The sequence below is a fragment of the Ranitomeya imitator genome, chromosome 7 (assembly GCF_032444005.1).
Source record: "Ranitomeya imitator isolate aRanImi1 chromosome 7, aRanImi1.pri, whole genome shotgun sequence".
Taxonomy (NCBI): domain Eukaryota; kingdom Metazoa; phylum Chordata; class Amphibia; order Anura; family Dendrobatidae; genus Ranitomeya; species Ranitomeya imitator.
This window is the reverse complement of record NC_091288.1, coordinates 73,397,313-73,469,401: the sequence shown is the minus strand read 5'-3', so window position 1 is coordinate 73,469,401 and position 72,089 is coordinate 73,397,313. Positions and strand designations below refer to the sequence as shown.

General features: G+C 42.3%; 1 protein-coding gene across 1 annotated transcript; it reads right to left on the bottom strand.

Moving 5' to 3' along the window:
• Positions 1–22,866: 22,866 nt before the first annotated feature.
• Positions 22,867–67,826, bottom strand: LOC138644743 (uncharacterized). Its single transcript, XM_069733511.1, has 13 exons — positions 67,784–67,826; positions 64,589–64,622; positions 54,684–54,774; positions 52,524–52,614; positions 46,535–46,623; positions 39,539–39,666; positions 36,626–36,677; positions 36,445–36,542; positions 35,763–35,902; positions 34,463–34,528; positions 34,213–34,259; positions 33,967–34,115; positions 22,867–23,824 (listed from the first exon to the last, which is right to left on the bottom strand). Exons 2-13 carry the CDS (start codon positions 64,608–64,610, stop codon positions 23,526–23,528), a joined length of 1,272 nt encoding a protein of 423 aa, XP_069589612.1. The 5' UTR covers positions 64,611–64,622; positions 67,784–67,826; the 3' UTR covers positions 22,867–23,525.
• Between the last annotated feature and the right edge of the window lie 4,263 nt (positions 67,827–72,089).

Sequence of the window (72,089 nt, the reverse complement as noted above, 5' to 3'; positions counted from 1 at the left end):
CACTGTTTGGGCGCATGGCAGAGCTCGGAAGCGAAGGAGTGCCATTTGACTTTTCAATGCAAAATTGACTGGAATTGAGATGGGACGCCATGTTTCGTTTGGAGAGCCCCTGATGTGGCTAAACATTGAAACCCCCCATAAGTGACACCATTTTGGAAAGTAGACCCCCTAAGGAACTTATCTAGAGGTGTGGTGAGCACTTTGACCCAACAAGTGCTTCACAGAAGTTTATAATGTAGAACCGTAAAAATAAAAAATCATATTTTTTCACAAAAATTATCTTTTTGCCCCCAATTTTTTATTTTCCCAAGGGTAAGAGAAGAAATTGGACCCCAAAAGTTGTTGTACAATTTGTCCTGAGTACGCTGATAGCCCATATGTGGGGGTAAACCACTGTTTGGGTGGATGGGAGAGCTCGGAAGGGAAGGAGCGCCGTTTGACTTTTCAAAGCAAAATTGACAGGAATTGAGATGGGACGCCATGTTGCGTTTGAAGAGCCACTAATGTGCCTAAACATTGAAACCCCCCACAAATGACACCATTTTGGAAAGTAGACCCCCTAAGGAACTTATCTAGAGGTGTGGTGAGCACTTTGACCCACCAAGTGCTTCACAGAAGTTTATAATGCAGAGCCGTAAAAATAAAACAAAATTTTTTTCCCACAAAAATTATTTTTTTAGCCCCCAGTTTTGTATTTTCCTGAGGGTAACAGGAGAAATTGGACCCCAAAATTTGTTGCCCAATTTGTCCTGAGTGCGATGATACACCATATGTGGGGGGAACCACTGTTTGGGCACATGGGAGGGCTCAGAAGGGAAGGAGTGCCATTTGAATGCAGACTTAGATGGAATGGTCTGCAGGTGTCACATTGCGTTTGCAGAGCCCCTAATGTACCTAAACAGTAGAAACCCCCCACAAGTGACACCATTTTGGAAAGTAGACCCCCTTAGGAACTTATCTAGATGTGTGCTGAGCGCTTTGACCCACCAAGGGCTTCACAGAAGTTTATAATGGAGAGCCGTAAAAATAAAACAAAAATTTTTTCCCACAAAAATTATTTTTTAGCCCCCAGTTTTGTATTTTCCCGAGGGTAACAGGAGAAATTCGACCCCACAATTTGTTGTCCAATTTGTCCTGAGTGCGCTGATACCCCATATGTGGGGGGGAACCACTGTTTGGGCGCATGGGAGGGCTCGGAAGGGAAGGAGCTCCATTTGGAATGAGGACTTAGATGGAATGGTCTGCAGGTGTCACATTGCATTTGCAGAGCCCCTAATGTACCTAAACAGTAGAAACCTCCCACAAGTGACACCATTTTGGAAACTAGACCCCCTAAGGAACTCATCTAGATGTGTTGTGATAGCTTTGAACCCCCAAGTGTTTCACTACAGTTTGTAACGCAGAGCCGTGAAAATTAAAAAAAAAAATCTTTCCCCCCAAAATTATTTTTTAGCCCCCAGTTTTGTATTTTCCCGAGGGTAAGAGGAGAAATTCGACCCCAAAAGTTGTTGTCCAATTTGTCCTGAGTACGCTGATACCCCGTATGTTGGGGGAAACCAACGTTTGAGCGCATGGCAGAGCTCGGAAGGGAAGGAGCGCCATTTGGAATGCAGACTTAGATGGAATGGTCTGCAGACGTCACATTGCGTTTGCAGAACCCCTAATGTACCTAAACAGTAGAAACCCCCCACAAGTGACCCCATATTGGAAACTAGACCCCCCAGGGAACTAATCTAGATGTGTTGTGAGAACTTTGAACCCCCAAGTGTTTCACTACAGTTTATAACGCAGAGCCGTGAAAATAAAAAATCTTTTTTTTTCCCACAAAAAATATGTTTTAGCCCCGAGTTTTGTATTTTCCCAAGGGTAGCAGGAGAAATTGGACCCCAAAAGTTGTTGTCCTATTTGTCCTGAGTACGCTGATACCCCATATGTTGGGGTAAACCCCTGTTTGGGCACACGGGAGAGCTCGGAAGGGAAGAAGCACTGTTTTACTTTTTCAACGCAGAATTGGCTGGAATTGAGATCGGACGCCATGTCGCGATTGGAGAGCGCCTGATGTGCCTAAACAGTGGAAACCCCCAATTATAACTGAAACCCTAATCCAAACACACCCCTAACCCTAATCCCAACAGTAACCCTAACCACACCTCTAACCCTGACACACCCCTAACCCTAATCCCAACTCTATTCCCAACCGTAAATGTAATCTAAACCCTAACTGTAACTTTAGCCCCAACCCAAACTGTAGCCCTAGCCCTAACCCTAGCCCTAACCCTAATCCTAACCCTAGCCCTAACCCTAGCCCTAACCCTAACCCTAGCCCTAACTCTAACCCTAACCCTAGCCCTAACCCTAACCCTAGCCCTAACCCTAACCCTAGCCCTAACCCTAGCCCTAACCCTAGCCCTAACCCTAACCCTAACCCTAGCCCTAACCCTAGCCCTAACCCTAGCCCTAACTCTAACCCTAGCCCTAATGGGAAAATGGAAATAAATACATTTTTTTAATTTTTCCCTAACTAAGGGGGTGATGAAGGGGGGTTTGATTTACTTTTATAGCGGGTTTTTTAGCGGATTTTTATGATTGGCAGCCGTCACACACTGAAAGACGCTTTTTATTGCAAAAAATATTTTTTGCGTTACCACATTTTGAGAGCTATAATTTTTCTATATTTTGGTCCACAGAGTCATGTGAGGTCTTGTTTTTTGCGGGACGAGTTGATGTTTTTATTGATAACATTTTCGGGCACGTGACATTTTTTGATCGCTTTTTATTCCGATTTTTGTGAGGCAGAATGACCAAAAACCAGCTATTCATGAATTTCTTTTGGGGGAGGCGTTTATACCGTTCCGCGTTTTGTAAAATTGATGAAGCAGTTTTATTCTTCGGGTCAGTACGATTACAGCGACACCTCATTTATATCATTTTTTTATGTTTTGGCGCTTTTATACGATAAAAACTATTTTATAGAAAAAATAATTATTTTTGCATCGCTTTATTCTCAGGACTATAACTTTTTTATTTTTTTGCTGATGATGATGTATGGCGGCTCGTTTTTTGCGGGACAAGATGACGTTTTCAGCGGTACCATGGTTAGTTATATCTGTCTTTTTGATCGCGTGTTATTCCACTTTTTGTTCGGCGGTATGATAATAAAGCGTTGTTTTTTGCCTCGTTTTTTTTTTTTTCTTACGGTGTTTACTGAAGGGGTTAACTAGTGGGCCAGTTTTATAGGTCGGGCCGTTACGGACGCGGCGATACTAAATATGTGTACTTTTATTGTTTTTTTTTTTATTTAGATAAAGAAATGTATTTATGGGAATAATATTTTTTTTTTTTTTTCATTATTTTGGAATATTTTTTTTTATTTTTTTTTTACACATTTGAAAATTTTTTTTTTTACTTTTTTACTTTGTCCCAGGTGGGGACATCACAGATCAGTGATCTGACAGTTTGCACAGCACTCTGTCAGATCACTGATCTGACATGCAGCGCTGCAGGCTTCACAGTGCCTGCTCTGAGCAGGCTCTGTGAAGCCACCTCCCTCCCTGCAGGACCCGGATCCGCGGCCATCTTGGTTCCGGGGCTGGAGGGAGCAGGGAGGGAAATGAGACCCTCGCAGCAACGCGATCACATCGCGTTGCTGCGGGGGGCTCAGGGAAGCCCGCAGGGAGCCCCCTCCCTGCGGGAAGCTTCCCTGTACCGCCGGCACATCGCGATCATCTTTGATCGCGGTGTGCCGGGGGTTAATGTGCCGGGGGCGGTCCGTGACCGCTCCTGGCACATAGTGCCGGATGTCAGCTGCGATAAACAGCTGACACCCGGCCGCGATCGGCGGCGCTCCCCCCGTGAGCGCTGCCGATCGCATATGACGTACTATTGCGTCCTTGGGAAGTAAAGCCCACCCCACATGGACGCAATAGTACGTCTAATGGCAGAAAGGGGTTAAGCATTTTGATTGTCATTTCCATCCACTTGTGATTGCCTGTTGTTAAATAAGGATCACTAAATGAAGATCAGTCTGCAATTATTGGATTTCTTTTCACTAAGCAGCACCAATCAAATAGTGGCATTACTGCTTTATTAGTGATTGTTGCTATTACCTTGGGTGGTGCCAGCGATGTTTTCTATTTCTTAATTTTTTACAAACATAACAATGAACATAAGTTCAAATAAAATATAAAATTTTAATAAAATTTTGGTTGGATTGATATTAACGAATTGTAATAAACTTTACTATAATAAACCACATGGATTATTTAGCTAATTAATAATTTTGCAAAAAAATTATATTTCAAATGTACTTTTTTGTTAATATTAAAGCTCCACACTACCTGTATTAGTTTTTTAAATGAGCTGAAATGCTTTATTTCTCAGGACTATATATATATAGTAGAATGTAAGACCGCAAGGGCAGGGTCCTCGCCCCTCTGTATCAGTCATTGTTAGTTTGTTTACTGTATGTGATATTTGTAACTTGTGTGTAACCCCTTTCTCATGTACAGCACCATGGAATCAATGGTGCTATATTAATAAATAATAATAATATTAATATATATATATATATATATTTTTTTTTTGTTTGTTTGTTTTTTGTTAGTAGTGTCAACAGATTTAAGAGTTCCGTATATACTCAGGTATAATCCGACCCGAGTATAAGCCGAGACCCCGAATTTTGCTACAAAAAAAGGGGAAAACATCATGACTCGAGTATAAGCCTAGGGTGGAAAATGCAGCAGCTACCGGTAAATGTCAAAAGTAAAAATAGATACCAATAAAAGTATAATTAATTGAGACATCAGTAGGTTAAGTGTTTTTGAATATCCATATTGAATCAGGAGCCCCATATAATGCTCCATAAAGTTTATGATGGCCCCATAAGATGATCCATATTAAAATATGCCCCATATAATCCTGCATAAAGGTTAATAATGGCCCCATAAGATGCTCCATAGAGACATTTGCCCAATATAATGCTGCACAAGCGTTATGGCCCCATAATATGCTCCATAGAGATATTTACCCCATATAGTGCTGCACAAATGTTAATTATGGCCCCATAATATGCTCCATAGAGATATTTACCCCATATAGTGCTGCACAAACGTTATGGCCCCATAAGATACTTCATAAATAAAGTTGCCCCATACAGTGCTGTACAAACGTTGATTATGGCCCCATAAGATGCTCCATACAGACACATTTGCCCCATATAGTGCTGCACAAATGATGATTATGGCCCCATAAGATGCTCCATAGAGAAATTTACCCCATATAGTGCTGCACAAACGTTATGGCCTCATAAGATGCTCCATAAAGATCGTTGCCCCATATAGTGGGGCACAAATGCTGATTATGGCCCCATAAGATGCTCCATAAAGATAGTTGCCCCATACAATGCTGCACAAATGCTGATTATGGCCCCATAAGATGCTCCATGTAGATATTTGTCCCATATGCTGACCTTCAGGCAGAGGGCACGCACTAACCACGTCATCACGTCCTCTGACCAGAGCGTCACTGCAGATGACTCTAATGACAGAGCGGCGCCCGGAACCAGGAGAGGTGAATATCGCGCAGCGATCCCCCTCCCCATTATACTCACCTGCTCCTGGCACAGTCCCTGGTTCTCCGGTGCCGCAGCTTCCTGTACTGTGCGGTCACCGTTACCGCTCATTACAGTAATGAATATGCGGCTCCACCCCTATGGGAGTGGAGACAGGTCCATATTCATTACTGTAATGAGCCATACCATGTGACCGCTCAGTACAGGGAGAAGCTGCTGCGCCGGGAGAACCAGGGACCTGCAGGCATGCCGGGAGCAGGTGAGTATTATTAGACTCCCCTCCCCTGCCGACCCCTGGGTATGAATCTAGTATAAGCTGAAAGGGGGACTTTCAGCCAAAAAAAAAAGGGCTGAAAATCTCGGCTTATACTCGAGTATATACGGTACTATAAATTGTAGACATCTTACAATTGTAAAATTATAATCCACAAACCATAAAAAAGGTCTTTTTTTTTAATTCATATAATATATAACTGCCACATTCTGCATAAGGCCTGTGTCCAACTAGCAAATGCGATGCAAGAAACTTGCTTGAGTCTCTTTCTACAATACCCGGCACTGCCGCTGGCACTCTGTACCGTAGTGTGGGCTGTATGTATTTCTTTGCAGCTGAAAGCTCTGTTCCAAACCGCCGGAGGCAATGCCAGGAATTGTGGCGAGAGACTCGCGCAAGTTTCTCACATCACAGTTGCAAGTGTGACCCCGGCATAACTACAAGGATTATAAACTTTAGTACATAAAACATTTGTTTTTACCATATTTTAAAAAAAATAATAAAAGTGCTTACTGATGATAATATGCTGTTATGCTGTTTTGCTGCTTGCAACTAATATAAATCAATTATAAGTAAAGTCTCTCCAAAAACCAACAATTTTTAGTTCAGTTATGATGTGGTATTACATGTAAAAAAAAAAAGGTTAAAATAAGATACTTGGTCCTAATAAAAAATATTAACAATATGTATATAAAATAGTGTTAATCTTATAAATTATTTTGCAGGTGTTTCATTTACAATGAAAGACTGTGAGGTATATTACAATAATTTATCTTGCACAAGTATATTTCATATAATTTTTCAACATTTAATATTGACTGACATGATTACCTTCTTCTTAAGTTAATAAAAAAATTATCCTATTTCCTATATTTCATTTTTTGTCTGTGTGTATTTTAGAAATGATATCCACAGTGCCCCCTTAATTTTTAAATCCACAATGTCCACCTTAATTGTGACATTGATAGCATCCTCTTCACTGTGATATCCACAACACCCCCTTAAGTGACCGCCACATTGTCCTTATAGTTAACTGAAGAAAAAAAGCTGGTTGTTTTTTGCGGGACGAGATGAATCATTGAATGAAATCATTGATTTTAAGGCCGGCGTCACACTAGGCGTATGAAAATATGGTAATTTTTTTACGGACGAAATCCGCCTAAATGTTCACAAAATAATGGTCCGTAGCTCCTCCGTAGGCAGGGTGTGTCAGCATATTTTGCGCATGGCATCCTCCGTATGTAATCCGTATGGCATCCGTACTGCGAGATTTTATTGCAGGCTTGCAAAACCGACATACAATGGATCCATGGGCTGAAATATTCGTTAAAACATATATACTGTCTATATATATATATAAATATATATATATATATATGTCAGTGAGACACATATATAAATATTTATATACTAGATTGTGGCCCAATTCTAACGCATCGGGTATTCTAGAATATGCATGTCCCCGTAGTATATGGACAATGATGATTCCAGAATTCGCAGCAGACTGTGCCCGTCGCTGATTGGTCGAGGCAACCTTTATGACATCATCGTCGCCATGGCAACCATTATGACATCTACGTCGATACTGTGCCCGTCGCTGAATCAGAAACGTGTGATTTCTACGTCCTTTATGACATCATCGTCGCTGTGCCCATTGCTGATTGGTCGAGGCCTGGAGGCCTCGACCAATAAGAGACGCGGAATTTCTACGTCGATACTGTGCCCATCGCTGATTGGTCGAGGCCGCCAGGCAGGATTTCCAGGACAGACAGACAGACAGAAAAACCCTTAGACAATTATATATATATATATACTGTATTTATATTTAATTCAGCGCGAGATATATGAAAAGCCAGTAATTCAATTGCCGGCTTTTGCTATCTCCTTCACAAACCCGATAGGATATGAGACATGGTTACATACAGTTACATACAGTTGGGGGTTTGTTATTCAGATACGCTGGTTTGATCGCCTGTAATTGCATTTTATAGCAATGTAATAGTGAAAGAAAAATAAAATTGGCGATTTGATGTTTTTTTCTGTTACAGAGTTTGCTGATCACATTAATTTATTTTATATTTTGATAGATCGTGCATTTCTGAACTCTGCAATCCCAAATATGTGTATTATTATATTTTCATACTTGTATTTTCATTAGGGCTAAAGGGGGTGCTAATAATTTTTTTTTTCCAGATTTACATTTTTTTTTTTTTTTTACAATTTTTCCTTATTTAACTTGGCCCCTTATGGCGCCTCAACACTGCAGTGTCTGATCACTTCTTCAGCATAGAGAGGTGGCTCGTCATCCCTCTATGCTGCAGAAATGATCTTCTCCTCTAAATGCCAGCTTGCCGGACACCCACAGGAAGTGAGTCATAACAGCGACAGGGGTCCTCACCTGTCCTGGTGCTGTCATGGCAACGCATCAGCGACCTATGATTGCGTCACACGGTTGCAGATGGCAGCGGGGAACTGAGCCGCCGCATATCAGCTATGTGACAAAATGTCGCAAGGTCAGAAAAAAACATCAAAACTCCCATGACTTGCAGCTTTTTTTAACATGTCCACCAATCTATGCATTACTGTAATATTTTTTTTTCCTCAGTTTAATTTTTCAGAATTGGAGAAAGACGCCTCCTCTAAAAATGAAGACCAAACAAGAAAAAAATTAGATACATGTATGTAGACTTTAATTATGTCTCAGTACTGATGGCTGTGTTGTTTATAAACATTTTCAGATTGCTGCAGCCTACAGATGAGAAAATTAATTTTAAATGAATTGTTTGCATTAAAAATTTGACAAAACATCAAATTCCAAATTAAGATGAATTTTTACAGTTGGATGTAGACAAACTGCCCAAAATATTGTCTGCCAATCAACATTTAATATTTACGACACTAGTCAGGGACATAGGGCAGGAAGCATAAGCATAAAACTAAAATATAGTTCACAGGGTGGAACCCAAGCTAGATGGTTTGCATACAATGCTCTGCATCAGGGGGGAGGATATTGCCTGGTATGCCAAGTTCTATGTTACCCATTAGGGGTAATACTCAATTGCGAGAAACTCGGATGAGTCTCACAGGTTAGTACCTGGGACTGCACCCAACACTTAGATCAGAGCGTGCGGCCGCATAGAATTACATGGAGTCGCACACTCCGCTCCTGAGTGCCGGCAGCAGCGCCGGGTATTGACGTGCGAGACTCATCCCAGTTTCTCGCAAGTGAGTATGAGTCCTTAAGGAGAGCCACTATCCTGAGTGCAGCCTCTGATGTTATGGGACACACAAGACAGCAAATTCAGGGTGACACACGGACACTCTTAATGATTTTGAATATAGATTTAGGAGGATTGAAATAGTTAATAGAAAGTCAGTTTGAGAATTAGTAACAGTATAACGTGAGTTAGTGTATTGTGTGTCTGTTCCCAAAAAATAAGTATCCTCTTACACAGTTGCAGGTTCATTGCAATCAATCACTTTGTAAGTTACATTCACTTGTAATAGTTATGACTAGGCTTAGGCTGCTTTCACACTTCCGTCGGTACGGGGCCGTCGCAATGCGTTGGTCCGACGTTCCGACGGACGTGAAATTACTGCAAGACGTGGGCTGCGGATGAAGTTTGTCAATGCATCCGCTGCCCATTCTGCAGTCCAGGGAGGAGGGGGCGGAGTTTCAGCCGCACATGCGCGGTCACAAATGGCGGACACGTCGCACAAAAAAACGTTACATTGAACATTTTTTTGTGTGTCACGTCCGCCAAAACACGACGCTGTGCTGTGTGCCCATCCGTCGCTAATACAAGTGTATGAGCAAAAAACGCATCCTGCAAGCACATTTGCAGGATCCGTTTTTTGCCCATAACGACGGATTGTGATGGAGGACAAAAGACGGAAGTGTGAAAGTAGCCTTAGACACAGGAGTTCGTTCTCTCACTTATGGCAGGACCGCTGTGTGATAATGTTATCACGCAGCAGTGCTGTAAGTAACAGCACGAACTCCGTTGACCTCAGACGACGTCGCAGTGATACACTACGGGAGGATACCGAGTCCTGCAATTGTGTCACCGGAGCCGTGTAGAGCAGTCACATCTCCCGATGTCACTGTTGTACACATGAGATCGTCGTGGGACACTTGTTATTTCGGACTGTGGCGTACAGGGAGTATTTGTGTTGGGTTATTATTTTTATTACAGGAGATCAAGGGTGTTGGGGAATTAGATGTTTGGTGAGTATGAATGTGTTTTTTTTTTTAAACTTGAACACAGGAGCTGGATGATGGGACTACTCTCCCATAATTGGCTCATGTTGTCACTGTTCTATGTGACAACAGACATGGCCAGATGGTAGTAGTAGTCTCATCAGACGATGCCTGGCTACAGACATCCACAGACACGCACACACACAGACACACACAGACATACACACAGATCCGGTCACGCACATATTCTCCGCACACGCACAGTCTCCGCACACACATACTCTCCACCCACACACTCTTCCTTCTCCCTATCTGCAGCATTTTTTGCGGCGGATTTGACTGACTCAATGGAAGTCAATGGGTGCAGAAACACTGCACATCCACAAAAATAATTGAGATGCTGCAGAAAATAAAATGCTGCAAATCCAAGTATAATTTTAAGCATGTGCACAGCAAATCTGGATTCCCATTGATTAACATTGTTGGGCCAATACATTGCTGATGTGGCGCCATTCCAAATGGAAAAAACACTGCAAATCGGCCAAAAAAAAACACAACGTGTGCACATACCTTAATTATTATTAGGAGAGCATATAGGGAATGAGAATAGGTTTTCTACTTGGACAACACATTTAATCATGGTTATATGAAGTGTCAAGGCCCTACCAAATGATCATTCACTTTATATATTTGGCTTAATGTAGATTCATAGTTCAATAGTGTTACAAAAAAAGTCTGAATGCAGGTTTACTAAATATAATCAATATTTTTTTATATTATTTCCAAAAAAAAGTGTATTATCCACGACTACCATATGTCCCAAAGGAACATATAAGGATTGATGACACATGTGTACTCGGAAGAGGAGCATTTGGCACAGTTTATAAAGGAGTGTATCAAGGAACTGTGGCAGCAGTAAAGAAAATTCCATGCGCTGATAATATTAGTCCTGACATTATGCACGAAATTTTGGTGAACATGTGAGTATCAACTTTCGCTAACAATAAAAAATATTTACTTAACACCTGAATTTACTGTTTAAGTACTATCTTCTATAGCATTTAAAACTATTAACTAAAAATAAATAATAGCTAACACCTGCAGATAGAAAAAGCAAAAAGTAATGTCTTTTTTGGGTTGAGACAGGTACAAAATTAGGAATTATGCTCACCTGATGTGGTTGTGAAAGCCACAGCCACTATGTAGGGTTATCAGATCTCCTGCTACAACCCCATGCTGGAAAAAACATCTAGGAGTGAAAAAAAGGGCTTAATCTTGCACTAAAGCTAGGTAATGATAATGATTCTTCTGAAAGAGTCTATAAATTCCAAAACGCAAAATTAATTCACACTACAGGATTATTAATCTTCTCTCTTCATTACCTAGCTGATCATCAAAATTAACCACTTTTTCCCACTCCTGGATTAAACCATTAACAGAGTAACTTTTATATGTGTCATTTGTCAATGATGCCAACATTTCAGACATTGAAAATGAGTATTAAACATGTACAAGGGATTTTCACAGTAGTATTTAACCATGTATTAACTGTTAGTGGTTATTGTACATAGTGTTGGTTGTTTTGTAGAAGCTTTTACAGCATCCCATAGTCACAATGAAACAGGTAAATAAGATTCCAAGAGCTTGTTAGGCATTGTGTTGCAGGATATAGAGGCAGGGTGATTACATCAGGGACACCAATTAAAGTTGTGCTTGTGTGCACTTATGAGGACAGTGAGACAAGACCCACTATTCGCAGTCCAGTCTCACTGTCTTCCCACAACTGTATGTTTCCTTAGGAGTCTATGACAGTTGAAATTTTATGCCAAGGTTTATTATTGGTTTTCTGCTGGCTGAGGCTAAAATCTCCATGGTGTTCCAATCAATTGTAAAAATCTATCCATATATTTTGTAATACATTACATACAGTGTCACATAACATTTATATGTAGGGATGTCTCCTCTTATGTAGACATTATATTTCCCATCTTATGTAATCAGACAAGACCATTACGGTGACTAATTTGATTTTTGCATAGTGTTTTGGAGAGGTTCCCAGGCATCCTTGATAAGTTCCTCAGTTTTCTGTCATTGTCACCCTCTTAATGCTTCAACTGTGTTATATTCCAGCTATCATCAATATGGTGCCCTAACTGGTCCTAATTAGTTTACTTATAAAATAATAGTACCAGTATTATAGCCACTCAATTGTAATACTGCTGCCAAAATTCACATCAATGCCTCTAATTCTTTACCTGAATACATGCATTTATAATATTGTGCCCAATAATAATGGTGAAAACAGTAGTAGTAATGATGCATTTATGATGCCGCCTTGCAGTACCCCCAGTTTTGATAATTCGCTGCTCTAGTGCCAACAGTTTACATAATGGCAAAATGTAGTGATAATAGTATGTATAACACAATAATTCTCTCTGTATTTATAATTCCTCCTGTATTGCACCCAGCACTTTGCCCATGTATTGCTTTCAGTATGTTTATTAAACCCTAGTATTGCCCACTATATGTATACTGCACCCTATGGTTGGAGTTCCGTTTCTTTGTGTTCGCATATTTGTGACCTTCTTTAGATATTTTGTTGCACAATGACATCATGAGATTGGCCAATTCAGGATGTGCCTTTATATTGTAGTCTTGTAGTCTTCAGGTGTAACGGCCTTAGGCCTATGACACCGAATAGCAGGGCTAATAAATATAGACTTTCATGTTCAAAGTGGAACCTGGCACTTGAGCTGTCTGAAAGCCAACTGAAAGTTATAATTGTTCATTAAATAATTTTACTTCATTCAAATATACAATATCAGTTTATTTGCCTTGTTTGAGCTCAAAAATCTTTTATTAAATATATAGTGGTATTAAAAAGTGTTTCCCCCTTCCTGGTTGCTTATTCTTTTGCATGCTTGTCACACTGATATGTTTCAGATCACCAAACAAATGTAAATGTTAGATAAAGATAACACAAGATGCAGTTTATAACCTTTAACTCCCTCCTCCGCCCCCACTGCCCCCTCCAACCTCACTCATCTCTGCTGAGGACTTTGCCACACACTTTAAAAATAAGATCGACCAGACAAGGCAAGTCTTCATTGTTCAACCACCACAACTCCTTTGTATACCAGACCAATGCCCAAACCCCATAACCTCCCTACCCAACATCACTGAATTGGGGCTTGTCTCCTCTCCAAATCGCACCTCACCAACTGTGCGCTCAACCCCATCCCATCCCACCTCCTCCCCAACCTCACCACCACACTTATCCCATCCCTAACCCACCTCTTCATCCTATCACTAACTTCTGTCACCTTCCCTTCTGCTTTCAAACATGCCACAATCACGCCTATCCTTAAAAAGCCAACCCTCGATCTTACTGCTATGTCCAGCTATCTCCCAATATCGCTGCTCCCATTTGCTTCCAAACTCCTGGAGCAGCACGTCCACTCTGAACTTTCCTCCCACCTCTCATCTAACTTGCTGTTTGACAATCTGCAATCTGGTTTCTGCCCCATCACTCAACTGAGACAGCCCTGACCAAAATCACTAACGACCTACTTACCGCCAAAGCTAACGGACAATACTCTGTACTCCTCCTTCTAGACCTGTCCTCTGCTTTTGACACAGTTGAACACTGCCTCACTACAGATTCTCTCCTCCTTTGGCATCAAATACCTCACCCTATCCTGGATCTCCTTGTACCTTTCCAACCGCACATTCAGCGTCTCCCACTCCCACACTATCTCCTCATCCCACCCTCTCTCTGTTGGAGTCCCCCAAGGCTCTGTTCTAGGACCCCTACTCTTCTCAATCTATACACATGGCCTGGGACAACTCATAAAGTCCCATGGATTCCAGTACCACCTCTATGCTGATGACACTCAGATCTACCTCTCTGGCCCTGATGTCACCACTCTGCTGTCCAGAATCACAGACTGTCTTTCAGCCATATCCTCCTTCTCCTCTCGCTTCCTCAAACTCAATGTGGACAAATCTGAACTCATCATCTTTCCTCCATCCCATAGATCTACCTTACCTGACCTATCTATCACAATCAACTACATCCTGCTTTCCCCCGTACCGGAAGTCCGCTGTCTCGGAGTAACCTTTGACTCTGCCCTGTCCTTCAAAACACACATCCAAGCTCTGTCCACCTGTCGCCTACAGCTCAAAAATATCTCCAGAATCCGTCCTTTACTCAACCACCAATCTACTAAAATGCTTGTGCATGCCCTCATAATCTCCCGCCTTGACTACTGCAACATCCTTTTCTGCGCCTCCATGCTAACACCCTTGCACCTCTCCAGTCCATCCTTAACTCTGCTGCCCGACTAATTCATCTCTCTCCTCGCTATTCCTCCGCTTCCCCCCTCTGCAAATCTCTTCACTGGCTCCCATTCCCTCAGCGTATCCAGTTCAAATTAATAATACTGACCTACAAAGCCATCCATAACCTGTCTCCTCCATATATCTATGAACTAATCTCCCGATATCTTCCCTCACCTAATCTCCAGTCCTCCAAAGACCTCATTCTCTCCTCCACAATTATTCGCTCCTCATCCAACCGCCTCCAAGATATTCTCCTGAATATCCCCCATCCTCTGGAATTCTCTTCCACAACACGTCCGACTATCAACCACATTCGGATTCTTCAGACGGAACCTGAAAACCCATCTCTTCAGGAAAGCCTACAGCCTGAACTGACGCCGCTGCTTCCTCATCACTACCGTAGATACTGCCTCCTCACCAACACCGGAGCTCCAACAACCCTCAACCTATTGTCTCCTTCCACATAATCCTCTAGAATGCAAACCCCTCTGTATAAGTCTGTCATTGTTAGTTTGTTTAATGTAAGTGATATCTGTAACTTGTATGCAACACATTCTCATGTCCAGAACCATGGAAACAATGGTGCTATATAAATACATAATAATAATAATAATAATAATAAATAAATTTATTTATTATTAAGGAAAAAGAAAAAAATCCAAACCTACTGGAAAACGTTATGAAGCCATTTCTAAAGCATTTGTACTACAGCGAATCACGGTGGCAGCCATTATCTACAAATGGCGGAAACATGGAACAGTGTTGAACCTTTCCAGGAGTGGTTGGCCGACCAAAATTACCCAAAGAACACAGTGACAACTTATCTAAGAGGTGACAAAAGCACCCACAACAACATACAAAGATCTCAGGTAGCAAAAGAAAAAAAGCAGGATGCACTCACCAATCTTCAAAGTAGCAAATTTTATTGAGTCTTCACAATTAAAACTTCATGGCCGGGGGAGAAGAAAAGGAGCTCGTGCGAGCAGGGGAGACGACGGCCGTTTCGCGCGGTCCTTGCGCTTCAACGGGTCTGCATCCCATGTTATTTCATGGTTTTGCACCCGATATCTTTTTTGCCATGGCTGTTGCTGACATGATATAGCTTTCTAGTACCGGCTTTCCTGAAGATTATGGTTTTAGTTGGGGCAGTGCCGTCCATATGCTATTTTCTCTCTTTTATTCGTTTTTGACATACAAAGATCTGCCTGCCTAACTTGCCTCTGTTAAGGTTAGTCCTCATGACTACACCATAAGAAAGAGAGCCGGCAAAAATAGAAGCATGGCACAGCTACAAAACAAAAAACACTGCTGAGCAAAAATAACATATAGGCTTGTCTCAGTATTGCCAGAAAACATCTTGATGATCACAAACAGTTTTGGGAGAATACTCTGTGAACTGATGAGACAGAAGTTGAACTTTTTGGAACGTTTATGTCCCATTACATCCATCATTGAATTAACAGCATATGGTGGTGGTAGTGTGATGGTCTTGGGCTGTTTTGCGGATTCATAAAAACAGGAAGACTTGCAGTGGTAAATGGCACCATGAATTATGCTAGATGCCAAATAATCCTAAAAGAGAATGTCCAGCCATCTCTTTGTGACCTAAAGATGAAGCGCACTTGGGTTCTGCAGCAGGGCAATGATCAAAAACACACCAGCAAGTCCACCTCGGATTGTCTTATAAGAAAAACAAAATTCAGACTTTGGAGTGGTCTAGTAAAAGTTCTGACCTTAATATGATTGAGGTGCTTTAGCCTGACTTTAAAAAGACGGTTTATGCTCAGAAACCCTCCAATGTGGCTGAAGTAAAACTATTATGCAAAGATGAGTGGCTAAAGTTGCTCCAGAACATTTTAAAAGACTGCCACTTATCGCCAACACTTGATTGCAGTTGTCACTTTTAAGGATGGCCAAACCAGTTATTATGTTTAGGGGCCAATCACTTTTTCACACAGGACCCTGTCGGTTTCTATTCCTTTTATCATTAATAATAAAGACCTTCCATTATAAACTGCATTTTGTGTGTTAGTTGTGTTATCTGTGTCTATTATTTACATTTGGTGATTTCAAACATTTAATTTATTTAAATATGCAAAAAAATAAATCAGCGAGGGAGCAAACACTTTTTCATACCACTATTAATTAATAAGAAATAATTTACATAAATGATTCTACAGCAATTGTATTTGTTATTCAAGGAGACTTAGCCATCCAAACATTGTGCGATTAATGGCAGCTGCAAAAACAGAGAATGCTATCTTGCTGGCCAGTGAATACATACACGGTGGAAGTCTTGATAGAATACTGCACAGCGAGAATGCACCCACAAAGGTATTTTTATTATCAAGAATGAATTTAGATGTAAATAAAATAATCACTTAGTTACTATATTGTTCGTTTTATAAAATGGGTGCATTTTACAAATCGGATATAGCTTATTGGTGGGGTGTGTGGGTGTGGAACAGGTGACAAGGCAGGGTCGCGGTGGGGTTCATCGGTGGTGGCTACGTTGGTGGTGGAAATGCTGCAGGGTTACCGATGCTGTGTGGATTGGGTGTCCCCTGCAAGCACTCCCAGGCCGCCATTAATCTTGTTGGTCAGAGTGTGGCTATGGATGCAGTGCATGCATGGATTGAGATATCAGCTACCCCAAGATCTCAAAGTGCACGTGTGCTGCCTCTGCTGCCATTTTTCTTTTGCTTACAGCAAGATTATTGGTTGCCATTGACCTCTTGCTGGGGACACAGCATTGGGCCCCCTGCAGCATTGCATTTCCGTGCCACCACCATTGCCGACTAAGATCGAACAGGACACTGCTATAAGACATTGTGCCCCACCACCATGACCCTGCCTCTTGGGACCTGCTCCACCAACACCATGCCCTTCCTGAGTAAGCTACATTCAATATATAAAAGGGACATATGATTATAGGATGGACACCCTTTCTTACCCAAAATTTGTTTTTCTCCTAATTTCTTCATCTGAATTTCTTGTGCATTTTCTAATCCGTTGCATTTTATAATCCAAAAAATACAGTACATACTGTAATGTTGATATTGCATGTGGCAAAGATTGATAAACCACCATATAATTTGAAAGTTGTATTCTTTTAAGTTAGTATTTCTTTATTATTTTAGCTATATTACCATTTGGTTTAGATCATTTTTTAGCTCTCTTTTTATTTTGTAGCTTTCGGAAGAAGAAAAACTGTACATTGGGTTGGAAATTGCACTTGCAGTGGAGTATATTCACTCCCAAAACATTTTACATCAAGATATCAAACCTGCAAATGTAATTGTAAGTATGTACTCGATTTTTTCCTTTCCTTTAATCTTTTGTTTGGTTTAATTTAGAATATTCTAAAATGTAAGAGGTTTGTACACTTTAATAATGCTGCTGAAGACATGTTCGTAGCTTTACATGCTGCATTGACCCCCAAAGCAGCATTACAGTGGTCAACACATGATAGGTCTACCTTGTCAGTTGCTTCATCATATTGTTCTTTTTTTTAAAGAGTATGCTGGACCAGCAAGAGATTTGATAATTCACTATTTAGTTAAGGGTATTTGAAAGTGAATTTTCCTTTTTTTTTATTACTGAGCTTTTATGCAGGACACCTCACGTCCGCCTAATATGACACTTTTGATGGAGGAATGGCATTTTACAACCAATCTTCTCTCAGCATGTGCATATCATGCAAATGTGTTATGTAACGATTTCAAGACCTCACTTTCACATCTTTGAGTTTTAATTTTTACTCATGGAGAATAAAAATTTCAGTTCTCTAATCACATAGCCAAACGAGTTACTATTGGTCAAAAGACAAGTTTAACTTTGGAGCTATATCATTTAAGATAGTATCTAGTTTATTTTAATGACAAAATAAAATGCAATTTGTCAAAGGTTTACCGGTATTTGAATTTGTTATGGTTTTCCCTATGCATTAACACTGACCTGTCCTTTTCAATCTTCACTTCAATGCAGTTATTGCATTAGCATTACAGTGTTAATGAACATATTATTTGGAAATAAGACGTTCTTTATTTTGCCTTAATTAGGGAGGAAAATAGATGTGCATCCTATATAATCCACATGCACCTGGCTCTCTTGGTGTGTGAGTGGTGGAGGTGGGTCACTAGAGGCAGGACCAGGGTTGTCAATGCAGGAAGCCAGCTACAACAGGAACAGTGAATATTAATTTCACAATTAAAGGAAAATTAATATGCACTGTTCACCACCCCCCTACTTCTCACCATCTATCAACACTGGCATCATTATTCACTCTTCTGTTAAGGTACCGTCACACTGAACGATATCGCTAGCGATCCGTGACGTTGCAGCGTCCTGGATAGTGATATCGTTGAGTTTGACACGCAGCAGCGATCAGGATCCTGCTGTGCCATCGTTGGTCGGCGCAGAACAGTACAGAACTTTATTTCGTCGCTGGACTCCCTGCAGACATCGCTGAATCGGCGTGTATGATGCCGATTCAGCGATGTCTTCACTGGTAACCAGGGTAAACATCAGGTTACTAAGCGCAGGGCCGCGCTTAGTAACCTGATGTTTATCCTGGTTACCAGCGTAAACGTAAAAAAACCCAATCACTACATACTTACATTCCGGTGTCTGTCCCCCGGCGTCGTGCTCCTCTGCACTGGCTGTGAGCGCCGGCCAGCCGGAAAGCAGAGCGGTGACGTCACCGCTCTGCTTTCCGGCTGGCCGGTGCTCACAGTGCAGGAAAGCAGAGCGCCGGAGGACAGACACCGGAATGTAAGTATGTAGTGTTTTTTTTTTTTTTACGTTTACGCTGGTAACCAGGGTAAACATTGGATTACTAAGCGCGGCCCTGCGCTTAGTAACCCGATGTTTACTGTTGTGAATTCTGTTGTCGAACTCCCTCCTGTGGTCATGAATGGTACTTCGGCGAGTTCTGTCCATGGACTCCCTCTGGTGGCTGTGAGTGGAGCTGCTGGTTCTGAGGTTCCTTCCGCAGGTGACCTAGTTTAGTCTTAGGCTGGCTGCTCTATTTAACTCCACTCAGATCGTTACTCCATGCCAGCTGTCAATGTTCTTGTACTGGTTCAGTTCGCTCTTGGATCTTTCTGGTGACCTGTCTACTCCAGCAGAAGCTAAGTCCCTGCTAGTTAATTATTTTGTTCATTGTTTCCTTGTCCAGCTTGCTATCATGATTTTGCCTTGCTAGCTGGAAGCTCTGGGATGCAGAGTGGCACCTCCGCACCGTGAGTCAGTGCGGAGGTCTTTTTGCACACTCTGCGTGGTCTTTTTGTAGTTTTTTGTGCTGACCGCAAAGATACCTTTCCTATCATCAGTCTGTTTAGTAAGTCTGGGCTCCCTTTGCTGAGACCTGTTTCATTTCTGTGTTTGTGACTTTCATCTTTACTCACAGTTAATATATGTGGGGGGCTGCCTTTTCCTTTGGGGAATTTCTCTGAGGCAAGGTAGGCTTTATTTTCTATCTCTAGGGCTAGTTAGCTCTTAGGCTGTGAAGAGGCGTCTAGGTAGAGTTAGGTTCGCTCCACGGCTATTTCTAGTTGTGTGATAGGATTAGGGGTTGCGGTCAGCAGAGCTCCCACTTCCCAGAGCTTGTCCTGTGTGAGTTTAACCATCAGGTCGTTCCGGGTGCTCCTAACCACCAGGTCCATAACAGTTTACCCTGGTTACCAGGGGACTTCGGGATCGTTGGTCGCTGGAGAGCTGTCTATGTGACAGCTCTCCAGCGACCACACAGCAACGCTGCAGCGATCAACATCGTTGTTGGTATCGCTGCAGCGTCGCTTAGTGTGACGGTACCCTTAGTGTTTCCAGCATTAGAACATAATGCAGCACAGGTGGGGAGCGTAAAGAAGGTCAGTAGTATAATTTGTTTATGTGTGTGTGCTGCATAACGTGAGGCATATTAACCCAGATGTGCCCACGATTTGGAATATAAGGTATATACCAGGATGGGTAACATACATACCAGGATAGAGGACATATACACCAGGATGATGACATTCATACCAGGCTGGGGACATATAGACAGTCCTACACTATTTGGGGGCATTACCCTCATAACAGTTTCATCAAGAGATCCCACCTTTTAACAGTACATCATTCTTGACTTCACATTTTTTTTCCTATGTTACTACTCCAAAACATAGGTGCTAGGTGCGTCTTTCAGTATGATAAAAGGTATGTTCCTGTGTGAACCTGCCTGTTGTCTCCACCCAATAAAGTTTATGCAGCTCAGGGTTGCTCCAGACAGTGAATGACTACCCCCATCGCCAGTGAGTGGGTCATTTCAGGCCCGAGAGCAAGGTCGTAGTTTTATACATCTCAGATGCAGACTTCACATTTTTGGACGACATGTTATGAGTTAAATGTTTGAAATCGGCATTATTGACCAAATGTAGACAATAGGCAAGAGTATCTGCTGTTTCAAACAGCATAAACTTTGCAGATATGCCCAATGCATCCATAAGCAAGCACCATCTGTAAAACCACCAATTTTTCCATACATGAATGGCAGTGATGTTGAAGTAGAACAAATGATTGAGACCCATGCATAAACACTGTCATTAAAATATTACATAAATAAAGTTTTATTATTACATGCTGATTAAACAATATATGTACCTAAATATTTTTTGAGGTGAACAAACTGTTCTATTGTTTTGCCTGAGGTTTTTAAGTGTATTGTGTGATTAACATTTTTTAAACATAATTGGTGTAGAGAAAATATTAGACATAAACAATTAGCACAATCATTTATTTCAACTGTTTGTATTCATACTCAACTTCAACTACTAATTTCTTAGAATTACTAAAAATGTTTAAAAGCCAGTTTTGTTCATACTGAAATACTATTGTATATTTATGCTAACTTATTGTAAAAGAAATGCTTTTGTATTAAATATATTCTTCACTTTTTCAGATTGACCAAAAAACAAAAAAAGCCTTCTTAACAGACTGGGGAATGGCGAACATAAGAGATACAGTTATTCTGAAAGTAGGAAGCCGATCCTATTCTCAGAAAATTGGACCTATTGGAGGAACTGCCATGTATATGGCACCAGAATGCGTGATTCATTATGAGCTTCCAAGCATGAAGACTGACGTGTGGTCACTTGGGGCAACACTGCTTGAATTATTTAGTAACCAAGCACCATGGCACACAAAGAATGCCAGGGAATTATGTGTTGCAATGACATCTCAAATACCACCACATGCAACGGCATTTGTAGATAGCAGAATTTTAACTATTATCCAAAGTTGTTTTGCATACAATGCTGATGACAGACCCACCCCTTCAGATCTAATAGGGCAAATAAAATGTCTTGAGGGTGTAAACTTACAATCACATTATGGCTATTCATGGTAGCATAATGACATGATTTAAAACATTTTTTTTTATGGAGGATGTTTTAAGTTTATTTTTTGGGGGTTGTTATCTGTTGGATGTGCTGGTAAGGCTCCCAGCACATATACATAAACATAGGCCCCAATTAATGTAAAATATTACAAGAGAGTGTCTCTTCAGGACTTCTTCAGGTATATACAGTATATACATATATGTAAATCACAAAAAGAAAAAAAGCAGGTAGCACCAACAGCTTAACCAGATGTCGGGCTTCAATCGTGCTTGGTGTTTGCCAGGAATTCGCCTTTGGATGGCAGGTGCTTGCATGGAAATAACAATCTTACCATCCACGAGTAAGAAGAAAAGCAGCAGCACTGACCGATCATTTAAGTTGTATGGTTCCTTTATTCAATCATAATAAAAAGCCTTTACACGGCTCGGGGGTGTGCAATACAAAGAAGTGTACAGGTACCGACGGCGGCCGTTTCGTGCTCGTCACAGCGCTTCCACGGGTAAGTGGTTGAATGGACGTGTGGTCAGAAATACACCTGTGTAAACAGAAACTCCTCCCACTCTACCCCGATACACCCACTTATCAAAGTGCATGAAAACATATTAAAAAGAAAGCAATATGTATATCCCTGACAAACAATACTGCGTACATATTGTCCCCACTAATCTATAGTACTTTTGTTGAGAAATAAAAGGGAGAGGAATGAAAATAACAAATTGGTTGCCGGTAACTATCTATCTTATTTCTCTGTATTTCTCTTTTCTATTGGCAGCGTCCGCAACGATAGTTTCCTTTGGGGATGCGCCGTTCTAACCAATTAGATTTTTTCTTAGTGATACGTTTCGTACCAAAATATCCCTTATTCATGTGCTACGTCTGTTTTAAATCAATGGACCTCCCAGTGTATTTCTCACCATGTCACGTCCTTTCAACCACTGACCTGTGGAAGCGCTGTGACGAGCGCGAAACGGCTGCCATCGGTACATGCACACTTCTTTGTATTGCACACCCCCGAGCCGTGTAAAGGCTTTTTATTATGATTGAATAAAGGAACCACATAACTTCAAGGATTGGCGAGTGCTGCTGCTTTTCTTCTTACTCGTGGATATATATATGTATATATATATTTATTAAGCTATATTTAAAGGGGTTGTACAATACTTGTACAACCACTTTTAATTCCCATTTGCATTTTTTTTTTAAAAAGCCTAGACTCACCTATATGTAACAGGGGCACACTTTACATAGTTATGACACTCGAGCAACACAACCAATCGCCGCGTGGTGTTTGCCTCCCCACCTTTAGACGCTTAACAGGAAGTAAGCATTTCTGGTGACTTCCTGTTCAGCTTTCCAAGGCGGGTAGGAAAATGCTCTACGGTGATTGGTTGCTGGGCTAGCATGTTGTAACTATATAAAGTTGGCCCCTGTTACCTAGGTGAGTCTAAGTATTTTTTTTTTTAAAAGGATGCAAATGGGAATTAAAAGTGGGTGTACAAGCATTGTACAACCCCTTTAAATATATATACCTGAAGAAGTCCTGAGAAGACACTCTCTTGTGTGACTTCAGACATTGCTGGAACCATGCCAGTACCAGAGTTGAGATTATTTTTTTTGTTATGATGGCCAAAACAGCTAACACGTTCCCTTTAAGACTGAAAAATGCATATTTATGTTTTTATTACTTATTTAGATTATTATGACATAAAAATAACTCTTTGGCTATCCGACTGTTTACCAAAAACAAAATGTGACAATAGAACATTACACTCTCAAATTCTGTTCAATAAATGTATAGATAGAATTGGCTTCACTAAAGTTCTTAGGAATGTCTGCTTTCATTATCTTGAGTTTGTTCATAAAATAAGATGCTAGATGGATATAGCAAGTTGTGGCATTTTGAATTGTCGATCGATCCTCAAATGTTGTTCCATGAAGTTGTGTGCTGCACAGCCATCTAAAAGATTTATTTCCAACTTGAAAAGGCTCATCTGCATCACCACAATAGTTTGTGGCATATTCCAGGAGGTCCTTGTCAACACGTTGTAATTGATTGTTTGAACCTAAGAAAAGATAGAGTACAATATATGACCTAATGTCCAATCAGGTTGGTTGCAATTAATACATTTACTCCGAAAGTGCGTACAATTACACTGGCATATTTTAGCACCCATAACACAATTTTCCCATGATGAAGCAAGAGCGAAACATGTGTCGGGGCCTCGGCGTGACGCACAGGCAATTACATTATTGAACCATGGGTAAGAGGGTTTGTTATTTTGATTTATGGTAGCACTAAGGGCCTTTTTTTAACATATAGCTGGCTAGTGATATGTGATGTTATGATTCCTTGTCAAATGTATATAGACAAAGGAACTTGTGCATTATACACCTGCAAATGATTTTTTCACATAACGTAGCTCAGATTCACTAGTGTGTCCCGCTTTGGCTCCTTTTCTTTTTTCCACGTAGGTTTTCGGTTCAGGATATACAATATGGCTGTTATGCCACTTCAATGGATTTTTTTCCTGTTCTGATTATTACTTTTTGCCTGTGTGGTTGCACCATGGTTGCCGTGTCATTCCCTGGTTTTAAGCCATTATTATTCTGTTGTGTGATGCAATTTATTTGTATAGGAATTTTTGAATTTTATTGCCGTTATTATTGTAATAAATAAAGTTCTTTTTGCAGTTTTGTACTAACTGGGCTGTTATGACATTCTTTATTTATCTATAGATAAGTATGTTTACTTGATTAGACATTTAAGCTCCCTCAGGTTCAACATTGCCAAACACAATTTTCTATTAGTTTTTAGCTTTATTTCTTTGGGTATGGAAGTATCATACTTTTCTTACTTCCTTTGTGAAATCGGTTGATGGGAACTAGCTACTTTAACATTGTATATCTTTAATACAAATTCAACATGAATAAATAACATGATTTCATAATACAATAATAACTTTTCTTTAATGTCATATTTCAGACAAGTGATAAATTTAAAAGATAGTCAAAATTAAACTTTTGGACAAGTGTACCCTTTAATACAGATGTGTCACTTCAACAAATGGCATTCATCATGTACAGAAATATAATACAAGGCACTTAGTAATATCTTGTGATTTTGCATATTGGCTCCTGTGGGGGCTTGATTAATTTTTCAATCACATCATACACTGCTCATATCCAGGGATTATAATGAGCCTGGAATCCAATGGTTGTCATGCTTGTACACTACAACAAAAATATCCCTCTGTGCTACAGAAATTATAACTTTCTGTGTATGCCGACACTCACTGGACACCCACAGGAAGTGAGTCAAGACAGCGTCGGAGGTACTTAGCTGATCCCACAATATCATGGCAATGTATCGGCAACCCCTGATTGCGTCCTGGGGTCAGCGATGGTGGAGGGGAATGGAGCATTCCCTGCTGGTGTGTCTTAGATCGCGTTGTCAGTGTTTGACAGCGCAAACTAAGAAGTTAACAGAGATCTGCCTGTACATGAAGGTTGATGAGATCAGCTGCCATTCATGGGGAATGATATAAGCTCAGTGAGTGAGCCCACATGTAAGGGAGGCAGACAGCTAAGGACGTACTCCTACACTACATCCAATTTGGGAACATAACTTTTTGGATCTGTTCACTATTATCCTGTGCTATATGTGAGGCACTTACATTACAGTTTCCATCTATATCTTCAAAATGCGTGATTCAGGTGAAACCCCCCACAAATCCATTCACAAATGAGCTAGCAGACTTACTCTGGAATCTGTTCACCCTTTTAATCATTGCAATACTGTGCTGCTATCAAAGCTGCATTGTATGAATCTTCCGTGATCATGCTGCCCGTTACTGATCATGATGACCTTGGATCACGATGGTGGCGATCAGGCCCTCACGATCGAAGGGGCTACCGATCGTAGGAGAGAGGTAGCGCAATCCCTCTCAAAATTATATAACTGCCGCATTCCATACAGATCGCGTCAATAAGGTGTTTAAATCACAAGAGACGACACGGCAACTGTACTAGGTTGTGAGAGGCTAGGCACAGCTATCAGGAAAGACAAGTGCTTTTCAATGCAGTACCACATAGGCAGCTGATAAATTCTTGAAGATTAACCCCTTAGTGACGGAGCCAAATTTTTTAAATCTGACCAGTGTCACTTTATGTGGTAATAACTCTGCAACGCTTCAACAAATCCCAGTGATTTTGAGATTGTTTTTTCATGACACATTATACTTTATGATAATGGTAAATTTAGCTCAATATGTTTTGTGTTTATTTGTAAAAAAATATCAAAAATTTTAGAAAAATGTTAAAAAAATTGCAATTTTCGAAATTTGAATGTTTATCCCTTTAATCCAGATGGCCATACCACAGCAAACCATTAATAAATAACATTTCCCTCATGTCCATCATTTGTAAAATGTTATTTTATTTTGTTAGCATTTTAGGAGGATTAAAAATGTAGCAGCAATTTTTCATTTTTTCAAGGAAATGTACTAAATTTATTTTTTTTAGGGACTTATCCATGTTTGAAGTGACTTTAGGGGTCTCATATATTGGGAAACCCCCAAACGTGATACTATTTTAAAAACAGCACCCCCTGACATATTGAAAACTGCAGTCAGGTAGTTTATTAACCCTTCAGATGCTTTACAGGAATTAATGTAAAGTGTTATGACAGAAATGAAAATGTGTATATTTACTACCTAAATGTCTCTAACTTCTGAACAGATTACTACAGCTGTCAGACTCTAAGGCCGCTATTTGGATGTGAATTGCCATGGCAAACATCAGGACTACACAATCATGATCTGAGGGCACCAATTTGGATAAAGAGGAAGCCCCCACAGTGTTAACCATTTATAATGATGTAGTCACTATTTACAGCATCATCTAAGGGGTTAAACAGACTTGGACTGTGCAAACAGTGATCGTGGCTGATGCAGCAAGTTGTCAGCTATAGTGTACAGCCGACAGCTGCTGGATTGTCACCTGTATGGGGAGGCTATTCTCTTATATCTCAGGTCAGTTAAAAGATGTATTGGCGGTCATTAAGATGTTAATCTTAATCAAGGAATAAGTAAATAAATTAACATTTGGCTGATAAATAGATACCACAGTGTTGAGATCAATGTTGTCCATTATGAGGAGAGTCAAGTTCCCAGTTGTGGACCTCAAGTATCTGTACTTGATCCTATTCCTTTTTATGCTTTTGCAAGTGACATAAGAGAAGGTGTACAAGTCTAATTGTACCTGTTTGCTGATAATACAAATGTGTTTAACAGGGTACATATTACTGTATGCATTATTAACATCGAAATATATTTCACTTGACTGTATAAATTGTCATAACAATGGAAAGGGCAGATCAATATGTCCAAAATAATTAACATAGTAAGTCCTCGGATTTTGGTCTGGTTCTGTTGGGGCAAATTCCTTAGTTGATGTAAAAACACATAAATCCATGCGACACATTCATTCCTGCACTATGACTGTCAAAGGTCGTTATTAGTTTATATTCCCATACTGTTCTGTCTCTCTTAGATTTGAAGCTACCTTTTAAACACAAGTAATTCCATGTCCATAATGTTATGATTTGGGAGACAGAAATGTATTGCCACAAGAAGATCCATTCTTTTTTCTCTTATTGTGTGGCGGTGAGAGTTCATCCTTGTTCTCAGTTTCTGCCCTGTCTCCCCCACATACAGACCCCCCCATTGGACATTTAGTACAAATAATTAGGTACACCACATTAGAAGTGGCGCAGCTGAAAGTACCTGGTATCTTGTAGTCTTGTAATTCTGCTTCATGTCACCTGTCTTTTCCATGTGTTTTTTTTTGTTTTTGTTTTTTTGTTCTCTGTGCTATATTGTGCATTCTTCTGAATTTGTATTAGTCTGTGTCCGATAAAGAGACCTGCGAAGTCTCAAAAGCTTGCAATATGTAACCATCTTTTCAGTTACCCATTAAAAGGTATTAACCACTGAGGACTCTCAATTCTAAAGATTTTTCCATCTCAGATAAGGGATCTTCTTCATGTTAAGTTACCAAAAGATTAAAAAAAAACAAAAAAAAACTGATGCACGTTATTGATTTCCAATGAACTCTCCTTGTGTGCTTGCAGAAGAGGGCAGTGATGTAACTACATGAATATTGATTCCTTGGGGAGTGGGCAGCACAGAAGTAAGGGATCACTCACTGTGATTGACAGATGGGGTGAATATTTTAGTTTTTTTTGCAGTTTACACAGGATAGGGGGTGAGTATAAATAAAAGGAATACATACACAGAGAGGGCTTCATCAGAGGAATAGGAAACACGGGTATTACATACCTGGTAATGTGTTTTTTCATGAGACATGACGGCACCACGAGAGGGGATCCGCCCATCAAGGACAGGAAACCTTCAAGATAAAAGGGGCGGCTCCTCTCTCCACATCAGTTGTTTTACAGAGTACGAGAGGAACTCCGCCGATTAGTGTACACAAATAATACATCCTATACGGTTCTATTCACCGATACCCCAGGGAGTGTATAATACAAATAATGCACCCAACTAATGACGTGATCTAAAGGGTGGGAATATAAGGGTGCCGTCATGTCTCATGAAAAAAAACATTACCAGGTATGTAATACCCATGTTTTTCCCATCATACATGACGGCACCACGAGAAAGTTACAGAGATTTGTATTCTCTTTAGGGAGGGATCACTGCTTGTAACACTCTTCTCCCAAATGTGAGATCAGAGGTAGCAGATAGGTCTAGCCTATAATGTTTAAAAAAGACAGGCCAAGTGGCCGCCTTACAGATTTGGTCGATGGCAGCATCGACGTCGCCATGGCCCTTGTGGAGTGGGCTTTCAGACCCTGTGGAACAACCCTGCCTGCACTACTATACGCTAGAATAATGGCCTCTCTCACCCATCTAGCTATATTTTGTTTTGAGGCTTTAAGGCCCTTCCTTGACTCCTGAAATGAAACAAATAAAGCCCTCTGCTTCCTCCAGGATTTTGTCATCTCTAGATACTGTAGGATACATCTCCTGACGTCTAGGCAATGGAGTCTCTCCTCTTTCTTGTTACTAGGATTGGGACAGAATGAGGGTAGGGTTATATCCTGAGCCCTATGGAATCTCGATACCACTTTGGGGAGATATGCCAGATCAAACTTTAATACAAACCTATCGTCCATAATTTGTGTGTAAGGGGGGTCAGCTGACAACGCGTGTAAATCCCCCACTCTACGGGCCGATGTAAGTGCCAGTAACAAAGCTGTTTTTAATGTTAGTATTTTATCTGAAGTTGTATTTAACGGCTCAAAGGGGCTTTCAGTCAGAGCTGTCAACACTAAATTTAGATCCCAAGGTGGAGGAGTAGGGTATGGAACAGAGTCAGCTCTACTACAGGCTCGGATAAACCTCACCACCCACCTATTGCTTGCCAGGTCAAAGTTGTATAGGGCTGCTAAGGCTGAAATGTGTACTTTGAGGGTACTAACAGCTAACCGCAGAGCTAAGCCCCTTTGCAGGAACTCCAGTATTGCCACTATCGGGACCTCCCCTTCCCGTATTGGCCCTGAGCTGGAGAGGAATTTCTTCCATACTCTCCCATGTCTCTTGGTCGTTACTGGTTTTCTGCTACTGAGCAAGGTGGATATTAAACCAGCTGAGAACACTTCTTTCTCTAGTAACGACCGTTCAAATGCCAGGCTGTCAAATGTAGCCTGGAATTCTGCGGGTGGTTGAAGGAACCCTGCGTTAGAAGGTCCTGGTCTTCCGGGAGAACCCACGGGTCTGTCACTGACATCACTCTCAGCCACAAGGGGGCTATCACAATCACTCTGGCCTTGTCTTCCCTGATCTTCCTCAGAACTGCTGGGATTAGACAAATCGGTGGGAAGGCATACAGGAGTCCTGATTCTATGCTGACGGCATCTACTGCCAACGGCCTGTCTGCTGGGTTCAGGGAGCAGAACTTTTGAACTTTTTTGTTGGCTTTTGAGGCAAAGAGGTCTATACTGGGTCTTCCCCACATGTGTACTATCCATTGAAAAACGGACTTTTTTAGGGACCATTCCCCTTTCCTCAAGTGGTTCCTGCTTAAAAAGTCTTCCTTTATATTGTCCACACCTCGGATATGCAGGGCCGATAATGAAAGGAAGTGCCTTTCGGCTAGAGACATGAGTCTTGTGGTTATGTGCATCAGTGACCTCAAACGTGTGCCCCCCTGGTGGTTCACGTATGCGACCGCTGTTCGGTTGTCCGATAGGACTCTCACATGATGCCCTGCCAAGTGTGGAAGTAACCTCTCTAGTGCCTTTTCTATTGCTAGGAGCTCCCACTCGATTGAGGATAGATTTTCTTCCTCTTGAGCCCAGGGGTCTTGGACCCATTGTGTGTCTGAGTGAGCTCCCCACACCCATGGACTGGCGTCCGTTGTGATCACTTTGGAGGCTGTATATGTCCAGGGAACTCCTTTTGGGGATATAGAAGTTTAACCGCTGACTTTATGGTTTCCATCTTAAATTATGGTATTACAAGAAATTTGTTGAGGCCTTTTAAATTTATTATTGTCCTCCAGGAATTGTCTGGTTTTTTTATGAGAAAAAAAAGGGGAATAAAATCCTTCCCTCCTTTCCTCTATAGGAACTTCTTCCAAGACGTGCTTGTCTAGGAGTGATGTTACTTCCCCCTCCAGACTGTCTTGTTTCTCTTGAGAGGACTGTACCGGGGTCTGCATATATCTTCTTGGAGGCCAGTGGTGAAATTTTAGTTTTAGGCCTGATCCTACAATCTGTCGGATCCAAATGCTGGATGAGATCTTCTCCCAAGCTGGAAGGAAGTGAGAGAGCCTCCCACCTGATAAGGACGGTCACTGGGAGGGTTTTTTGGTGTCTCTGGGGGATTTGACAAAATAGAAGCCCTTTCCTCCCCTGGGTCGCTTGTCCTGGTTGCTCCTGTCTCGGTCTCTATACTGCTGCCTTTTGAAATTTTGGCCTCTCCGAAAGGAGCGATGAAAGTGCTGAAATGGCTGTTTTGGAAAGTTTTTCTTTTTATCACCGGCTTTCTCCAATACCTCGTCTAATGCTGGTCCGAACAGGAATTTCCCCTCACAAGGCAAAGAGCAAAGCTTCATCTTTGCATGAGTATCCCCTGGCCAGCATTTAAGCCATACAGCACTGCATCCTGTGTTGGCTAAAGCTGCTGATTTTGCTGCTAGCCTAGCCGAGTCTTCTGATGCTTCAGCTAGAAACACAGCCGCTGCTCTCATTGTTGGTATTGCCTCTAGGATAGCTTCTCTGGGAACTTTTTGCTCTACCTGTTCCTCCAGGTTGTCTATCCAGATTTTAAGGGATCTGGCTACACAAGTGGCCGTGATAGCTGGCCTTAGTGCTCCTGCTGAGGCTTCCCATGCTGTCTTCAGGGAACTGTCCACCTTCCTATCCAGAGGTTCTTTTAGAGAACCTAGGTCCTCGAACGGCATGGAGGAATTCCTGGCAACGTTTGAGACTGCCACATCAATTTTTGGGGCTCTATCCCAAGATGAGGATGCCTCCTCTTCAAAAGGATACCTTCTTGTTAGGGAGGTGGTTATTTGGGACCTTTTTTCAGTTTTTTTCCATTCCCTTTTAATCAGTTCTTGTAGCTGTTCATTAACAGGGAATGACCTCCGTTTTTTCTTTTGTAGACCACTGAACATAAGTTCTTGGGCTGTCTTCTTGGCCTTCTCATCTACCAGCCCCATGGTAGAGCGAACAGCTTTTATAAGCTTATCCGTAGCCTCTGCTGGAAATGTATCCTCCTCCTCTGAGCTACTATCTGAGCAGCGAGCTGTATCCGAGTCCCCCTCTGACTCCGAGGAATCTCTTTGGGATGCTATTGAGGGGCTGGATCTGTCCCTAGATCTGGCATCCATGTCAGCTGTCTGTAATGCAGACTTTGGACTGGATCAGAGATCTTAGACTGTCCGTAAAGGAGGGTGTTTCCTCCGCCACAGTCTGGTTGATACACTCCTGACACAGACTTTTATCACAAGATGTCTTTAAAGGCTTTTTACATAAGGGACATTCTTTATTTTTAGTCTTCGCCTTAAACTTTTTGGGGACCTCCTATACTCCACCCCCCAATGTATGTAAGAAAAGAGGGGAAAGATGGAGGCAAGAGAAGAGAAAAGAACAGACATTAGCGTGCTGGACTTTCTCGAAGTTTACTCACCACTCGGACGCTTTCAAAGTACGGGTACCGGATCCGGAGGTTGATTGGTTTTCTCCATGTCTCCCAATGAGACTAGGGACCCCTCCTTGGTATGCCGATCCGTCCGTATGCTGTCCGAGCGGCTTCTGGTGCTACCATGGCGGGTCTGGCTCTTTTCGCTTGAGCGAGACCGCCTATCCTGTATCTCTTGCTGTGGCATCAAATGTTCTGGTGAAAAATTCTCCATCATACACACCACCACGCAACAAGAGTAGTCACCTTCAACCTGACCTGGTTTAGTGACACAGGGCAGCGCATCTGGTTCGTTTAAATAGATTCCCCTTTTTTTTTCCCTAATGGATCACCTGGTTGATCCTGCCTTTACTGGTCGCTTCAGAAATCAGGTGTATGATCGCACCTGTCATGAATGATTACCTGGCTGATCGTGCCTGCACCACTTCTGGTGCTCCTATAAGCAATCAAACACCTGGTTGATCCTGCCGCTGCAAGCGCAACGCCTGCGCTGTATAATTATGCCAGAGCGCGCACCCGGTAACCACTTCCGGTGCGCGCTCACCATTTACCTGGTTGATCCTGCCATCTGAATACCACCGACGGCCTGCGCGCCCACCCGGACGTACTTCCGGTGCGCACTGCTGAACTGTGCTCCAGGCGCATCACTTCCGGTGTGCGCCGCCTTTTTCGATCCCCCTGCCCCTTAGCTCCCAACAAATGTTCCAAGTGCTACCGCCGGGTAATGCGTGCCATGTGCGTACCTCCATTTCCGGGTACCCGGCGCCGGCTGGAGGGAGGCTCGCAACGCCGACGGTGTCCACGCCATGGATGACAGGAAGATAGCGCAGCACTTACCCTCAGCGTCCCTCATCGCCAGACACTGCTCCATGCTTCTCCCCTCAGGTACCGACCAGGAAGGAGGGGAGGGGAAGGAGGGAGGGGGAGACTTGCTCTTCATGCTCGACAGGGAGGGCCCCAATACCTCCAAGGAGCTTACCTAGCCCGGGCACCGATGTGCCTCACGGGCTGCATGGCCACCATTAGTCAACAGGGGGGGTACCAAAAGGTGATCCCCGTGGACAGCAGGATTTCTAACTCGACAGGGGGGTAGAAGCGCCACCTGCGGCCCCCCTGGAGAATCTTCACCCGGGCGTTCACCTCACGGGCTGTGGCCATGCTTTGCTCAAGGGGGCATGGTATACATTGACCCCCGAGGCAACTACCGGTACCTGACGATGGGTGCAGTAGACCAGCATCTGCCCAAATCCACCCGACCCAGGCATCCTCTTCTATCTTCATCAGAAGTCTTCCATCTTGAGGGTTCCCCGTCAAGGACAGGAAACCAACTGATGTGGAGAGAGGAGCCGCCCCTTTTATCTTGAAGGTTTCCTGTCCTTGATGGGTGGATCCCCTCTCGTCGTGCCGTCATGTATGATGGAAAAAATTAGATCCGATACATACTTTTTTTTGACCTGACAGATTCCCTTTAAAGAACTGAATCTGTTTTGCCTCAATGAAAGAAGGGAATGGGTGACCAAACTAAAACAGTTAAATATGTTACATGACAAAAGAAGGAAAGTAGTTAAAGGCTTGAAAGCTTTACAGATATTTAAAGCAGAAATAATGTTCAGGGGGTTATTTTGTCACTAAAACACCTCCACGCAGGAACAAGGAAGCATCAACCTTAAGATACTCACGGGAAGGACCAGACTAAAAGTCTGGAAGTAGTTTTAGACTGATACATTAGTTCATATACTTACCAACCAGCGCTGATGTTAGATAGTATTAAGTCGACAAGAAGTAAATTCAAACATGTCTATGATACGTGCAAGTCTATCCTAACATAAGTATTAATGTAAATGCAGACTACTGGGGCCAGGGTAGTTTTTTCAATTTTAATTTTGTATGTGATGCTCCTTTCCAATATACAAATAAAACACAATTTAAAAATATTTTTTAATACACAAGTGTATAATTGAAATGAGTAAGTTTACCTTCTGGTGGAGAATAATATAATAGTTCTGGTTTCCCAAATGGGCCAACAACACCTCTTTGTTTTCGTATGTTGTGGTTGTTCCACTCCATAGCCTCCAGTTTGAGTTCATTTTGTATCAGCTGCAGAAAGCTGAACTGCAAACAATGTCTGAAAAGAAAGTCTCAAATTTATTTTAGATACTGAGGGCACCCCTGTCGATTTACAAGTAAAATATATCTATATATATCTTCACAGTAGAACTTACATGTGGACGGGGTTTGATATATCCAAAATGTCACTTCCAACCATTTTCTACAAAAAGGAAATAGTAATGTATAGTAACATTTAGATATATAGCATTATATGTGACTGAAAAATGTGCAGTGTATAAGCAATATGTGAATTTTCCATTGTATAATAGACAGTTTTCTTCATATTCATTTTCCTTTATGAAAGTTATGTGTAAGTTTGATAGGATGTTTTCATAAACAAAGTATGAAAATAATTATGTTTACCTCAAATCTTTCTTGCCATAGACAAATCCAAGATTTTTTCAAATATGAATTAAAACATTCTGCTCTCTAAAAAATAAAAAAAGGTAATTAATTTCAGTTATATACATGTACAAAATAATTATGCAATCATTTTAAAAATGACATGTCTTCAGTATAGTTTATCATTATGACACCATGCAGTCCAAAATTACTTGATGAGTAATGTAAGCAGTGAGTGGGCAGTGATCAATAACAAGTGGGTTTAATGTGGAGCACAAAGAAGCTTGGACACACAGAGACAAACATATATAACACAACTTTACAGGTCAATAGCTAACTAGAACCTATTGTTCAGGCACCCTCCTATATGGGAAGTTTCTTTACTTACCGTAGGCATTGATCTTATATATAAAGATCCCATATCTGCCGAATAGTGGATAATTATGAGATTAGTGGTTGTCCAATCATTGGGACCACCATAATCACAAGAACAGGGGCCATATATCTTGGGAAGTCCCTATCCTGAAGTGGATAAAGCAGGAATGACATGATAATAGAATAATTTCTGTGGGAGTTTTGAAGATGGCAATTGTAGTGCTTGTATTATTAGGGTATGTGCACACAATCAGTGTTTGCCACGTTTTGGGCATATTATGTTTTTGCTACATCACCAACATTTTTTGTTATACAGGTCGAATGCAGTGGATGGACGTATACATATATCAAAAGGAATAGATATTTCCACATATAAAAAGTTGTAGTTCATGTTAGCTATCCAAAAAGTATCAGTTCTTATTGCGGATATTCACATGCTAAGCATGCCGAGATGAGGAGACTTAAAGCCGCAATACTCCTCTGGGAAATATGCTAATTGTCTCTTCAGAGAGGAAGAGGACTAGAACTCTAGTGCCACCTCACACTTTGCACTGATGAGGGGCAGTACCCCAGAACACAGTGTCTGCAAATTGAGATTCTAGTTTAACTTTTATCAGAAGTCATGTGACAAGGCTCGTTAAAGGGTCAACATTGACTTCTAGGATTCCCAATTCCATTAGGTGGCACTACTGTTCTAGTTCTCTTCCTCTCTGAAGAGACAATTTGCATACTTCATGTTAGCAAAATGGGTTTGAGTTTTGGCAGCCACCTCGCATAAAAATTAAAGAATCATGACTTTTTAATCAAATTCAATGTAAAAGTTAAATCAAATAGAATTAACAAGTATACTTAAAGACAATAGCAATAATTTTGTAAGAATGGTACACAAGTTTCTCATTAACATTTGTAAATATACTGTCACAAATTGCAAACATATAACTGTTACCTGATTGTGCACAGATTTTCCATATCGAAAACTGTTAATTCCAGCCAAACTGTCACAATGGCGTTGTCTAAATGAGGTCTGCAACAATGCCACCAATTTATTCTCTTTTCCTCTGTCTGCCCTCACAAGTTGAGGACAACCTTAGAAAAGAAAAAAAATGATAGAAGGAAATAGTTTTTACATGTTAAAATAATTTAGAGTTATTACATTTAGGAAGAAAGGTTTTTGATGTAAGGAGTTATTCAGATTTCAAGATTGTTGGAAAGGAATGATTTCCTTAAACAAGCTTTCAGAGTATTCAATAACTCTGACCTATCTCCAGGATAGTTCACTAGTAAGATATCAGTGCAGAAATCTATCTCCCATCAACCCAACCAATCAGATGTTTTCATAGACTAGTTAGTGCCATGGCCTGTTCCAAGGACAACAACATCACACTCATGATATAGACGTAGTTCAGCTCCATGCAAGCAAATAGGGATGAGCTACAATATCAAGCAGAGAAGCTGACAATGTATTATTTAAGCTGCAAGGAGGTTGTGGCGCTTACCATAGTGATACAGCCTATTCAGAGTGTTAATTGTTGGGAGCACCAAACTAGAATAGTCTATGAGAAAGCAGTTTATCAGCTTTACAAATAATGTTACTCTATTAACAGATTTTCTAAATTAGTAAACATCACCATTTTCTCGAATAACAGCATCCAGATAGTATCTCGCTATGAATCCAGGTTTTCGGTTTGAGGTTCCAGCTTGTAACCAAATGATGCGACGGGAAAACCTATATAAATATTTAAATACGGCTTGTTTACTTTTGAAATGAAATCCTCAAAAAGTTTAAAAAAAAACAAAACTATAACTTACCCATCAATACCCAAGTGAACCCAAATTCCATAGAATTTTAGCTTGTCATTGCCTGAGGAAAAAAATATAGACATTATATTCCCCTTTTCACATGTGGAGTGCTATGGAACACATGGTGGCGCAATAATTACGTATATACTCGTGTATAAGCCAATTTTTTTAGCACCTTTTTGTTTTTTTCTGAAAACGCCCCCCTTGGATTATACACAAGTCACTGTGCAGAAAGCTGGCAGGGCAGGGGGCCACGGAGCAGCGCCAGGAGCCGGCGGCTGTGGCACAGTGACAACTGCATCTGCAGCCGCAGGCACAAGACATCATACTCACCCACCTCGTTCCATCTCTGCATCTCTGTCCCTGCATCTCCGTTGTCCCGGCAGCTCTCCGCTCCTGTGTTGAGCGGTCACGTGGTACCACTCATTAAGGTAATGAATATGTCTGCATCTCCAATCCCATAGGCGGAGCGCATATTCATTACTTTAATGAGCGGTAGCACGTGATCGCTCAGCACAGTCAGGAAGAGCTGCCGGCGCCGTGACAACAGAGATGCAGGGGCGATGATGCAGCAATGGCGCAAGTAGGACAGGGGGGGATGTGATCAATGCATAAAACGATAGGACGGTGGGGGAGCCGAGCCATGAGGGACCGGGGGAGCAGAGCCATGAGGGACGGGGGGAGCAGAGCCATGAGGGACCGGGGGGAGCTATGCATACAACAGGGGGAGCCACACATACCAGGACAGGACGGGGGAGCCACATACCGGGACAGGACGGGGGAACCACATACCGGGACAGGACGGGGGAGCCACACACCAGACCAGGACAGGGGGAGCCACACATCAGACCAGGACAGAACAAGTGGAGCCACGCATCACAGGACCAGGATAAGGGGACAGTGCATACCGGCTTATACTCGAGTCAATAAGCTTACTCAGTTTTCCATGGTTAAAGTAGGTGTCTCAGCTTATACTCTGGTCGGCTTATACTGGAGTGTATACGGTATATATATATATGTATATATACACACACTGTATATATATATATATATATATATATATATATATATATATATATATATATATATATATATACACATACACACATACATACATATAGAGATAGATAGATATATCTATATATACACACATACATAGATAGATAGACATATATTTGTATGGATATATATATATATATATATATATATATATATATACAGTGGGGCAAAAAAGTATTTAGTCAGTCAGCAATAGTGCAAGTTCCACCACTTAAAAAGATGAGAGGCGTCTGTAATTTACATCATAGGTAGACCTCAACTATGGGAGACAAACTGAGAAAAAAAAATCCAGAAAATCACATTGTCTGTTTTTTTAACATTTTATTTGCATATTATGGTGGAAAATAAGTATTTGGTCAGAAACAAAATTTCATTTCAATACTTTGTAATATATCCTTTGTTGGCAATGACAGAGGTCAAACGTTTTCTGTAAGTCTTCATAAGGTTGCCACACACTGTTGTTGGTATGTTGGCCCATTCCTCCATGCAGATCTCCTCTAGAGCAGTGATGTTTTTGGCTTTTCGCTTGGCAACACGGACTTTCAACTCCCTCCAAAGGTTTTCTATAGGGTTGAGATCTGGAGACTGGCTAGGCCACTCCAGGACCTTGAAATGCTTCTTACGAAGCCACTCCTTCGTTGCCCTGGCGGTGTGCTTTGGATCATTGTCATGTTGAAAGACCCAGCCACGTTTCATCTTCAATGCCCTTGCTGATGGAAGGAGGTTTGCACTCAAAATCTCACGATACATGGCCCCATTCATTCTTTCATGTACCCAGATCAGTCGTCCTGGCCCCTTTGCAGAGAAACAGCCCCAAAGCATGATGTTTCCACCACCATGCTTTACAGTAGGTATGGTGTTTGATGGATGCAACTCAGTATTCTTTTTCCTCCAAACACGACAAGTTGTGTTTCTACCAAACAGTTCCAGTTTGGTTTCATCAGACCATAGGACATTCTCCCAAAACTCCTCTGGATCATCCAAATGCTCTCTAGCAAACTTCAGACGGGCCCGGACATGTACTGGCTTAAGCACTGGGACACGTCTGGCACTGCAGGATCTAAGTCCATGGTGGCGTAGTGTGTTACTTATGGTAGGCCTTGTTACATTGGTCTCAGCTCTCTGCAGTTCATTCACTAGTTCCCCTCGCGTGATTCTGGGATTTTTGCTCACTGTTCTTGTGATCATTCTGACCCCACGGGGTGGGATTTTGCGTGGAGCCCCAGATCGAGGGAGATTATCAGTGGTCTTGTATGTCTTCCATTTTCTAATTATTACTCCCACTGTTGATTTCTTCACTCCAAGCTGGTTGGCTATTGCAGATTCAGTCTTCCCAGCCTGGTGCAGGGTTACAATTTTGTTTCTGGTGTCCTTTGACAGCTCTTTGGTCTTCACCATAGTGGAGTTTGGAGTCAGACTGTTTGAGGGTGTGCACAGGTGTCTTTTTATACTGATAACAAGTTTAAACAGGTGCCATTACTACAGGTAATGAGTGGAGGAAAGAGGAGACTCTTAAAGAAGAAGTTACAGGTCTGTGAGAGCCAGAAATCTTGATTGTTTGTTTCTGACCAAATACTTATTTTCCACCATAATATGCAAAAAAAATGATAAAAAAACAGACAATGTGATTTTCTGGATTTTTTTTTCTCAGTTTGTCTCCCATAGTTGAGGTCTACCTATGATGTAAATTACAGACGCCTCTCATCTTTTTAAGTGGTGGAACTTGCACTATTGCTGACTGACTAAATACTTTTTTGCCCCACTGTATATATTTATTATATATATATATATATATATATATATATACACACATACAATGTGTGCCTTTATAAGATTGGATATCAAGTAGAAAATAAAGCTTACCATCTATATGCCAAACATCATTGGGACCTTTCGAGAAATAATTTTTTCTCTCTATTTTGCATTTCCCTGGTGTTCTCATCCGCAATCCAGTAGCATCAAATTGTTTCATTGCCTGATTTACATCATTTCTGTAAATGCAATTATATATGCATTAAAATATATTCAACGAGTTGCTATTATAAATTGGGTTATTTTTCGCTCATAACACACTTTTGGGTACAAAAAGGAAATGTGACTTATGAACCAAAGGAGTCAGGCAGTGGGGAAGTGTTGGCCTCTTGGAGCAGTGGAGCTATTAGCACTGTGCCTGAACTAGAGACAGATAAGCAGTGAGAAGGGAAGTATGATTCTTACCTCTCTCAGGTTTTCCTCCCAACCACCTTACTGCAAGCGTCCTGAAGGTGCACATACACATGTATTATAACGTGACACTGTGCAACGTCAGGTCATAGAGCAGCACGGCGTCCTTGCGAACACCAGCCTAAAGCCGAAAAGGTAATTGTTTGGGGCTGATTAGGATATAATAATAATAATCTTTATTTATATAGCGCCAACATATTCCGCATCGCTTTACAGTTTAACAGTTTCAAACACAACAGTCATAAGTAACAATGTTAACAATACAATAATTAAAGCGAAATAAGACAACCCTGCTCTAGAGAGCTTACAATCTACAATAAGGAGAGGGAGATACAAAGTACAGGTGTGTATTTACAATGATGTATTTACAATGAGGGTCCAGCTATCTTCAGGGGGTGGGGATAGATGGAGATAGTGAATGGGCTACACACACAAACATAAAATGACTTTGATTAGTGAACGTGGTAGGTCGCTCAGAACAAATGTGTTTTGAGTTTGCGCCTAAAACTATGCAAGTTGTGGCTGGTCCTAATATCTTGTGGTAGAGCATTCCGGTCCTAATATCTTGGGGTAGAGCATTCCAGAGGATTGGCGCAGCACGGGAGAAGTCTTGTAGTCGGGAGTGGGAGGTACGGATTAGTGCAGAGGTTAGTCGAAAGTCATTTGCAGAGCGCAGCGGTCGGTTAGGCCGATAGACAGAAATGAGGGAGGAGATGTAAGTGGGGCTGCACTGTTCAGAGCTTTGTGGGTGAGAACAAGAACTTTGAATTGTATCCTGTAATGAATGGGCAGCCAGTGTAACGACTGGCGAAGAGTGGACACGTCCGAGTAATGATTAGCCAGATGGACGACCCTGGCTGCTGCATTAAGGATAGACTGGAGAGGAGAAAGTCGAGTGAGGGGGAGGCCAATTAATAGAGCGTTACAGTAGTCCAGGCAGGAGTGGATCAGGGTAACAGTGAGGGTTTTTGTTGTTTCCATGGTGATAAAAGGGCGGATTGTAGAGATGTTCTTTAGGTGTAAGCGGCATGAGCGGGCAAGAGATTGTATATGGGAGGTGAAGGAGAGATCGGAGTCAAACATAACACCCAGACAGCGCGCCTGCTGCCGGGGTGTTATTATGGTGCCACCCACGGAGAGGGAAATGTCAGATTTAGGGAGGTTAGTAGATGGCGGGAGCAGAAGAAGTTCAGTTTTGGAGAGGTTGAGCTTCAGATAGAGAGCGGACATGATGTTGGAGACTGCGGACAGACAGTCACTGGTGTTCTGTAGTACAGCGGGGGTAAGGTCAGGGGATGATGTGTATAGTTGTGTGTCATCAGCATAAAGATGGTACTGAAAGCCAAATCTGCTGATGGTCTGTCCAATTGGTGCCGTGTAGAGAGAGGAGAAGGGGGCCAAGGACTGAGCCCTGAGGTACCCCAACAGCGAGAGGAAGAGGAGATGAAGTGGAGCCAGAGAACAGAACACTGAAGGAGCGGTCAGAAAGGTAGGAGGAGAACCAGGAGAGAGCAGTGTCCTTAATGCCTAGTGACTGGAGCCTACAGAGTAGGAGAGGGTGGTCAACAGTGTCGAAAGCTGCAGAAAGGCCGAGAAGAATGAGCAGAGAGTGGTCACCGTTACGTTTTGCTGTCAGAAGGTCATTGGTCACTTTGATGAGTGCAGTTTCTGTCGAATGTAGCGGGCGAAAACTGGACTGTAAAGGGTCTAGGAGGGAGTGAGTGGAGAGGTAACAGGTAAGGCAGGAGTAGATCAGGTGCTCCAAGAATTTAGAGATGAAGGGGAGATTGGAGACTGGTCTGTAGTTGTTTGTGCAAAATAGGTCGAGGGTGGGTTTCTTTAGTAATGGAGTAATGATAGAGTGTTTGAAGGAGGACGGGAAAATGCCAGAAGAGAGGGAGAGAGATTAAAGATTGTAGTTAGGTGAGTTGTGACGACTGGAGAGAGAGACTGGAGGAGGTGTGAGGGAATGGGGTCGGTAGTGCATGTAGTCGGACGAGAAGAGGAGAGGACCTTGGAGACTTCTTCTGTGATGGGATCGAATGTGGAGAGTGAGCCATGGGAAATGCAGGGAGGGATGGGAGTCACTGAACTTGGTGATTGGGAGTGGATTTCCTGACAGATGTTATCTATTTTCTCAATAAAGTGGGAGGCCAGGTCATCAGCACAAATGTCTGATAGGGGCTTGTGATTTTGGCCTGAGGAGGGAGTGAAAGGTGTCAAAAAGTTTATTGGGGTTGTTGGATAGTGAGGAGATCAGGGTAGTGAAGTAGGTCTGTTTGGCGAGGTGAAGGGCAGAGTTATAGGTCCTTAACATCAATTTGAAGTGTATGAAGTCTTCTGGTGTGCGTGTTTTCCTCCATAAGCGTTCAGCACACCTAGAGCATTGCTGGAGAAATCGGGTTTGCGATGTGAGCCAGGGCTGTTTCACTCTGTGTTTGGCCAATGTGCCAGCAGGTGTCAGTGCCTCAGCCCAATGGAGAATCCTTTGGTGGGCCAGTCCGACCCTGTGTATACTAATGTCAGAAGCCTCAATAATAAAAGTGATTAACTGGAATTAGTAATGTCTGAGGATGACTGACAGAGAGATATTAACTGATACATGGCTGGAAAATAGTTACGATTCGGAAGCTAACATAAAGGGTTAAAGTCTATTTAGAAAGGCTGTGACAAAATGGAAATAGGGAGGTATTTGTACTTTTGAAACATCCTGTCTGCCCACACTCCAGAATGAATTGTGAGGAGAATGAAAATGTGGAATCACTGTGGATAGAAATACAATGTTATCAAATCAAATGTAATACTAAAGGAAATAGATGAGACAGCAAAGGTCATTAGTATGGGTGATTTCAAGTACTTGGATATAGACTGTGAAACTGAATCCTGTAAATCTGAAAGAGGAAACAGGTTCTTATGAATAAAAGAAGACAGTTTAACTTCCCAATTTAAAAAATATCCAACTATAAGGACTGCCTTACTGGACATAGCATTAACCAAAAGGCCTGATAGAATAACTGATGTGTAGATTGACGTAAATAGTGACCATAACATAATAACCTTACAATTGTCATTCAAAAGGTAGTTTTTTCAGGGAGGCACCAAACCACAGAACTTCTGAAATGAAAATTGCAGCTGCTTAGAGAAACAATTAGCCTCACAAAGTGGGAAAAAGTCCTCCGAAATAAAATGCATAAACTAAATTACCGTATGTACTAGAGTATAAGCCGACCCCCCTAATTTTGTCACAAAAAAACTGTGAAAACTTATTGACTCGAGTATAAGCCTAGGGTGGAAAATGCAGTAGCTACCGCTAAATGTCGAAAATAAAATTAGATACCAATAAAAGTAAAATTAATTGAGACATCAGTAGGTTAAGTGTTTTTGAATATCCATATTGAATCAGGAGCCCCATATAATGCTCCATACAGTTCATGATGGGCCCCGTAAGATGCTCTATATAAAAATGTGCCACATATAATGCTGTGCCCCATATACAATGCTCTGCACTGTTCATTATTGCCCCATAGCTGTGCCATATAGTGCTCTGCACCGTTCATTATTGCCCCATAGCTGTGCCATATAGTGCTCTGCACCGTTAAATTATTGCCCCATAGCTGTGCCCTATAGTGCTCTGCACCGTTCATTTTTGTCCCATAGCTCTGCCATATAGTGCTCTGCACCGTTCATTATTGCCCCATAGCTGTGCCATATAGTGCTCTGCACCATTCATTATTGCCCCATAGCTGTGCCATATAGTGCTCTGCACCGTTCGTTTTTGTCCCATAGCTGTGCCATATAGTGCTCTGCACCATTCATTATTGCCCCATAGCTGTGCCATATAGTGCTCTGCACCGTTCATTATTGCCCCATAGCTGTGCCATATAGTGCTCTGCACCGTTCATTTTTGTCCCATAGCTCTGCCATATAGTGCTCTGCACCGTTCATTATTGCCCCATAACTGTGCCATATAGTGCTCTGCACCATTCATTATTGCCCCAAAGCTGTGCGATATAGTGCTCTGCACCGTTCATTATTGCCCCATAGCTGTGCCATATAGTGCTCTACACCGTTCATTATTGCCCCATAGCTGTGCCATATAGTGCTCTGCACCGTTCATTATTGCCCCATAGCTGTGCCATATAGTGCTCTGCACCGTTCATTTTTGTCCCATAGCTGTGCCATATAGTGCTCTGCACCATTCATTATTGCCCCATTGATGTACCATAGAAAGCTCTGCCATTGCTGCTGCTGCAAAAAAAAACAAAAAAAAAAAAACACATACTCACCTCTTGCTTGCAGGTCCCGGCGTCTCGTCCAGGAGTCTCGCCGCACTGACTGATCAGGCAGAGGGCGCCGTGCACACTATATGCGTCATCGCGCCCTTTGACCTGCACAGTCAGAGCGGAGAGACGCCGGGAAGATGGAGCGGCGCCAGGAAGATGGAGCAATGCCCGGAGGCTGGAATGTGGACAGGTAAAAATGCGATACTTACCTGGTCCCGGCATCCCACTCCTTCTCCCGCACAGCTGGTCTTCGGTGCCGCAGCCTCTTCCTCTATCAGCGGTCACCATTACTGCTGATTAGAGAAATGAATATGTGGCTCCACCCCTATGGGAGTGGAGTCCATATTCATTTTTCTAATGAGCGGTCCCATGTGACCGCTGAAGAGGGGAAGAGCTGCAGCACCCGGAGACCGTGGGACGGCAGGTGGAGCGCCAGGATCGCCGGGACTAGGTAAGTATGCCTCAGCGCCCTCTCCCCCTCACCCGCCGCCCTCACCGATACCGTGACTCGAGTATAAGCCGAGAGGGGCACTTTCAGCCCAAAAATTTGGGCTGAAAATCTCAGCTTATACTCGAGTATATACAGTATGTTTTCTTTATGTAAACTAAATTAGATATTTTTAAAAGCATACACAAATTGCATTGTGAACAATACACACCATATATGAATACAATGGCTGTGAACAGGGAAAAAGGCAATGTGGATAAACAGAAATGGAAAGGGGGACAATAAAACTGAAAAGAAAGGAATTACATTACAAGGAAGGTAGTGAGAAAGCACTAAAACACTGTCAGGAGCAAAAAAAAAATGAAAAAACAGATAAAGGCATTGCATTGAAAGTGGACAGAGAGAGGCTCATTAACATAGCAAGTAAAAGTAATCCAAAAAACTTCTTCAGTTAGATAAATAGCATGGGATTGTCAAGGAAAACAAAAAAGTCTAGTTGCTTTAATGTATTACTACAGATAGACCACGATCTGGAAATATTTTTCAAACCCTTTACAACCAAGATTGATGCAGTACTTGTAAGTTTGATACAATTTGACATCTGGCTTGAAAACAGAAGTGCCAGAACAAAACCAGAGAAAATGATGGAATCAGTTCAGGAATCACTTTACCACAAATAGGAAACTGACTAATCAGCATATAGACGTGAGGGTAGCCTAAAGGTACCTTCACACTAAATGACGCTGCAGCGATCCAGACAACGATCCGGATCGCTGCAGCGTCGCTGTTTGGTCGCTGGAGAGCTGTCACACAGACAGCTCTCCAGCGACCAACGATGCCGGTAACCAGGGTAAACATCGGGTTACTAAGCGCAGGGCCGCGCTTAGTAACCCAATGTTTACCATGGATACCATCCTAAAAGTAAAAAAAACAAACGCTTCATACTTACCTTCGGCTGTCTGTCCCCGGCGCTCTGCTTCTCTGCACTGGCTGTGAGCACAGCGGCCGGAAAGCAGAGCGGTGACGTCACCGCTCTGATTTCCGGCCGCTGTGCTCACAGCCAGAGCAGAGAAGCAGAGCGCCGGGGACAGACAGCCGAAGGTAAGTATGAAGCGTTTGTTTTTTTTACTTTTAGGATGGTATCCATGGTAAACATTGGGTTACTAAGCGCGGCCCTGCGCTTAGTAACCCGATGTTTACCCTGGTTACCAGTGAAGACATCGCTGAATCGGCGTCACACACACCGATTCAGCGATGTCAGCGGGAGAGCCAGCGACCAAAGAAAGTTCTGGCCTTCTAGCCCCGACCAACGACATCACAGCAGGATTCTGATCGCTGCTGCGTGTCAAACTAAACGATATCGCTAGCGAGGACGCTGCAACGTCACGGATCGCTAGCGATATCATTTAGTGTGAAGGTACCTTAAGAGATCTACAACATCCACTCTGCTTAAAATGATATCTAAATCATTCAAAACAAAGCAGTCTGTAGTCAAAAGCAGAAAGTTTGGCTTGTAAACCAACAAAAAGCAGAGAGCTGATCAGTATTTGGTAAGTATTTCACATCAGTATTTGTATCCAAAATCTGGAGTGGAACAATCACATGAAAGTGTAATATAAACATGTAACCACTTCTAGATTTTTTATCCTCTTCTGGTTTTGTGTACAAATACTGATGAGAAATACTGATCAAATACTGAACATGGCGTAATACGTCTGTTCAAATTGAGGAACTGTCTTGAGGGCACTTGCATAACCAAAAACAAAACCCATGTGTCTAAACATGACTGTCTGCAATGTGTCTTGGTGAAAACAGCTGCCAGAGTAGGTTTTATGTTGCAGAACTTTACAACTATCCTTGTTTTTTCAATGTAAAATAAAATGGATTTTGAATTAAATTACTAACCTATAGCAAGGCTGTATTTTTCTCTCGTCTCTGATTCGTCTATGCATGGCGCGAATTCCTTTAGCTGGTGACCAGTGCTGAAGTTCAACCTTTCATGAAATATACAGAGAAAATAAAATTATTGGTAAACATTGATAATTGAACATTAAGGAACTTTACCAAGTAAATAATCAATCCAACCAAATATATCGGTTGGTCTCAAGTGCTGATGGTCATTCTACACTAAAATAATATTCATGTTCCATAAGGAACCTTTTTTAATGCTTACCGTAAATACCAGAGTTTGTAAGCAAACACATAAAAGCAAAACCCATAACTGAAGACTGACTCCCAAAGCAATGGTGTTATAGTTTTGGTAAAAAAAAAAAAAAAAAAACACAACTGTACATCGGTTTTCTATGGCAAAGAAATATCTTTCCCTAGGGAAGTATATCACATAACATGTTAATAAACATTTTAATCAAACCACAAAAAAAGATGACTAACGTACTAGAGTCAACAGATTTGATGAATATGATTTTTCTTATTCCTTAAGATTAAAACAATATGTACCGCTTTAGAGTCAGGCAACTGCCTGATGATGAGAGCAGTGTGGTCTTGATATGCGTTTTTATCTGAATAAGGCCGGCGTCACACACAGCGTATGAAAATACGGCCGTAATACGCTGAAAGTCCCGAAAATAGTGGTCCGTAGCTCCTCCGTAGGCAGGGTGTGTCAGCGTTTTTTGCGCATGGCATCCTCCGTATGTAATCCGTATGGCATCCGTACTGCGTGTTTTTATCGCAGGCTTGCAGAACCGACATACGGATATACAAGGGATCCATGTGTAAAAAACAAAACAAAACATATATACTGTCTATATATATATATATATATATATATATATATATATATATATATATATATATATATATATATATATATATATATATATATATATATATATATGTCAGTAGACACATATATGTATATATATTATTACTTCATACAGCACGAGATAGCAGAAAGCCGGTAATTCAATTACCGGCTTTTGCTTTCTACTTCCTAAACCCGACATGATATGAGACATGGTTTACATACAGTAAACCATCTCATATCACCATTTTTTTTTGCATATTCCACACTACTAATGTCAGTAGTGTGTATATGCCAAATTTTGCAGTTCTAGCTATTAAAGGGTTAAATGGCGGAAAAAATTGGCGTGGGCTCCCGCACAATTTTCTCCGCCAGAGTAGTAAAGCCAGTGACTGAGGGCAGACATTAATAGCCTGGAGAGGGTCCATGGTTATTGCCCCCCCCCCCTGGCTAAAAACATCTGCCCCCAGCCACCCCAGAAAAGGCACATCTGGAAGATGCGCCTATTCTGGCACTTGGCCACTCTCTTCCCATTCCCGTGTAGCGGTGGGATATGGGGTAATGAAGGGTTAATGCCACCTTGCTATTGTAAGGTGACATTAAGCCAAATTAATAATGGAGAGGCGTCAATTATGACACCTATCCATTATTAATCCAATACTAGTAAAGGGTTAAAAAACACACAAACACATTATTAAAAATTATTTTAATGTAAAAAATCACAAAGGTTGTTGGAATAATTTATTCTACGCCCAAACCACTCACTGAAGACCCTCGATCTGTAACTAAAAAACGTCTGAAACGTCCAACGATGTAAATCCATCTGAAGGGGTTAAAATATTTTGCAGCCACGAGCTTTGCTAATGCAGCTGCTCATGGCTGCAAAACCCCGGAGAATGAAGGTAAAGTAGGTCAATGACCTATATATAGCTTCATTTGCGGTGAGGCGCCCTCTGCTGGCTGTCCCTAGATCGTGGGAACTTTCCTAGAAAGCTCCCAGGCTCGAGATCATAAGAGGTGCCCTCTGCTGGTTGTCCTCATATGAACTCGAGCCAGGGAGCTTTCTAGGAAAGTTCCCATGATCTAGGGACAGCCAGCAGAGGGCGCCTCACCGCAAATGAAGCTAAATATAGGTCACTGACCTACTTTACCTTCATTCGCTGGGGTTTTGCAGCCTTGAGCAGCTGCAATTGGATTAATAATGGATAGGTGTCATAATTGACGCCTCTCCATTATTAATTTGGCTTAATGTCACACGGGAATGGGAAGAGAGTGGCCAAGTGCCAGAATAGTCGCATCTTCCAGATGTGCCTTTTCTGGGGTGGCTGGGGGCAGGTGTTTTTAGCCGGGGGGGGGGGGGGGGCAATAACCATGGTCCCTCTCCAGGCTATTAATATCTGCCCTCAGTCACTGGCTTTACTACTCTGGCGGAGAAAATTGCGCGGGAGCCAATGCCAATTTTTTCCGCCATTTAACCCGTTATTTTATTTTAATAGCTAGAACGGCCAAATTTTGCATATACACACTACTAACATTAGTAGTGTGGAATATGCAAAAAAAAGGGGATATGAGATGGTTTACTGTATGTAATCATGTCTCATATCATGTCGGGTTTAGGAAGGAGATAGCAAAAGCCGGTAATTGAATTACCGGCTTTCTGCTATCTCGTGCTGTATGAAGTAATAATATATATACATATATGTGTCTCACTGACATATATATATATATATATACCTATTCTATGTGTACACATTTATTCCACCTATTCTATTGTAAGCTGTCAGTGTGATTTTACTGTACACCGCAATGAATTACCGGCTTTTCTTGCTAACAGCGCTGCGTATTCCTCGCAAATCACACTGCTGGTCTGTGTGTAATCCGTATTTTTCACGCTTCCATAGACTTTCATTGGCGTTTTCTTTGCGCAATACGGTGACAAACGCAGCATTTAGCGATTTTCTACGGCCGTAGAAAGCCGTATAATACTGATCAGGAAAATACGGCAGATAGGAGCAGGGGCATAGAGAATAATTGTGCCACATGTTATGCGAGTTTTACGGACGTAGTTTCTGCGCTCTTACGTCCGTAAAACTCGCAAGTGTGACGCCGGCCTAAGTAAGAAGAATAATACTCATTATATCTGTGTATTCCATCACTATGAAAGGTAGCAGATTTTTTTATGCTATGTTGTATTGCAATTGTCACACTGCAGCACTGCTGGTGGCTGCTGAGTAGTGCAAGCTCTACTAGATGGCAGCACAGTGGAGAATGAACCGAAGTCCTGCACAGAGAAGAACTACACCAGGTGGTAGCAGAGTAGTCAGCAAGCAAGGTCGATACCATAGAAAAATTAACCCCTGACATGAACAGACAAGGAAAAGGAGAGACAGGAAAAACCAGGTCTTGATCATGACAGCAATGCAGTATTTTGGGAAGTAATGACTATCAACAAAGGAATGTGGAATGGTGGCATGGCTATTAAAAAAATAGTCTAAGATTCAATTTGCACATGTATACAACATAATGAATATGATTCAGGGGCATACATAGACATGACTTGGTCTCATAGCCTACTTGTGAACATGCACCCAAACTGCTATGTAATGAACTAAATGCTATTGCCAGATATGAGTGCAGAATTTCAAGTGGGTAAAAATACTTTTGTAAATATATCTAAAATAAAATATAAAAATATAAATGTAAATTTACTAAAACGTAGTGCAGATAATATGCAAATTGTAACTACAGACACAGAAATAATATGATTTCTGATTGAATGCAATGAACCGATTTTTTTTCTTTTATTAGATGCAAAAAATGGTAGAGAAATTAAGGTGCGTTTTATAAAAAAGAAGTTAGCAAGATATGGGATCCAGTGCTATGAGCGGGGTCGGGGATCTGGAGCCAGCGTGGTGAGTCAGGAAGAGGAGTAAGAAGCAAGTTACGGTCCTACTTACCGCCCCCTTTTGTTGTTGTCCTGGTCACAGCGCTGCTCTGATTTCTAACATAAAGTGAAGGACGTATAGGCTAAAGGTACCTTCACACTAAACGATATCGCTAGCGATCCGTGACGTTGCAGTGTCCTCGCTAGCGATATCGTTTAGTTTGACACACAGCAGCGATCAGAATCCTGCTGTGATGTCGTTGGTCGGGGCTAGAGGGCCAGACCTTTCTTTGGTCGCTGGCTCTCCCGCTGACATCGCTGAATCGGTGTGTGTGACACCGATTCAGCGATGTCTTCGCTGGTAACCAGGGTAAACATCGGGTTACTAAGCGCAGGGCCGCGCTTAGTAACCCGATGTTTACCCTGGTTACCATCCTAAAAGTAAAAAAACAAACGCTACATACTTACCTTCGGCTGTCTGTCCCCGGCGCTCTGCTTCTCTGCTCTGGCTGTGAGCACAGCGGCCGGAAAGCAGAGCGGTGACGTCACCGCTCTGCTTTCCGGCTGCCCGGCGCTCACAGCCAGAGCAGAGAAGCACAGCGCCGGGGACAGACAGCGGTAGGTAAGTATGTAGCGTTTGTTTTTTTTACTTTTAGGATGGTAACCAGGGTAAACATCGGGTTACTAAGCGCGGCCCTGCGCTTAGTAACCCGATGTTTACCCTGGTTACCGGCATCGTTGGTCGCTGGAGAGCTGTCTGTGTGACAGCTCTCCAGCGACCAAACAGCGACGCTGCAGCGATCCGGATCGTTGTCTGGATCGCTGCAGCGTCGTTGAAGGCCCCGTCACACATAGCGACGCTTGAGCGATTCCGACAACGATACGACCTGTCAGGGATCGCTCAAGCGTCGCTATGTGGTCGCTGGTGAGATGTCACACAGTGCGATCTCCCCAACGACGCAGCAGCGATGCGGCGAACTGTAGCGACCTGTACAACGATGCTATTTCATGATGATTCAATGGGACGTCCTGTCAGCGAGGTCGTTGGTAAGGTGTCAAACACAGCGATGTGTGCTACCCAGCGGGACCGCAACGATCAAAAAATGGCCCAGGCCATTCCGACACGACCAGCGATCTCACAGCAGGGGCCTGATCGCTGCTACGTGTCACACATAGCGAGATCGCTACTGAGGTCGCTGTTGCGTCACAAAACTTGTGACTCAGCAGCGATCTCGCTGTGTGTGACGGGGGCTTTAGTGTGAAGGTACCTTTAGACTAAACTTGTGACATCACTTCAGAATGCAGCACCCTGAATGTCTGAGTCAGGAGAGTTACCTTTTTTTCATTATGATCTAATTGCTGAGTAGTACTCAGTACTATTGGGGGTCTGATCCGAGGTCTGTTAAACATTTAGGGTATGATTAAAGGTGAAAGGTGCATCTGAATGGAGGTGCTGGCAGATCTGAGGACTAATAACTTTTGAGGAGGTATAATGTGTGGAAGGGTTATAATTAAGGCGAAGGTCTGTTTGGTGGGGTCTGATCTTTGTTCTCATAAGTATTAGAGAAGTCTGATTGCAGGCTTCAATTTGAGGGAGGTTTGATTGGTTGAAAGAGGTCTGATTAAGATTTGGCTTATCTGAAGTCAGAAAAATATTGGAGTGGAGGTGTCTGATTTAATAATGGGGGGGATCTGATCTGAGCTCTGTTTAAAATTTCAGGGTCCAATGTGAGGTTTACTTAACATTGGTGGTGTCTGATCTGAGGTCTAATGAAAATATCCTCATTTTTTATTTTACTTCTATAAAAACAGAGGTGCATCATATCATTAGATGCATTTATAAGGAAAAAAAGTTCTCTCTTTTATTGTGTTGATTCCCAGGTTTCACAGATTATGAATATTTGTAAGCAATGAGACCTTCATCAGATAAACTGGAAGATGCATATACGCAGCAGTGCAAACAAATGTCAAGGTGCATCAGGCAAATAATATATAAATCAATAAACTGACAAGCTACAGAATTTTGCAAATCAAGAAAACATTGTAAAAGTAGGCAAAATATATCCAAAATAGTTTTTTGTTTTATAGTCAGACATCTAAGATGGTAGAGCTGTTTTATGAGCACATGGCTCTATTTCAGTCGATAGTGTAGAAGGGAAAAAACAGAACATTATCTCCAGTACAGATAATGCTGCACATTGTAGCACATCACATAATCATTTTGTATAAATCACTGATGACAACCGTACCTTCACAGCACTGAAAATTGTGGATATTGATCTTTCATCACTTCTTCGCTTTAAGCCAAGTTTTTGCAGTATTCTTCTTAAATGGCGTTGTCTAAATAAATAAATAAATTTAAAAAAAACACGGCCTTAAATTCTTGAAACAGATTCACTGGCAATCATTACATTAGACCTATTGCTAATTATTAAAAACAATATGACTGGAAATTATTTTCTATAACTAGCAAATTGATATGATTACTGTGTATATTATAAGTCCAAAAACATGAAAATGTTAGTGACTTTGCACATCTGATCAAATTCTGTGCTGTCATTAATGGAGGTTCTATCCAGATTTATTCACTTGCAGCAGATAACAATGAAAACAAAGTCATTCTTTTAACACGTGTGCTGTGTTAAACGGAAAAAAGTATAACAATGTTGGGGTTAAACTCCCTTCACATATGGCACATTTAGTTGCAGCAAATATCTTACAGAATATGAGATTCATTTATTTGAATGGGTTGCTTCTATTAGAAATCCAAGTTCTACTGCAGTCTTCATTGCAGTGAAAAGAACTTTGTTACCAAAAACATTGCACGTTTTAAGACAAATTAAACTGTAGTGGTTTTGATATCTGTTACCATAAAGAAGCATAATTGTGAAAAGATGCTGTACAAACAATTTACTAGAACATAAAGCTCTGTTAATAAACGTCTGTATTACAGTTACTGAGTTTTGGAAAGTTAACCCATATGTTATAATTAAAAAATTAATGCAAAAGTCGAAATAACCCCCAAAAATTATATTAATAAGGAAGTTAGAATTGAATTGTCTGTGTGTATAACAGATATGATCTATGTGACGTTCAAATATATAAAAATTCCAGTGGTAGCTGTGTAGGCTAATTTACACACCATTTCGATGACTACCCTTTTAGGAAGCGTATAACCACATTGTAATGAAAAATTTGGCAATATATATTATGGACTCAAATTGGGTGGTAACATAAATATAATTAAATGAATCTCACCATAATGACATGGAAATTGCATTTACCGTATTTTTCGGACTATAAGACGCAATGGACTATAAGACGCACCCAGGTTTTAGAGGTGAAAAATAGGGAAAAAAATATTTGAAGCAAAAAAGGTGGTAAAAAATTTAATAACATAAACATACTATAATATGTGCTGTTATTATATATAATAGTATGTTATTATGTTGGAAGCTGCGAGTAGAAGATGGAGCTGCGGGACCAGTGTGGTGTCTGTAAAGTACTATATGAAGACGCTGGAGGGTGAGTATAAGGATGGGGGCACAGGGCTTATATTTAAAGCACCACTCCAGCACTAAAAAATAACACTGGTGTGCGGCTTTAAGATCCCATTGGGAGAACTATAACTCCCAGCATGTCCTGCAGAACCTATGGCATGCTGGGAGTTATAGTTCACCACAGCAGTGGCAGAGTGCTTTATTGTGTGTTGTAAAGACTAACCTTTTAATTGTGGCAGCCAGCCACACTGTGGTGAGGTAAAATGCTGGAGCATCCCATCCCATGACTGCACAGAGTACTCCCTCTTGTTGCCTCTCCACAGCACAGGAGTAAGCTTACAGATTGTAGTGTGGTGTCTGCAGGACCTGTGATGACATCAGAAGAGGGAGGGCTCTGTGCTGCCATGTGATGCTCCAGCCCGCCCACTCCTGACATCACACAGGTCATTGTGCTGGAGCACTAAGACGGCAGGCAGGTATGCAGCAATCTTGTCCCCTCTGGCCCCTGCTGCTGCCCCCTCCTCCACCGGACACACAGCATGTGTGTCCCTGTTAAGGAGTATTCATTTGCTGCTCCTGACTCACTGCTCAGCTGACAGGTGGGCGGGGAAGCAGCTAATGAATATTCACTGCACTTTAATGATCGGGACCATGTGGTTTCCCCAGTGCTGATTCCTGAAGCCAACAGGGACATTTTTCTGCCTCCCAGTGCAATCCCACTCACTGCTGCCCCTCCCCACGTTACATCGGTACCATAAGACACACCCACACTTTCCTCTCAAATTTGGAGGAAAAAAAGGGCGTCTTATGGTCAGAAAAATACGGTATATTACGCACATGGAAAACTAGCATCACAACTTATTGGTGTCATAGTTTTTTTTAATAAAAGATTAGTTTTTAAATACTTACGAAACAGAAATATTGTGAACATTTTTTAGCATTCTTAAAATTTCCACTTGGGTGCAGCCCTTTTCAAAAAGGTGTTTTATAATACTATCTCCTTTAAAATTGTTAAGGCTTGTCAGTGACTCCACAGAAGATTTTCATACTGCATGTTCTAATGTGTTTTAACAAGCTGAAGACCACTGCCTGTTAAATTAATCACTAAAACTATCACGTTCTACCAATTTGCCATCCTTCTGTAGTTATAAAACCTATAAATCAACAGCTAGTAAAGGTGTTAACTCATTGGCCCACCTGGTCTTCAGTCTTTCACCATTATACAGGGGTCTGTTGCATTAAAGGGACACTGTCACCTGAATTTGGAGGGAACAATCTTCAGCCATGGAGGCGGGGGTTTTGGGGTTTTTGATTCACCCTTTCCTTACCCGCTGGCTGCATGCTGGCTGCAATATTGGATTTAAGTTCATTCTCTGTCCTCCGTAGTACATGCCTGCACAAGGTGCAATCTTGCCTTGCGCAGGTGTGTACTATGGAGGACAGAGAATGAACTTCAATCCAATATTGCAGCCAGCATGCAGCCAGCGGGTAAGGAAAGGGTGAATCAAAAACCCCAAAACCCCGCCTCCATGGCTGAAGATTGTTCCCTCCAAATTCAGGTGACAGTGTCCCTTTAAACAACTGTCGGCTATCTACATCTGCAGCCAAGAATGTACATGTACAGCCTTTTGTGGTAAGGACATACAGGTGTGAAAATGCACATGAAGGACAAATGTGATTGGCACATCCATATGTCCATTGTGCAATATGTAGATTATGTCCTATTTGTGGCTGCAAATGTGGACTATGAAAACATTGCACTGAATGTATCATGAAAAACTTCCGAAGTCACATGTATATCATCCATATTTTGCAGAGTCACATTTTGCATCAGTGCATTCTAATACCAAAGAGAGTCAGGTAACCAGAATAGTGTAGTGCAGTGGGGGTGGGTGCAGTGTGACAGGCAGTGACCCTTGTAAAAGTTCACAGCAAAAACGTGTTCAAGCTCAAAAACTCACAATTGCACCACCGTATCCCACTGCAGGGTGCCAGGAGTTCACTCTGCAGTGCTCTGTGTTAGGCCGGGATCAGACTTGCGAGAAAGTCGCACAAGTCTCGCACCTCAATACCCGCCACTGCCACCGGCACTCGTGAGCGGAGTGTGTGGCTGCATGGCTGCATAGAGATACATGTACTACGGTCCCGAGTGCCGGGTATTGATGTGCGAGACTCGCACTAGTTTCTCTCAAGTCCCGGCCTTACTCTCACACAGGCTAAGCTTTTGAAGAGCCGACTGCTCTGTTAGCTACAAACTCCAGACTGACAAACACAAACCCTGCTTCACAGTTTTGTTTTTTAAACAATATGTGGCCTTAGGCCACTCTGAAAACTCGTCCCAGGGAGGAAACGGACCAACCACACTACCTTCCTGTAGTCTGTTTCAAAGTAAAAGCCCACGACAGGTTTTCCTACAACTGCCTTGAACAAATAGCTTGCCCAAAGCCAACACTCACTTTTCTTGTGCATTGCAACCACAGCTATACCTGAGGCTGCAATGCAATCACAAGGGCTTAATACGCTTCTGAGAAAATTTGGGGGGACACATAGCGACCCTTACAAATAACACTGGTCGCTGCCTCACAATAGCCATAAATACACCCTTAAAATTTGGCTGCTAGATGTTTAATTTCAGATTTAGTGTGGGTGCTCAAATAACCTCATTATTCATTTTTTAGGTTATGTATTTCCCAAAAAAAAAAAAAAAAAAGATATCCAGGAAGTATCGTTTCTCCTTGCGGAGATTGACTTGTTAAAGGGTCTGTTAGACTGACGGAACGCACTAAGAAAGAGGATATAGATGCGTTCGCAGTCCGGGGTCCACCGTACAGGTGAAAACCTGCTGCTAGTAAATTGCAGACTATATGGCGGTACTCTAAAGTACACACACGTGGGTTCAACCTCACCCAGCGTGGAGGAAGCAATCCTGTTACGTCACAGGACCGCGGTACCGCACATAAAGCGCGAGCAAGTAGTCAGCGAACTTTATCCCAACTGGGATTGAAGTCCGATTAGACCCATGCTGGCACTACACCGCAACTGGGTGTGTAAGGAAACAGAATAGTAAGATATAGGCACAGAAGTGCGAGCAATGCCGCACTGACGAACGCCACTAACCACCCAGGCTTGGGTATGGAAAGCGCTAGACAAGCGCACGGTGCCGTACAGGCGAACACAGCAACGGACGCTGTAATGTGTGTATTGCACAGATGATTAGTCGGGCGCTAGATAGCTACCAACATCCGCGAGCAGTCAACAACTCTAGGGAGGAATATTTAGGAGCTTTTATCCATCGACATACATCCATCTACACACACACATATAATTTAAAAACAATACTAGCGCATGGCCGTGCGGTCATGCGCAGTTTATATAGTTGCAGGACAGGAAGTGGCTACAGAACTTTTGCCCTTCCAAGACCTGCCAAGAGGACCAATGGAATGTGCCGCAGAGGCTGAGCACATGATCCTCGATCTCCAACGGGAGATCTTGCCCTGGGCATGCTCAGTGTGTGCAGGCACGGACTTAGTCCCAGAGAAGTCCGCTCGCCGCTGACCAGCACTGACTTTAATGGCAGGAGCTGGAGAAGCAGCAGTAACTCTTAGAACAGAGTGAGATTGAGCACCGACGTCTTCGCTGAGCAGACTCCACTGCGGCTGGACAGGAATGGGAGACCGCAGCAGAGATGGCTCGAGATTCCCCCTGTGCAGAAGCGGGAACTTGACCCCTAACAGGGTCGACATTGACTTGTGTGATTGCTACCTTCCAATAGGTGGCACAAGAGTTCTAGTTCTCTTCCTCGTCTTCTGACGAGACAATTTGCATAATTAGCATATTTCCCAGAGTAGCATTGCGGCTTTAAGTCTCTTCATCTCGGCATGCTTAGCATGTCACTCTCCGCAAGGAGAAACGATACTTCTTGGATGTCGATCAGACGCCTCTCACACAGCCAAACCAGATCTCCACTCTTCACTTGCAAGGGGCAGTACCTCGAAACACGGTGTCTGTAAATTGAGAGTCTGGTTTCACTATTATACTAAGTTATGTGACAAGGTTCGTTAAAGGGTCAACATTGACTTGTAGGATTGCTACTTCCAATAGATGGCACTAGACTTCTAGTTCTCTTCCTCTCTGAATAAACAATTGCAAAAAAAAAAGAGAATGAGTATGCACAATGGATATTGAACGGTACTTCAACCTTGGAGTGGATTTGGTGGGTAGCAAAAGTTAAATGAAACCTGTCACCAGTTTTGTGACATAGCAGCCAAAGCTATCTCCTTATTAAGCATCTGCTATGAATTTCCTAAATCCTTATAAACCCCCCTCCCTCCCCTTGTATACTCCCCAAAAACCATTTTTAGTTTCTTCCGCACTGTATGGTAATTGTCTCAGTCCTGTCCGATGTGCGAGCCTTTGGGCTTTCTTAATCCCACCTATTGACTGTTACTTGCACTTCTACTTTGTTGATGACGCCTCTTGCATCATCCACATTGCCGAGTGACATCTCGCGCCTGTTCAGAAATACAGAGTTTTGCACCTTGCTATTCCGAACAGCACGTAAAGACAAAAAACAGAAGTGTCATGCACAGATACACATACATCCGGCTCTTGTACCGGAACTACGTTTGCCAGCACATGCATACTTCTGTTTTTTGGCTTTGCCCACAGTTGGGAAAAGAATACTGCACAGGCGAAGAAAGCAATATTTCTGAGCAGGCGCGAGATGTCACATGGTGATGTGGATCTTTATCCATTTTAGGAGGATGGCAAGCAGAAGCCGGGAGGAGGGATGCAGAGGCCCGAAAGCACGTCCATTGGACCGGACTGAGATTACCATACAGCGTGGGAGACATTAAAAAACGTTTTTGTGAGTATGCAAGGGTAGTTAGGGGGTGCTATAAGAATGTAGGGAATGCAGTGCAGAGGCTGAATAAGGTGATATTTTTAGCTGCCATTTCACAAAAATGTTGATAGGTGCAGAGTGCTCTCAGAAGCAATGCAGCACAATTATGCTTTCACTACAAGGTTGAGTTACCCTTATAAATATCCCTTGAAGTGTCAGAACAGACAAATTATGCATTAATACATTATTTTTTAGTTACTGTATTTTAATTTTTTAAAATACCTTGTTTTTTTAATTTTCATATCGTTCATGGCTGATACCCCTGTAAGAAAAGTCTCAGCATTATTAACGTAACTCTCGCTCCCATGTATGACAACTTACAAATGCCTCATGAAGTGTTTGCCATTTCTCCCATACACATGGCATGCTGCTTTATTTGCTTGACAAAGGAAGTGGAGTTCTTAAAAATGTAGCATCATGCTTACCAGAATACAGGTGATAACTTAACTCGATGTGTATGACCCAGTAGCGTAGCTACCAAGGTGGCAGAGGGTGCAGCCGCCCTGGGCCCACTGCTCACAGGGGCCCACCTGAAGCTACACTACACTTAAAGGGACACTGTCACCTGAATTTGGAGGGAACAATCTTCAGCCATGGAGGCGGGGTTTTTGGGTGTTTGATTCACCCTTTCCTTTACCCGCTGGCTGCATGCTGGCTGCAATATTAGATTGAAGTTCATTCTCTGTCCTCCATAGTACACGCCTGCACAAGGCAAGATTGCACCTTGTGCAGGCATATACTATGGAGGACAGAGAATGAACTTCAATCCAATATTGCAGCCAGCATGCAGCCAGCGGGTAAAGGAAAGGGTGAATCAAACACCCAAAAACCCCGCCTCCATGGCTGAAGATTGTTCCCTCCAAATTCAGGTTACAGTGTCCCTTTAATTATATCAGCGTTCACAGCCTGCTGATATAGTAGTTAAGCTCCATGCTCCGTTGTAGAGCAGGGAGACACGATCTCCCTGCACTACCGCAGGAAGTGACCGGGGAGAGCCAGAGGAACGCATGTCTGCAGAACGATAGGTGCCGGCACTGTATCGGTCTGCTGGCTCCAGTATACAGCAGACATGCCCACATTGCAAGCTGTGTGAGCGTGTGTGCTCTGCTGCAGAGAAGTCCGGAGGACCACGGCACGGCTTCTGAGAGTGTCCAGAGAAGAGCAAGACACTCACAGGACAGTGGTGCTGTAAGTAACAGTACAGATTTCTGCAGGTACTGGCAGGAGATGTCAGCACCGTGCAAGGTGGATTTGGCAGGACCCGGCTCCCCTCCTGATAAGACCAGGCCTTGTGCTGTATATCTGCAGTCTATATCTGAGGCACTGTAGATTTATGGCGGCTGCTAGAACTACAAACCGGATCACTGTCAGTGCGGGTCACCCAAGCATGACCCAATCTGTAAATGACTTCAAAACAGCAGCCATAAGTCTCATGGTGTCTCAGACAGAGACTGACAAGACTGGTCGGTAATGTGCACTGATAGATATGACCCCGGCTGCAGGACCCCACAGATGAGGAGATATATATCTATCTATCGGTGCACATTACCGACCAGTCTTGTCAGTATATATATATATATATATATATATATATATACACACACACACTGCATTTACTGATATAAGATAACACAAACACTGGTCTGATAGGACCCTGACCCCGGCTATAGGATATCTATCTATGCATCCATCTTATAGCCGGGGTCAAGATCCTATCAGTCCAGTGTCTGCATGATCTCATATCAGTAAATTTAATGTGGTAAACATGAAAACCCCATTATGAAACCTTTTATTAAAAATAACAAAAAGTTAAGGCTGTGTATATATGATAAATAGCAAGACAGAATAAAATGGAAACAGCAAATAGGTGTGTAAAGGAGATTATATCTGGGTGCAAGACCCTGAACATATACTCTATGTAGACAACAAGACCCCCAAAGGGGGAGCAGGGGAAAAGGAACTGACGAACCAAGGGGTGTACTTCTTTTAGATTGGTAATATTCTACCTCCCTCTCTTTCTTGTGGTTGCCTCCTTACCATCTGGGTTCTTGTCCAGACAAGAGTATTCCTTTAGGGTTACCTGGATACATTCAGGGAGGTATACCCATATTGTGGCCTCTATACGCACCTACTAGCTCTTTCTGTTTTCTTCTATTTAGCTCTTTGTCACATATATATGAGCTGTGCAAGTATCAGCCCACAGAATCCAAGGAGTGGGAGCTATTGTGGGGGTCATTATACAACATGGGAGTGTCTTTTAACCGTAGAAAGGACATCACTTCTAACAACAATGTAGTAAACACTGTAGGGGCCATACATAACCCAAAGGGCATTGCTCTGAACTGAAAATGACAAACCTGACCATTCACTAGTACAGCCACCCAGAGAAACTGCTGGTGTAACTGGTGTATAGGAAGATGGTAGTAAGCATCCTTAAGATCCAAGACTACCATATAACAGTTTGGAAATAAAGTTTTTATAGCTGAACGAATGGATTCCATTTTAAATGTCCTGGATCTTATGATGGTGTTTAACTTCCTCAAATTTATTATAGCTCTGAAAGAGCCATCAGGCTTAGTTATCAGAAACAAGGGAGAGTAAAATCCTTTCCATAACTGAGATGACGGAACCTCTATTAAAAAATGTTTGGTTAAGAGAGACCTAAGCTCAAGTTCAAGTGCTTCCTGCTGTAGCCTGGATTTTAAGGAAGTTAGAAGGAAAGAATCCAGAGGTGTCCGGAAAAAATCTAAGGTGAGGCCTGAAGATACTAAATTTATGGCCCATGAATTAGCTGTTATTTCCTTCCATTGATCTACAAATTTCAGCAATCTACCTCCTACAGGTAGAATAGGATTAACGGAATTTATCCGCTGGTTTGAAGGGACGTTTATTGAATAAGTTTCCCTTGTGCCTGAATTCCTTGTTACTCCAGCGGTCCTTAAAGTCTCTTTTCTTGCCAAAAGGTGGCTTCCTGAACGCCCTTCTGTAAGAAGGAATAAAAGGACTAGGGAACCCCAACTTCCTCTCACCCGCCTTGGTCAGTATATCAGCCAGAACAGCTCCAAAAAAGCTACTCACCCTGACAAGGTATGGCACACAGCTTAGACCTAGACTGGGCATCCCCCTTTCAGTTCTTTAACCACAACGCTCGTCAAGCTGTATTAGTAAGGTTAGCTGTTCTGGCTGCTAAGCAGAGCGAGTCTATTGAGGCATCTGATAGAAAGGCCGCAGCACCCTTAATCAAGGGAATAGAGGCACACATTTTTTCTCTTGATATACCACTCTTGATGTGCTGATCCAGCTGGTCTAGCCAATCCAGCATAGACCTGCCAGTGCACGTGGCTGGGATTGTCGGTTTAAATGCGGTAATACAGGCTTCCCATGATCTTTTAAGAAGCGCGTCTGATTTTCTGTCCATTGGATCAGACAAAGAACCCGCATCCTCCACAGGTAAAGAGGAACAGCGAGAGGTGGATGCTATGGCCGCATCCACTTTAGCCCATGTGGCCAAGTCCTCATCGTCAAAGGGGTAACGTCTCTTAAAAGATATCGGTACAAACTCCTTTTGCCCCTGCTTACTCCATTCCTTTTTGACAAGGTCCTTAATGGTCTGATTTACAGGAAATACATGACCTTTTCGCTGACAGAGACCTGCAAACATAACCTCCTGCGGCGTCTGAGGTTCCTTAGCCTCTTATAACCCCATTGTGCTCCTTACTGATTTCAACAAATTATTCACACCGTCAGTAGGAAAAAAGACAATCCTTCACATCAGAGGAACCCGAAACCTGAGAGATGTCAGAATCAATCTCCCTGCTTTCTGCAGATGTGTCTGCTCTAGATGAGGGTGCTCTCCTGCTTCTCCAATCAATATTCATTGATGGCCCACCACCTAATGACTGAAGCTCTTCACGGATCATGAGACGGATCTCATTCATTTTGACCGACCCCTCCTGCTGCAAGGTGTTATTTATACAACTCTGACAAAATTTCTTTATATAACAGTTAGGCAGGGGCTCGGTACATATCGCACACTGCTTTGCTTAGACTTCACCGTGTTTTTTGCCTACAAAAAACACAAGCAGAAGAGACTACTATAAGCTTCCATGAAGCTGTCTATACACTCACCCGGAAATAAAAATATATACCGGCTATCGGGTTGCTTGATCAGCCTGGGGTGTGGAACAGGACGACTTCTTCCTCGATTTGTCAGTGGACAGTGGAGTCACTCACTTTCGAGTGTCCAGTACTCTTCCTCCTGGTATCACCCACAGGTAACATTAACTCCTCCATAGGGCACTCAGTGACCTCCTCTTGGGACGACATGATTGCGCACACTGCAACCTGCCAACATGCTCTTTATAGTGTAGGAACCATTAAACACAACCTTTCCTGCCATTATTTATTTATTTTTTTTACCTTTGTATACTGATCCAGGCTTTGTTATAGTGTACCGGACCGCACAGGTAATAACCATGGCGCCTCCACCGGAAGTTGCATTCTAACCTCGCGAACACGGAAGTTCAACCAACCACTTCCGGGACGCTGATGCTACTGCGCATGCGTCCGCATCTCTGCTGCACCAGCAGAAGATGCCGTGGTAAGTGCTGCACCTGCAGCAGCTATCTCATGTCGCCCATCAACACCTTCCCACTCTGGAAAAGCGGGGTAAGTGTTGTAGGCAGAGGAGACGCCAGTGTCACAGCAGCCACAGCGCTCATACCCCAGGAGCGCACTCCACTTACTTGTCCCCAGTGAGGGCCGGACGAGGTAGGTGCCGCTTCTTACCCATTCACCGGTAGCCTCACACAACAGTGTCCCAGCAGGGAGACTGTTGAGAACGCAGCAGCATTAGCAGATGAGGGGGGAGCTAGTAGGATCATCCCCCCGACTGTCTACCCGCTCTGGAGCCCCTGCCGCTCAGCAGAGACGCACAGGCGGCAGTCCAGGCGGGTTTTCCTCTTCGTTCATAGCATCCATCGGAGTCTTCTCTGTGGGTTCCCATCTAGGAACAGGAACAGGAAAACAACTGAGGAGCGAGGGGGGGGACCGCCCCTTTTATCTCCCTGTAGGTTTTCTGTTCCTAGGAACGGATCCCCTCTCTCTAGTGGTTGGTGTCGTGGCGAAAAGAAAAAAAATGCATGACACTTGTATGACAATTGCATTGCAGTCGTCCGACTCTCCTGCATCAAAATCAGACCGATTATTTGTTAGCTAGTGTGTCTCCTTCCTGAGTCTTATAAAGCTTTGAACTGGCTTCTGCTGACAAACCCGATGATATATTAGCTAGTGATCTGCACACTGTAGTACTTGTCAGATGGAAGCACCGCACTGTAAACCAAGCTCCAGGCTGAGAGGAGAGTGAAGTCTGATCTAACAATGCGGACCCAGAGTGCTGTCACTCACCGTAAGGTACCCTGCCACCACCAGTGATGCCCTGCTGAGTTTGTCTGATTCCAGTCCTCAGATCGGAAATAGCAGAGCAAAAGCAAGAACTGAAGAATATAGGAGCCACGGAGAGATGAGCTTACACGAGCAGGTAAGCTAGTAGAAGTATACTAGGAAATTGTTACTTGGGATGAGTTACGACAAACTAAAGGGGGTAAATTTATTAGTGGAAAACTCTTTCAATGCAACAGCTGCTATTGGCAGAGGCACCTAAGTGTTTAAACTGGCCAGATATGTTGTTCTGCAGTTAAAATAGCAGCCAGGCTCACTTAGGAGAGCTAAGAATCCGATGTAGCGAGTATTCAAAGGTGTTATATACATTACATTAGTGACCAGCATGTAAACACAGAGTGGTGGTGATTAAAGGGTTAAAGCACATTCATTTGGATTTAAAAAGAAAATAAATGGATACCTAAGAAATGGGGATAAATATTTAATGAAAAATATAACCTGTAAAGGATACTACACTCCTGTGACAAGTCCATAGTAATTAAAGCCTAAAAAATAAAACAAAAAAATTATCAACAATACATTTGTTAACAAGAATTCACATTGTTTTGTATGATTGCAAAGTATGGTTGCACACAATTTTTCGTATCTAATTTGCTCTATTGCTACAGCACCTGAATTATATGTCCAGAACTTCATGATAAACTATTCGTATTTTAATTGGCAAAGTTTAATATGATGGACCAAGCCTCATTTTTTGCGTCCTATACTGGCTGTGTTGTAACAACCTGTCGTCACGTAGAATATAATTTTCATTTGTATTTTAAGCAGGAGAGTTTTAAACCCTTTGAAGACCAAATCATTTCTCATCTTCATACCCAGGCCTATTTTTGGAAATCTGTCAGTAACAGGCGAACACCTGTTACTGATTGGGTGAGTATGGTTAGAGCATTTGCCTGTTTAGCGTGACAAACATGTAAGGGAGTGGGCACCAAGGGGTTAATTCACAGGAATCTGCCGATATTTTACTGCAGTGACTTCCATTCCCTAATGCAAATAATCTTCTCCTTTCGGCTCCTAAACACACAACTTTTTGTATGATCAACAAGGGACACTGACAGCGCTTTTGAACGGGGTTGTCCAATCACTCCAGGTGACTGCAGACTAATTAATCTTCCAAGCGCCTGCACTGTGTGCTGCGAAGAATCTTTGGCCGGTGTCACACTAGTGTATTGCATTCGATGTGTTCATCAGTACTTCAGAGAAGATGTGGATTTGTTGCGGATTTGAGTGCTTCAATGTAAGTCAATTGGTGCAGAAATGCTGCAGATCAGCAAAAAGAATTGACATGCTGCTTAAAAATAAACGGAGAGAATAAGGATGGAATTTTCCGCAGCATGTGCACATCAATTCTGGATTCCCATTTATGAACCTTGCTTTAGTAATCATTGACGGATGTGGTGCAATTCCACGCTGAAAAACCGCTGCAGATCCGCAACGTGTGTACATAGCTTTACAATTCAGAGGGGACATGTACATACAATATGAGACAATACAGAGTAACAGAAAATTCAACAGATACCAAGAGGAGTGAAGTTCCTGATCACAAGAGCTTACAATCTATGAAGAAATCGAAGGAACAAAAGGAACATGGTAAAAACTGCATTGATATATGGTCCAGCTATCAATATAATAAATAGAAGATTCACATAACGCTTCATGAACCGGTTACCAGCCTGGATCTGTACAAGTCAGATAAAGTGCTATTACAGCCATGGAGGGTGCAATCAGATGATACAAGGGACCAGACTTTTTGGGGGAGAAAAATTGTAAAGGGCAGAATGGGGATAGTTAGATATGTCAGGTGAGGAGATGGCAAGTCTGCAGAAATGCGTTTTTGGGGCATGCTTAAACCCGTGGGTATTGTGAAGTTATTAAATTGTTATTGGTAGAACATTACAGAGCATTGGTGCAGCGCGTGAGAAGTCTTGAAGACGGGAATGGGAGGTTCGGATTATTGAGGCTTAGAGTCTAAAGTTGACGTCACACTGGCAACTTAAATGGACGAGTGCAATGCAATAAAAAAATCGCATTGGACTTGGACCAATGTTACAATGTGGGGCCCCTCCAAGCTGCCGACTTTTTGGCCGTTTTCCTCGGGCCAAGACAATCGCAACATGCTGCGATTGTCATGGACACTCGGCCAACTCTTGGCTCACTCGCACCCACATAAGCCTATGGGTGCGAGTGAGCCAACGCACATCACTTGGATATCATCCGAGTACTGTGCGTTATAAGCGGACCCCAGCAATGGAGGAGATGGAGAAATTAGTTTCTCCGCCTCCTCCGCAGCTGTGCTCCGATCCTCCCTGTGCGAGAGCCTCGGAGCACAGATGCATGACACTCGGCTCCGCTCGCAGCAGAGCAGGAGCTGCGGGTCATTAGCATATCGCATCCTATGCTCTCGCATCGGATGTAATATGCTAGTGTGACGTCGGCCTTAGGTCATTAGCGGAACAGAGGGAACAGGTAGGGTGATAGACAGACATACATTTTTTTAATTTTATAAGATATTACTTTACAATATGTTCTTAAAAGTCATTAATATTTGTGGCTTGAGGTGGAATGCTTTTGTGTAACACAGGAAAAAAATATATTGGATAGATCTGAAACTGCATGCAAACAATATTTTCAACTCAATGTTATTTTCCACATGTATTTTTGCCCTTTATAACACTCACTGTGTTGTAAGACACACATAGTGCACTACCTCATGCCACTGGGCGCATTCAGGATGTATACATCGAGAAGTCAGGAAGAAAATAAGGAGGGGGGAAGCTTGCGCACTGCACTGACAAAACATGAACGAAAAATATCAGTCATGTGACCCTATGATTACCTTTGGGACATCCTGCACCTGCAAGGGAGATATCACGACCGTCATATGACATGTCAGTCTTGGTAAATATTCCCCCAACTGTGTATTATGAAATGAGGCTGCCTACATTACAATTAACAGGAGAAAACTGTGATGAGTTATGAAAAAGTTGGAAAGGGTATGCAAAGATTTTAAAAGAAATAGCAAATCTAGGTTTATACATATTTGTACAACAGTAACAATAAACTTTACCTTGATTTTTTCCAGCACACAGGAGCACTCCCAGCCATTAGCAGTGGAAGTTGTTAAAAAAGGGTTTTAATTGCTTGATGGACACCTAGTTTTTAACTTGGAGCGTGTACATTAGGGTCCTGTTTTGCACATGTACTGAATGGTAGAATACTTGGTCCTTGAGCATAAGACCAAAAAGAAAATCTTTTCTTGCAGCTGTAGGGTGACCCTTCGCATTCGTCTATTGGACTCTAAACACCCCAGTCTGACACTTGGGAGACATGCTGCTACATCATTGGTAGAGAATGGAAAGCTCCTTGTATCATTAGTGAGATAGAAGTCATGGGACAAGCTAAGTGAGAACAGCAACCAAGAGAAGCACTAAACTGTTCTTGAAAAGCAGTAAAATGATTCTGTGTTCATCAGTACGTCAGAGAAGATGCCTATCATCATCGCAACTGCTATGAAATAACAGAAAGGTAGATAGTGAATTCCCTTAGCTTGACTACACAAATTTGGAGAAGTGCTTGAGAAATCATGGTTGGAGATATAATGGTGCTGCAAAAACACTTGGACAAGTTGCATCAAAGTATAACTTACAGAGGGAAACGATGCTCCGCAGATCTGTGAGATGGCGCTGCAGACATGCACGGCCCCTGCAGAATCAGATCGTGTAGGACACTCCCATCGTCCCTGTGTTTGCTGCTACAGAAGGACCACTCCTCGCAGGCTGTAGACAGTGGATTAGTGAGACCCCTAGTGGTCATGAATTTGCAACCAGTTCTTGGGTGGATGCAAAGTAAACAATTGTATAAAGTAATTTGACCATTAGAACCTTTCCTATGACTTTAAGTAAATGTACAGTCACTTGGAAATAGATATATAGTAAATCAGTGGCTCCCACCCAATTTCTTTGGCCATGTGATGTAAATACACAGCATATCTGAAACTATTTGCTAACAAGGTAGGGGGATAAGAATGTCAGATATTAAAAGTGTAACATGATTGAGTTTGTGTGTTAACCTGCAGAATTAAAAAAAAAAAAAAAAAAAATGATCAAACATGGGATTCGAACCGAAGAAAAGCTACACATGAGACTCTGCATCCAGCAATCTTACCACCAGCCCATAAGCCCTAATGTAACTATGCTGTGATTTTCTTTGGCTATGAAAACTATGCACACTGTCAGTTACTGGAAAAATCACTTAGATTTTTTTTCTGACATATGTCACATAGTGAAACATCTCTTTGATGAGTGCAGAAAGTCACATATCATATGTTACTTAAGAAAAAAAAAAAAATTATTTGGGGCTAGAACTCAAAAGTTTGCTATTCCATAAACCAGAAGCTTAACCACTCAGCCATGAGCTTAACAGTCAATGGACGGATCCATTTTCTTCCCTTTCATTCTGTGAGTATCTGAAAAACATACATCAGGTTTTTGTCGTGGAGCACAATCCGGCGAGTTTTGCAAAAAACAGATGCTGCGGAAAAAAATGGATCTGGCAGTAAAAAAAAAACGGATCTGGCAGAAAAAAACGGATCCTGCGGTAAAAAAAAGGATCCTGCGCAAAGAAACAAGACGGCCAAAAAAACCAGATTGATGGAAAAAAACGAATCCGGCAGAAAAAAAAAACGGATCCTGCGCCAAAAAAACAGATCAGGCCGAAAAACACGGATCCGGCGGAAAAAAACGGATCCTGCGCAAAAAAAACGGATCCAGCATAAAAAAAGGATCTTGCAGAAAAAAAAGGATCCACCCGAAACAAACGGATCCGGCGCACAAAAAAGGATCCAACAAAAAAAAAGGATCCTGCGCCAAAAAAACGGATCCAGCAGAAAAAAACAGATCTGGAGGAAAAAATCGGATCCTGCGCAAAAAAAACGGATTCGGAAAAAAAAAAGTCAGATGGAAAAAAATGGCAGAAAAAAACGGATCCTGCGGAAAAAAAAAGGATCCTGCGCAAAGAAAAAAGACACGGCCAAAAAAACAAATTGATGGAAAAAAAACGGATCCGGCAGAAAAAACCGGATCCTGCGCCAAAAAAACAGATCAGGCCGAAAAAAACCAGATCCGGTGGAAAAAAACAGATCTGGAGGAAAAAAACGGATCCTGCGCAAAAAAAAAACGATTCGGAAAAAAAGAAGGTCCGGTGGAAAAAAACGGATTGGCGGAAAAAAACGGATCCGGCAGAAAAAAACGGATCGTAAGAAAAGGATCCTGCGAAAAAAAAACCCCGCATCCGGCAGAAACAAAACGGATCGATGTAAAAAAACGGATACGGCAGAAAAAAACGGATCCGGCGGAAAAAAAAGATCCTGCCCAAAAAAACGGATCCGGCAGAAAAAAACGGATCCTGCACAAAAAAAACGGATCCGGCATAAAAAAACGGATTCTGCGGAAAAAACGGATCCGCCAGAAAAACGGATCCGGCGGAAAAAACGGATCCGGAGGAAAAAAACGGATCCGGCGGAAAAAAAACGGATCAACAGAAAAAACCGGACCTGGCAAAAAAAAAACATCCTGCAGAAAAAAAACGTATCCGGCGGAAAAAAAAGGATTTGGCAGAAAAAAAACGGATCCAGCGGGAAATAAACGGATCCGGCCGACAAAAACTGATCCGGCAGAAAAATAAAACTAATCTGGCAGAAAAAAAAAAAAAAAGGATCGGCGGTAAAAAAAACGGATCCTGCGTCTAGAGTCTACAGCCGTTGGCCTTACCATTGCGCCACAAGCTCCCAGGTGCTAATTTTAGCTAATTTTACTAATTTTACTAATTTCAGGTATCAGAGTTAAGTATCAGAGTCAGGTATCAGAGTTAGGTATCAGAGTCAAGTATCAGAGTTAGGTATCAGAGTCAAGTATCAGAGTTAGGTATCAGAGTTAGGTATCAGAGTCAAGTATCAGGTATCAGACAAAAACATTTTGATTTTGATGTTTGACAAAAGTCAAGTATCAGGTATCAAGTATCAAACTCATTTATGGAAATCACAGAACTAGGAGTGTCTGCCACATGTTTACATTGACTGTGACATAAGGCAACTAGAAGACAAGCAAATTACAACAGAGTGTATAGTACAGTGGTAAGGTGTGCAGGCTTGCAAACAGAGAGCTGTGAGTTTGAATCCCAGCAATGAAAGTTAATTTTATTTTATTATTATTTTTCTTATTATTTTAAACCAAAACTATGTGTGATGAAAAAGCATAAGGCTGCTTTCACACATCAGGTTTTTGTCATCGGGCACGATCCGGCGAGTTTTGCAAAAAACGGATGCTGCGGAATAAAACGGATCTGGCAGTAAAAAAAAACGGATCTGGCGGAAAAAAACCGATACGGCAGAAAAAAACGGATCCTGCGGAAAAAAGGGATCCGCCAGAAAAACGGATCCGGAGGGAAAAAAACGGATGCTGCAAAAAAATAAAACGGATCCTGAGCAAAAAAAACGGGATGGCGGACAGGAAAAAGAATCGGCGGAAAAAAAACGAATCCGGCAGAAAAAAACGGATCCTGCGCAAAAAAACGGATCTGGCAGAAAAAAACGGATCCGGCGGAAAAAAAACGGATCCTGCGCAAAAAAACTAGATCCGGCGGAATAAAACGGATCCGGCAGAAAAAACGGATCTGGCGAAAAAATGGATCCTGCGTCAAAAAAACGGGTGCGGCGGAAAAAAATTGATCCGGCGGAAAAACGGATCTGGCGGAAAAAACGGATCCGGCGAAAAAACGGATCATGTGCCAAAAAAAAACGGATCCGGCAAAAAAAAAGGATCGGCGGAAAAAAACGGATCCTGCGCAAAAAACGGATCTAGTGGATAAAAACGGATCCGGTAGAAAAACAACGTATCCTGCGCCAAAAAAATGGATCTGGCAGGAAAAACCGGATCCGTCAGAAAAAAACGGATCCTGCGCAAAAAAAACGGATCCGGCAGAAAAAAACGGATCCGGCAGAAAAAAAACGGATCGGCGGAAAAAAAAAACGTTCCTGCGGAAAAAAAACAGATCCAATGAAAAAAACGGATCCTGCGCAAAAAAAAACGGATCCGGCAGAAAACGGATCCGACGGAAAAAAGAAAGGATCGGTGGAAAAAAACAGATGCGGCAAAAAAAAAAGGATCCTGCGCAAAAAAACTAGATCCGGCGGAAAAAAACGGATCCGGCAGAAAAAACGGATCTGGCGAAAAAAACGGATCCTGCGCCAAAAAAAAGGGTGCGGCGGAAAAAAACGGATCTGGCAGTAAAAAAAAACGGATCTGGCGGAAAAAAACCGATACGGCAGAAAAAAACGGATCCTGCGGAAAAAAAAGGGATCCGCCAGAAAAACGGATCCGGAGGGAAAAAAACGGATGCTGTAAAAAAAAAAAAAACGGATCCTGAGCAAAAAAAACGGGATGGCGGACAGGAAAAAGAATCGGCGGAAAAAAAACGAATCCGGCAGAAAAAAACGGATCCTGCGCAAAAAAACGGATCTGGCAGAAAAAAACGGATCCGGCGGAAAAAAACGGATCCTGCGCAAAAAAACTAGATCCGGCGGAATAAAACGGATCCGGCAGAAAAAACGGATCTGGCAAAAAAATGGATCCTGCGCCAAAAAAACGGGTGCGGCGGAAAAAAATTGATCCGGCGCAAAAACGGATCTGGCGGAAAAAACGGATCCGGCGAAAAAACGGATCATGTGCCAAAAAAAAACGGATCCGGCAAAAAAAAAGGATCGGCGGAAAAAAACGGATCCTGCGCAAAAAACGGATCTAGTGGATAAAAACGGATCCGGTAGAAAAACAACGTATCCTGCGCCAAAAAAATGGATCTGGCAGGAAAAACCGGATCCGTCAGAAAAAAACGGATCCTGCGCAAAAAAACGGATCCGGCAGAAAAAAACGGATCCGGCAGAAAAAAAACGGATCGGC

Excerpts from the sequence above, each read along its gene's own strand:
- LOC138644743 (XM_069733511.1), bottom strand. The coding sequence starts at position 64,610 with ATGGACTTGTCACAGGAGTGTA. Across the intron at positions 54,775-64,588 it reads GGACTTGTCACAGGAGTGTA|GAGATAGTATTATAAAACAC; the intron begins GTATCCTTTACA and ends ACAATTTTAAAG. Across the intron at positions 34,260-34,462 it reads TATGGCAAGAAAGATTTGAG|AAAATGGTTGGAAGTGACAT; the intron begins GTAAACATAATT and ends TCCTTTTTGTAG.